This window comes from Rhinoraja longicauda, chromosome 34 (assembly GCF_053455715.1).
Source record: "Rhinoraja longicauda isolate Sanriku21f chromosome 34, sRhiLon1.1, whole genome shotgun sequence".
In the NCBI taxonomy this organism is placed as follows: Eukaryota; Metazoa; Chordata; class Chondrichthyes; order Rajiformes; family Arhynchobatidae; genus Rhinoraja; species Rhinoraja longicauda.
Genome location: NC_135986.1, coordinates 36,090 through 106,493, shown reverse-complemented (window position 1 = coordinate 106,493; position 70,404 = coordinate 36,090). Strand labels below are relative to the sequence as shown.

General features: G+C 50.7%; 4 protein-coding genes across 5 annotated transcripts; all 4 read left to right on the top strand.

The window, feature by feature from the left end:
• The first annotated feature begins 7,758 nt into the window (after nt 1-7,758).
• Nucleotides 7,759-11,919, top strand: LOC144609271 (galactose-3-O-sulfotransferase 2-like). The gene is made up of 3 exons (XM_078427699.1): nt 7,759-7,856; nt 8,379-8,637; nt 11,149-11,919. The coding sequence occupies exons 1-3, from the start codon at nt 7,759-7,761 to the stop codon at nt 11,917-11,919; spliced, it is 1,128 nt and encodes a 375-aa protein (XP_078283825.1).
• A 6,986-nt stretch (nt 11,920-18,905) lies between these two features.
• LOC144609508 (uncharacterized) lies at nt 18,906-25,238 on the top strand. 2 transcript variants are annotated; one of them, XM_078427996.1, is made up of 5 exons: nt 18,906-18,960; nt 21,832-21,882; nt 22,905-23,034; nt 23,929-24,065; nt 24,854-25,238. In XM_078427996.1, exons 2-5 carry the CDS (start codon nt 21,868-21,870, stop codon nt 24,980-24,982), a joined length of 411 nt encoding a protein of 136 aa, XP_078284122.1. In that variant the 5' UTR covers nt 18,906-18,960; nt 21,832-21,867; the 3' UTR covers nt 24,983-25,238. The 2 variants fall into 2 exon arrangements, with proteins under 2 accessions (XP_078284122.1, XP_078284121.1); XM_078427995.1 differs by having other exon boundaries at nt 18,918-18,989.
• Nucleotides 25,239-30,141: 4,903 nt separating this feature from the next.
• LOC144609373 (ceramide-1-phosphate transfer protein-like) lies at nt 30,142-42,926 on the top strand. Its single transcript, XM_078427829.1, has 4 exons — nt 30,142-30,348; nt 35,343-35,413; nt 38,981-39,129; nt 41,221-42,926. The coding sequence occupies exons 1-4, from the start codon at nt 30,219-30,221 to the stop codon at nt 41,744-41,746; spliced, it is 876 nt and encodes a 291-aa protein (XP_078283955.1). The 5' UTR covers nt 30,142-30,218; the 3' UTR covers nt 41,747-42,926.
• Nucleotides 42,927-47,990: 5,064 nt separating this feature from the next.
• LOC144609404 (proteasome subunit beta type-6-like) lies at nt 47,991-69,746 on the top strand. Its single transcript, XM_078427874.1, has 6 exons — nt 47,991-48,139; nt 51,014-51,081; nt 53,315-53,446; nt 57,005-57,134; nt 66,514-66,658; nt 69,457-69,746. The coding sequence occupies exons 1-6, from the start codon at nt 48,011-48,013 to the stop codon at nt 69,582-69,584; spliced, it is 732 nt and encodes a 243-aa protein (XP_078284000.1). The 5' UTR covers nt 47,991-48,010; the 3' UTR covers nt 69,585-69,746.
• The last annotated feature ends 658 nt before the right edge of the window (nt 69,747-70,404 follow it).

The window sequence follows — 70,404 nt, the reverse complement described above, 5'->3', positions numbered from 1 at the left end:
ATCAGGCACGGTGTTGTACCTGCCGTTGGACACATCCATTGGGTATTCTCCCCAATCTGTTCAATGCAAACGTCAAGGGAGGGAGGATGTTGTGATCGTCCCAGCCACAACCACCTCCTCTGGCAGCTCATTCCAAACACCCGCTACTGTTTGGGGGGGCTAGTTATTGCCCCTTGCCCACCAGATGTGACCACGTCCCACCCCCACAATCTCTAGCTGTCCCTGTCAACAAAGCCTCTTTTGTCCACACCTCTTTGCCCGCCAGGCATTTGGATGGAAGCCATCAGGTGCTGCCACAGGTAACGTGGCACCTCCCTCCTCCCCACTGCTCCAGTTGACAACGTCACAGCAGCTGCAACACCCAGTCAGTGTCCAATCAAGCCCCGGCCTCCAGCTCTCAGCTTCAAGCTCATCTCAACGGATCAAGGGAACGGATTAGCTGCTTCAACACACGCTTCTCTGAGGTCCAAAGCCGTGCAGGTATGGAGGTAAACTGGCTGGGTAAATGTAAACATTGTACCTCGTGTATGCAGGATAGTGTCAGTGTGTGGTGTGCGGGGATCGCCGGTCGGCACGGATCCGGTGGGCCGAAGGGCCTGTTTCCCCACTGCACTGTATGAAACTTTCCAATCCGGATTCCGCTCCAACCACTGTACTGAAACAAACGACATTCTCCTCTCCTCCGACGCTGGCAACCTCAACATCCTCATCCTACTTGACCTCAGCGCCGCCTTTGACACCATAAATCACTCCATTCTCCTCACCCGACTTGAAACCTCCCTTAACATCACCGGCACAGCCCTATCCTGGTTCAAATCTTACCTCTCTGACAGACACCAGTTCATCTCCATTAACAACTGTAAATCCCCCACCGCTCCCCTCCCCCAAGGTGTCCCCCAAGGCTCAGTCCTTGGCCCCCTCCTCTTCATCCTCTACCTGTTCCCCCTTGGTCAATTAATCCGCCGTCATGGTCTCAACTTCCACTGCTTCGCCGATGATATCCAGCTCCTCATCTCCACCAAGTCAATCTCCTCCACCACACACTCTACACTGACAAACTGCATCACTGAAATAAAATCTTGGCTTCAATCAAACTTCCTCAAACTCAATTGCAACAAATCTGAAATCATCATCATTGGTCCAAAAACGCTCACCAAATCCACCCAAAACTTCATCCTCAACATTGATGGTCTCCCAGTATCCACCTCACCTCACATCCGGAATCTCGGAATCATCCTTGATCAAACCCTCTCCTTCGACAAACACATCAAACACATCACAAAGACAGCCTTCTTCCACCTCAAAAACATTGCCCGTCTCCGTCCATCCCTCTCCTCCACAGCTGCAGAAACCCTCATCCACGCCTTCATCACCTCCCGTCTGGACTACTGCAACAGCCTCCTCTATGGCGCACCCTCAAAAATCATCAATAAACTTCAATACATTCAAAACTCCGCTGCCCGTCTACTCACACACACCCCGATCCGTGACCATATCACCCCCGTCCTTTACAAACTCCACTGGCTCCCCATCCCCCAGAGAATCCAGTACAAAATCCTCCTCATAACCTACAAAGCCCTCCATAACCTGGCCCCATCCTACCTGACCGACCTCCTCCACAGGCACACTCCCACCTGCACCCTCCGCTCTGCTGCTGCCAATCTCCTATCCCCACACATCTGGACTAAACTCAGATCCTGGGGGGACAGGGCTTTCTCCATCGCTGCTCCCACCCTATGGAACTCACTACCCCAAACCGTTAGAGACTCCCCCACACTCACCACATTCAAAACATCGCTGAAGTCTCACCTGTTCAGTACTGCCTTCAACCACTGAAGGTCACCTCACCTTCTGTCTCCTTTCTCTGTTCGTTTATTTATTTACTTATTTATCTATTTATTCATTTCCCTATGTTCTCTAAATCTCTGTAAAGCGTCTTTGAGTATATGAAAAGCGCTATATAAATAAAATGCATTATTATTATTATTATTATAATCTCTAAACTAAACCAAACTCTCTCCGACTGGCAGGATCTATCTCAGGGTTGCAGGCAAGCGGTGAAGATAAGATATGTCTGTCCTATAGTTACCGAGTTACCCAGCATGGAAACAGGCCCTTCAACCCAGCCTGCCCACATCAACCAACATGTCCCATCTACACTAGTCCCACCTGCCCGCGTTTGGTCCATATCCCTCCAAACCTGTCATATCCATGTACCTGTCTAACTGTTTCATAAACGATGGGATAGTCCCAGCCTCAACTACCTCCTCTGGCAGCTCGTTCCATACACCCACCACCCTCTCTGTGAAAACGTTACACCTCAGGTTCCAATTAACTCTTTCCACTTCACCATAAACCTATGTCCTCTGGTTCTTGATTCCTCTACACTGAGAAAGAGACTCTGTGCATCTACTCGATCTATTCCTCTCGTGATTTTTTACACCTCCATAAGATCCCTCATTCTCCCACGCCCCAACCTCTCCCTGTAGCTCACACCCTCGAGTCCTGGCAATACCCTCGTGAATCTTCTCTTAGCCCTCTCCAGCTGAATCCTCTACTTTCTGTGTTGGAATTGTCGTAACAGACCACAGAGGAAGAAAGTTTCTAAGGGGAGTAGGAGGCAACCGTGGCTGGCAAGGGAAGTTAGGGATGGAATAAAACTAAAAGAAAAGATGTATGACACAGCAAGGAGTAGCGGGATGCCAGAGGATTGGGAAACTTTCAAAGGACAACAGAAGTTAACAAAACGGGCAATAGGGGCTGAAAAGATGAAGTACGAGGGGAAGCTGGCCAAGAATATAACGAAGAACAGTAAACGCTTCTTTAGGTATGTTGAGAGAAATAGAGTAGCAAAGACAAATATGTGTGGGTCCCTTGAAGGCAGACATGGGTGAAATTATTATGGGTAACAAGGAAATGGCAGAAGAGTTGAACAGGTACTTCCGATCTGTCTTCACTAAGGAAGACACAAACAATCTCCCAGACGTACTAGAGGACAGAGGATCTTGGGAGACAGAGGAACTGAAAGAAATTTGCATTGGGCGAGAAATAGTATTGGGTAGACTGATGGGACTGAAGGCTGATAAATCCCCAGGGCCTGATGGTCTGCATCCCAGGGTACTCAGGGAGGTGGCTCGAGAAATAGTGGACGCATTGGTGATCATTTCCCAATCATTCCTTCTCTCCCGAGATGCTGCCTGACCTGCTGAGTTACTCCAGCATTTTGTGAATAAATACCTTCGATTTGTACCAGCATCTGCAGTTATTTTCTTATATTTCCCAATGTTCAATAGATTCAGGATCAGTTCCTGTGGATTGGAGGGTAGCTAATGTTATCCCACTTTTCAAGAAAGGAGCGAAAGAGAAAGCGGGGAATTACGGACCAGTTAGCCTGACATTGGTGATGGGGAAGATGCTGGAGTCAATTATTAGTGTGTGTGGGATCGTGTTAATGTTCGGGGTTCGCTGGTCGGCACGGACTCGGTGGGCTGAAGGGCCTATTTCTGCGCTGTTTCTCTAAAGTAAACTAAACTCTTCTTTCTCATCAGGTTTCTCCATCTGTACACTTTGGTGATCATTTTCCAATGTTCAATAGATTCAGGATCAGTTCATGTGGATTGGAGGGTAGCTATTGCTATTGAGGGCGTGCAGCGTAGGTTTACGAGGTTAATTCCCGGAATGGCGGGACTGTCATATGTTGAAAGACTGGAGCGACTAGGCTTGTATACACTGGAATTTAGAAGGATGAGAGATCTTATCGAAACGTATAAGATTATTAAGGGGTTGGACACGTTAGAGGCAGGAAACATGTTCCCAATGTTGGGGGAGTCCAGAACAAGGAGCCACAGTTTAAGAATAAGGGGTAGGCCATTTAGAACTGAGATGAGGAAAAACTTTTTCAGTCAGAGAGTTGTGAATCTGTGGAATTCTCTGCCTCAGAAGGCAGTGGAGGCCAATTCTCTGAATGCATTCAAGAGAGAGCTGGATAGAGCTCTTAAGGATAGCGGAGTCAGGGGGTACGGGGAGAAGGCAGGAACGGGGTACTGATTGAGAATGATCAGCCATGATCACATTGAATTGCGGTGCTGGCTCGAAGGGCTGAATGGCCTCCTCCTGCACCTATTGTCTATTGTCTAATGTTATCTGACTTTTCAAGAAAGGAGCGAGAGAGAGAAAGCGGGTAATTACAGACCAGTTAGCCTGACATCGGTGGTGGGGAAGATGCTGGAGTCTATTATTAAAGAGGTAATGGCGCATTTTGATAGCAGTAAAAGGATTTGTCCAAGTCGGCATGGATTTATGAAAGGGAAATCATGCTTGACTAATCTTCTGGAATTTTTTGAGGACGTGACAAGTAAAATGGATGAAGGGGAGCCAGTGGATGTAGTGTATCTAGACTTTCAGAAAGCCTTTGATAAGGTCCCACACGGGAGATTGGTGAGCAAAATTAGAGCAGACGGTATTGGGGGTAGAGTGTTGACATGGATAGAGAATTGGTTGGCAGACAGGAAGCAAAGAGTAGGAGTAAACGGGTCCTTTTCAGAATGGCAGACAGTGGCGAGTGGAGTGCCACAAGGCTCGGTGTTGGGGCCGCAACTATTTACAATATATATTAATGATTTGGATGATGGAATTAGAAGTAACACTAGCACGTTTGCAGATGACACAAAGCTAGGTGGCAGTGTGAGCTGCAAAGAGGATGTTAGGAGGTTGCAGGGTGACTTGGACAGGTTGAGTGAGCGGGCGGATGCTTGGCAGATGCAGTATCATATAGGTAAATGTGAGGTTATCCACTTTGGCGGCAAACAGAAGGAGGCAATTATCTCAATGGTGTCAGATAAGGGAACGGGGAAATGCAACGAGACCTGCGTGCCCTTGTACACCAGTCACTGAAAGTAAGCGTGCAGGTACAGAAGGCAGTGAAGAAAGCTAATGGCATGTTGGCCTTCATAACGAGAGGATTTGAGTACAGGAGCAAAGAGGTAATTCTGCAGTTGTATAGGGCCCTGGTGAGGCCACACCTGATGTTCCGTGTGTTGTTTAGATCTCCTAATTTGAGGAAGGACGTCCTTGCTATTGAGGCAGTGCACCATAGCTTCGCAAGGTTAATCCCTGGGATGGCGGGACTGTCATATCAGGAAAGATTGGAAAGACTGACCTTGTATTCACTGGAGTTTAGAAGGATGAGAGAGGATCTTATGGAGAGGTATAAAATTATAAAAGGACTGGACAAGCTAGATGCAGGAAAAATGTTCCCAATGTTGGGGGAGTCCAGAACCAGGAGCAACAGTCTAAGAGTAAAGGGGAGGCCATTTAAAACTAAGGTGAGAAGAAACTTTTTCACCCAGAGAGTTGTGAATTTGTGGAATTCTCTGCCACAGAAGATAGTTGAGGCCAATTCACTAGATGAATTTAAAAGAGAGTTAGATAGAGCACTCAGGGCTAGTGGAATCAATAGACAATAGGCAATAGACAATAGGTGCAGGAGTAGGCCATTCGGCCCTTCGAGCCAGCACCGCCATTCAATGTGATCATGGCTGATCATTCTCAATCAGTACCCCGTTCCTGCCTTCTCCCCATGCCCCCTGACTCCGCTATCCTTAAGAGCTCTATCTAGCTCTCTCTTGAATGTATTCAGAGAATTGGCCTCCACTGCCCTCTGAGGCAGAGAATTCCATAGATTCACAACTCTCTGACTGAAAAAGTTTTTCCTCTTCTCTGTTCCAAATGGCCTACCCCTTATTCTTAAACTGTGGCCCCTTTTCTGGACTCCCCCAACATTGGGAACATGTTTCCTGCCTCTAATGTGTCCAACCCCCTAATAATCTTATACGTTTCGATAAGATCCCCTCTCATCCTTCTAATTTCCAGTGTATACAAGCCTAGTCGCTCCAGTCTTTCAACATATCACAGTCCCGCCATTCTGGGAATTAACCTAGTAAACCTACGCTGCACGCCCTCAATAGCAAGAATATCCTTCCTCAAATTTGGAGACCAAAACTGCACACAGTACTCCAGGTGCGGTCTCACTAGGGCCCTGTACAACTGCAGAAGGACCTCTTTGCTCCTATACTCAACTCCTCTTGTTATGAAGGCCAACATTCCATTGGCTTTCTTCACTGCCTGCTGTACCTGCATGCTTCCTTTTAGTGACTGATGCACTAGGACACCTAGATCACGTTGTACGTCCCCTTTTCCTAACTTGACACCATTCAGATAATAATCTGCCTTCCTATTCTTACCACCAAAGTGGATAACCTCACACTTATCCACGTTAAACTGCATCTGCCAAGCATCCGCCCACTCACACAACCTGTCCAAGTCACCCTGCAACCTCATAGCATCTTCCTCACAGTTCACACTGCCACCCAGCTTTGTATCATCTGCAAATTTGCTAATGGTACTTTTAATCCCTTCATCCAAGTCATTGATGTATGTTGTAAATAGCTGCGGTCCCAACACCGAGCCTTGCGGTACCCCACTGGTCACTGCCTGCCATTCTGAAAGGGACCCATTTATCCCCACTCTTTGCTTACTGTCTGTCAACCAACTTTCTATCCATGTCAGTACCCTACCCCCAATACCATGTGCTCTAATTTTGCCCACCAATCTCCTATGTGGGACCATGTCGAAGGCTTTCTGAAAGTTGAGGTACACCACATCCACTGGCTCTCCCCTGTCAATCTTCCTAGTTACATCCTCAAAACATTCCAGTAGATTAGTCAAGCACGATTTCCCCTTCGTAAATCCATGCTGACTCGGAACGATCCTGTTACTGCTATCCAAATGCTCCGCAATTTTGTCTTTTATAATTGACTCCAGCATCTTCCCCGCCACTGATGTCAGACTAACTGGTCTATAATTTCCCGTTTTCTCTCTCCCTCCTTTCTTGAAAAGTGGGATAACATTAGCTACCCTCCAATCCACAGGAACTGACCTGGAATCTATAAAACATTGGAAAATAATTACTAATGCGTCCACAATTTCTAGAGCCACCTCCTTAAGCACCCTGGGATGCTGACCATCAGGCCCTGTGGATTTATCAGCCTTGAGTCCCATTAGTCTACCCAAAACTTTTTCCTGCCTAATGTGGATTTCCTCCAGTTCCTCTGTCACCCTAGGATCTCTGGCCACTAGAACATCTGGGAGATTGTTTGTATCCTCCTCAGTGAAGACAGATCCAAAGTACCGGTTCAACTCGTCTGCCATTTCCTTTTTTCCCCATAATAAATTCCCCTGCTTCTGTCTTCAAGGGACCCACATTTGCCTTGACTATTTTTTTCCTCTTCACGTACCTAAAAAAGCTTTTACTATCCTCCTTTATATTATTGGCTAGTTTACCCTCATACCTCATCTGTTCTCCCCGTATTGCCTTTTTAGTTAACTTCTGTTGCTCTTTAAAAGAGTCCCAATCCTCTGTCTTCCCACTCTTCTTTGCTATGTTATACTTCTTCCCTTTTATTTTTATGCTGTTCCTGACTTCCCTTGTCAGCCACAGGTGTCTCTTATTCCCCTTAGAATCTTTCCTCCTCTTCGGGATAAATTGATCCTGCAACTTCTGCATTATTCCCAGGAATACCTGCCATTGCTGTTCCACCGTCTTCCCTGCTAGGGCCTCCTTCCGGTCAATTTTGGCCAGCTCCTGCCTCATGCCTCCGTAATCCCCTTTGCTATACTGTAATACTGACACCTCCGATTTTCCCTTCTTCCTCTCAATTTGTAGAGTAAAACTTATCATATTGTGGTCACTGCCTCCTAATGGCTCGCAGGCGAACTGGGAAGATGTTCCTGATGCTGGTGGTTGTCAGCTGTCTGACCTTCGTTGCTTCGTTGGTCTACCTCACTGTGGTTAATGGGTAGGTCAAACGCTGGACTACAACCTCCCTCCATCACCCTCTCTCATCTGCCTTGTTAGTCGTAGAGCCATGCAGCGCACGCACTGGCCCTTCGGCCCGCCTACTCCATGCCAGCCAACATGTCCAATCCAAACTGACTTGAGTTTATTGTCGTAGACCTGAAACGTCACCTATCCATGTTCTCCACAGATGCTGCCTGACTCGCTGAGTTACTCCAGCACTCTGTGAAACGTCACCTATCCATGTTCTCCACAGATGCTGCCTGACTCGCTGAGTTACTCCAGCACTGTGTGAAACGTCACCTATCCATGTTCTCCACAGATGCTGCCTGACCCGCTGAGTTACTCCAGCACTCTGTGAAACGTCACCTATCCATGTTCTCCACAGATGCTGCCCGACTCACTGTTACTCTAGCTTTTTGTGTCTCACAGGTATAATATGAGATGCTGTTCCTCTGTTCTACCGATCTGACTTGTGTAAACTGTGCTGTTGGCTGTGACCTGACCTCTGGTTTGTGAACATGTACAGGTTCTCTCTGGAAGTTCCCTGCACACCCAGGAAACACGTGGTTTTTCTGAAGACCCACAAGACGGCAAGCAGCACTGTGCTGAACATCCTGTACCGTTATGGAGAGGCCAGGAATCTCTCCTTCGCTCTGCCCACCTTTGATCACCTGGGCTACCCGAAACGCTTCATGGCCACCTTCGTCAAAGACTTTGCAAAGAACCCGGGCAAGGATTACAATATCATCTGTAACCACATGCGCTTCAATCTGCCTGAGGTAGCTCCCTCTCATAAGGTCATAGGAGCAGAATCAGGCCATTCGGCCCATCGAGTCTACTCCACCATTCAATCATGGCTGATCTATCTCTCCCTCCGAACCCCATTTTCCTGCCTTCTCTGCATTGATCCCTGGGATGGTGGGACTGTCATACAAGGAAAGATTGAAAAGACTAGGCTTGTATTCTCTGGAGTTTAGAAGGATGAGAGGGGATCTTATAGAGACAGATAAAATTATAGAAGGGCTGGACAAGCTAGATGCAGGAAAATTGTTCCCAATGTTGAGGGAGTCCAGAACCAGGGGCCACAGTCTTAGAATAAAGGGAAGGCCATTTAAAACTGAGGTGAGAAGGAACTTTTTCACCCAGAGAGTTATGAATTTGTGGAATTCTCTGCCACAGAGGGCAGTGGAGGCCAAATCACTGGATGAATTTGAGAGAGTTAGATAGAGCTCTAGGGGTTAGTGGAATCAAGGGATATGGGGAGACGTTGGGCACAGGTTACTGATTGTGGACGATCAGCCATGACCACAATGCATGGCGGTGCTGGCTCGAAGGGCCAAAGAGCCACCTATTTTCTATGTTTCAATGTTTCTCCCTAAAACCTCTGACACCCGTACTAATCAAGAAACTATCTATCTGTGCTTTAAAAACATCCATTGACTTGGCCTCCACAGCCTTCTGGCAATGAGCTTTTGCATTCCTTTCATTCATTGTTCGATATCTCTCTACATCATCATCTTTATCTCTCTATCCCCTGACTCGTCTGAAGAAGGGTCTCGACCTGAAACTTGAACCAAAGCCTCCTTTTCTGTCTGTGAGTATCTCCTTTCGACCAATGGCTCATTCCTCCTCTCCACAGATGCTGCCTGCCCCACTGAGTTACTCCAGCACTCTGTGAAACGTCACCTATCCACCCCCTCCACAGATGCTGCCTGCCCCACTGAGTTACTCCAGCACTCTGTGAAACGTCACCTATCCACCCCCTCCACAGATGCTGCCTGCCCCACTGAGTTACTCCAGCTTTTAGTCTCTATCTTCAGTTTAAATCAGCACTTGCAGTTCCTGGAGGAAAAAAACTGCAGATGCTCCGAAGGGAGACACAAAATGCTGGAGTAACTCAGTAGGTCAGGCAGGATATCAGGAGAAAGGTCTAAAGAAGGGTCTCGACCCAAAAGTCACCCATTCCTTCTCTCCCGAGATGCTGCCTGCCCCAATGAGATGCTCCAACTTTTAGTGTCTATCTTCCTACAGTGATATTGTAGTAGAACAACATGATGATACACATTTGACAAGGTTCTGCATGGTACGCTGCTCTGGAAGGTTAGATCCCACGGGATCCAAGGAGAGATAGCATGGAAGGAAGCAGAGGGTGATGGTGGAAGGTTGTTTCTCGGACTGGAGACTTGTGACTAGTGGTGTGCCTCAGGGTTCAGTGCTGGGCCTGTTACTGTTTGTTGTCTACAGGATGAGAACAAACAGGATAAGATTAGCAAATTTGCCGATGATACAAAAGTTAGTGGTTTTGCAGATAGTGAAGATGGATGTGAACGATTGCAGCAGGATCTGGATCGATTGGCCAGGTGGGCGGAGGAATGGTTGATGGAATTTGATACAGAGAAGTGTGAGATGTTGCATTTTGGGATGTTGAACAAGGGCAGGACCTACACAGTAAATGGTAGGCCTCTGGGTAGTGTTGTGGAGCAGAGGGATCTAGGAGTACAGTGCAAGGTTCCTTGAAGTTGCAGGTAGATAAGGTGGTCAAAAAGGCACTTGGCACTTTGGCCTTCATCAGTCAGAGTATTGAGTATAGAAGTTGGGAGGTCATGTTGCAGTTGTATAAGATGTTGGTGAGGCCACATTTAGAGTATCGTGTTCAGTTCAGGGCACCATGTTATAGAAAAGATATTGTCAAGCTTGAAAGGGTGCAGAGAAGATTTACGAGGATGTTGCCAGGACCAGAGGGTGTGAGCTACAGGGAGAGGTTGAGCAGGCTGGGTCTCTATTCTTGGAGCGCAAGAGGATGAGGGGTGATCTTATTGAGGTGTATAAAATCATGAGAGGAATAGATCGGGTAGATGCAGTCTCTTGCCCAGAGTTGGGGAATCGAGGACCAGAGGACACAGGTTCAAGGTGAAGGGGAAAAGATTTAATAGGAATCTGAGGAGTGACCTTTTCACACAAAGGGTGGGGGTGCATGGAACAAGCTGCCAGAGGAGGTAGTTGAGGCTGGGACTATCCTATTGTTTCAGAAACAGTTAGACAGGTACATGGATAGGACAGGTTTGGAAGGATATGGACTCTATGACAGTGATATTGTTGTATATATAGACATGATGGTGTACTGATATCCTCGTGTGTCTACACTCGTGGAGAGTGGAAGTGAGAGTGGGGTGTGATGGTGTACTGATATCCTCGTGTGTCTACACTCGTGGAGAGTGGAAGTGAGAGTGGGGTGTGATGGTGTACAGATATCCTCGTGTGTCTACACTCTTTCTCTCCCCCATCCACAGGTGAGGAAGGTGATGAGCAACACCTCTTTCTACTTCACCATCCTGAGGAACCCGGACAGCTTGGCAGAGTCGGCGTTTGCCTACTTCCACAGCCTTTCCCCGGCCTATGGTGCCATGCCAAGCCTGCCTGAGTTTGTGAGGCAGCTGGACAAGGTGTACGTGCCATGGGAGAAGAACAACCACTACGCCCACAACCTGATGTGGTTTGACTTTGGTGGGGATCCTGATGCAGGGGCTGAAGGACCTCACGTTAACCACATCCTCAACCAGTTGGACTCTGTCTTCCATCTGGTCTTGCTGGCCGAGTACTTTGACCAGTCGCTGATCTTGTTGCGGGAGGCTCTGTGCTGGAACACGGAGGACATAGTGTCCTTCCAGCTCAACGCCCGTGACCACTCGTTCACAAGCCCATTACCCCCTGACCTCCTCTCTATCCTCCAGCGCTGGAACGCCCTAGACTGGCATCTCTACCGCCACTTCAACACGTCCTTCTGGCAGCGTGTGGAGCGGTACGGGGCGGACAGGATGGAGAGAGACGTTAACCATCTCCGACATCTTCGCCAGAAGCTCCACGATATCTGTGTCCAAACCAACACTCCAGTGGACAAGAACGTGAGCACCAGCTATATCAAACCCATCAGCTATGGCCTGGCCAAGATCACTAGATATCTCCTGAGAGGCAACTTGACCGGACCGACCAAGGACATGTGCATCAGGATGGTTCTTCCAGAGCACATGTATCTCAACCGTCTACTCAGGAAGCAGGGGTAGACAACCCTTGTATCCCCTTGCACCTTAGCAAGGTGACTCCGGCCAGCCAGTAGACAGGTGTGGTGTTTAGTCATGAGCTAGTGGTGCTTGAGGGAGCCTAGAACAGCACAGCACAGGACCAGGCCCTTCGGCCCACAATGTCCATGCTGGGCATGACTTCAAGTTAAACTGATCTCCTCTGCCTGTACATGATCCATATCATAGAAACATAGAAAATGGATGGAGGAGTAGGCCATTCAACCCTTCCAGCCATTCAATATGATCATGGCTGATCATCTAAAATCAGTACCCCATTCCTGCTTTCTCCCCAGATGCCTTGATTCCCTTTAGCTCTAAGAGCTAAATCCAAATCTCTAAATCATCCAGTGAATCGGCCTCCACTGCCTTCTGTGGCAGTGAATTCCACAGATTCACGACTCTCTGGGTGAATTTTTTTTTCCTCATCTGAGTCCTAAATGGCCGACCCCTTATTGTTAAACTGTGACCCCTGGTTCTGGACTCCCCCAACATGGGAACATTTTTCCTGCATCTACCCTTCCAATTCTCTAAGAATTATATATGTTTCTACAAGATCCCCTCTCATCCTAAATTCCAGCAAACACAACAAGCCCAGTCGACCCATTCTTTCATCGTACGTCAGTCCAGCCATCCCGGGAATTAACTTTGTGAACCTGCACTGCACTCCCTCAATAGCAATATCCCTCCATGTCCACGTGCCTATCCAAAAGCCTCTTAAACACCACTATCGTATCTGCCTGCACCACCACCCCTGGCGGCACGTTCCAGGCCCCCACCACCCTCTGCCCCACACATCCCCATTGAACGTTCCCCCTCTCACCTTGGAGTTATTCCCTCTAATGTTGGACATCTCCACACTTGGGAAAAGGTACTGACTGTCTACCCTATCTGTGCCTCTCATAATCTGGGACAGGTCTCTCTGCAGCCTAAAATGCTTCAGTGAAAACCATCCAATCTCCCTGTAGCTGGAACCCTCTAATCCAGGCAGCATCTGGTAAACCCCCTCTGCACCCTCTCCAAAGCTCCCACATCCTTCCTGTAATGGGGGTTGACCAGAACTGCACGCAATACTCCAAATGCAGCCTGACCAAAGTCCCGTAAAGCTGCATCGTGACTGGCTGACTCTTGTACTCAATGCCCCGACAGATGAAGGCAAGCGTACCACACACCTTCATCACCACTCTGTACATCAACACTATTAGAGGTCATGCCAGTAATTGTATTTTACATTTACATTTGACCTCTCAAAGTGTATCACCTCATGCATGCTCGGATTAAACTCCATCTGCCATTCTTCTGCCCGTGTCTGTAGCTGATCGATATCCCGCTGTATACTGTGACAGCCTTCTGCAGGGTCCATGATCCCAGCAATCCAGCCTGAGGTGGAACGGCTATCCGACCCTGACCCAGTTCTGGAATAAACCTTCAGCCCAACACAGTGACACTGCACACAGACAGCACCTGTGGTCAGGATGGAACCTGGGTCTCTGGCGCTGTGAGGCAGCAGCTCTACCCGCTGCGCCACCGTGCTCATAAGTACATCAGTCAAAGGAGCAGAATTAGGCCATTCGGCCCATCAAGTCTACTCCACCATTCAATCATAGCTGATCTATCTCTCCCTCCTAACCCCAAACTCTTGTCTTCTCCCTGTAACCCGTGACACCCGCACTAATCATGAATCTGTCAATCGAGGCTTCTCATCTCCTTTCTAAAGGAACGTCCTTTAATTCTGAAGCTATGACCTCTACTGCAAGACTCTCCCACTAATGGAAACATCCTCTCCACATCCACTCTATCCAGGCCGCTCACTATTTGGTAAGTTTCACTGAGGTCCCCCCTCATCCTTCCTAACTCCAGTGGCGCAGTGGTTCAGCGCCAGAGACCCGGGTACGATCCTGACTACGGGTACTGTCTGTATGGAGTTTGTACGTTCTCCCCGTGACCACCTGGGTTTTGTCCGGGCGCTCCAATTTCCTCCCACACTTCAAAGACGTGCAGGTGTGTAGGTTAATTGGCTTGGTATAAGTGTAAATTATCGCAGGTCAATGTGGACGCTGTGGGCCGAAGGGCCTGTTTCTGTGCTGTATCTTTAAACTCTAAATTAAACTCTACAGCCCCAGTGCCGTCAATCGGTCATCATTGGTTAACCCACTCATCCCCAGGATCATTCTCGTAAACCTCCTCTGGACCCTCTCCAGAGCCAGCACATCCTTCCTCAGATACGGGGCCCAAAACTGTTGACAAAAGATGTGAAGATGTAAAGTAACCAGGACATGAAGACAAGGGAACATGAAGTGACTGGCTGGCTGTGGGAGGTTCCAGTTCTTTCCAGTGATGTGTCTCTGGGGAAATGTCGCAGCAAGTGATGCGTCAGGGAGGGGCAGTTTTGTAAAATGAAGGCAGGGCAATGACAAAGGAGGGATTTTGTTCACTTAGCCTTTGGTTGAAAGACGTAGAAATGATTGAAGCTGAGAATTGTGAGAACTGGAACAAGAATGTTGTGTTGTATAAAGGGTGGTTTGTGACAGGGAACTATCTCAGCAACCCCACACCCCATACTGACCCACCCCCATCCAAGCACCAGTCTCAATTGTAATCATGTTTCGTCTTTCCACTGACTGGATATCACACAACAAAAATAATTTTCATTGTACCTCAATACACGTGACAATAATAAACTAGTCTAAAATCTCACATGGGTAGTGTCTGACTCCATTCTTGTGATTCAGTGATAATCTAACATGATGTTATTGGAAGCCAGTGACTTTTATGCATGTGCACACTCTGGGGTTAATAAACCCTTCATCAGTCTGAAGAAGGGTCTCGACCCGAAACGTCATCCATTCCTTCTCTCCCGAGATGCTGCCTGACCTGCTGAGTTACTCCAGCATTTTGTGAATAAATACCTAGGGTTAATAAAGATTACTTTAAACTAAAGATAGGCACAAAATGCTGGAGTAACTCAGCAGGTCAGGCATCATCTGTGGAGAGAATGAATGGGTGACGTTTCGGGGTCGAGATGCTTCTTCAGAGTGACGTCAGGGGAGATGGAGGTACCTAGAGAAGGAATTGTCAGGTGTGAAAACAGGACAAAGGGAATAGCGATCAAAGACCATGTAGAATGGATCATTGTTAGCTGGGAGAAGGTAACAACAAAGGAAACAGAGATAAAATGTAGTCAGAGACAGTCAGACTGGTGGGAGAACTGGGAAGTGGGAGGGGATGGAGAGGGAGGGAAAGCAATGGTTACTTGAAGTTAGAGAAGTCAATGTTCATACCGCTTGGGTGTAAGCTGCCCAAGTGAAATATGAGGTGCTGTTCCACCAATTTGTGCTGGGCCTCACCCTGACTTTAAACTAAACGTTAGTTCAGAGCATTTTGTTCGAAACAGCAGTCCGAACAAAGGTCTTGACCCAAAACGTCACCCATTCCTTCTCTCCAGAGATGCTGCCTGACCCGCTGAGTTACTCCAGCACTCTGTGAAACGTCACCGATCCATGTTCTCCACAGATGCTGCCTGACCCGCTGAGTTACTCCAGCACTCTGTGAAACGTCACCTATCCATGTTCTCCACAGATGCTGCCTGACCCGCTGAGTTACTCCAGCACTCTGTGAAACGTCACCTATCCATGTTCTCCACAGATGCTGCCTGACCCGCTGAGTTACTCCAGCACTCTGTGAAACGTCACGTATCCATGTTCTCCACAGATGCTGCCTGACCTGCTGAGTTACTCCAGCACTCTGTGAAACGTCACCTATCCATGTTCTCCACAGATGCTGCCTGACCTGCTGAGTTACTCCAGCACTCTGTGAAACGTCACCTATCCATGTTCTCCACAGATGCTGCCTGACCTGCTGAGTTACTGCAGCTTTTTGTGTTTATTTGTTACATTAGCTGATGCTGACACGAGGCATTCAGAAATGATCAGACATCACCATGGGCGCATCAACACACAGCTGTGTGGAGAGGAGGAAGTGAATTGTCCATCGGATGGCTTGTTCAGGGGAGTGACACAAGGATCCACTGCTGGGTAAACAAGCCCTTCCATACCATGGAGTGGGAGGGAGCAGTGGAGAGTTGTGGATTAAAAACCACACTGTCTTTTTGTTTTGTGCTTCCTCACTGAGCATAATGGCCACATTGTCTAAAATCCAGGTCAGGCATTATTTCCATCAGGTAGAACCAGTCTGTCCTAGCATCCCATCTCTGCACCGCAATACAAATACCTTCACCTGTGGAGGAAGGAACAGCAGCTGCTGGTTTAAACCCAAGGTAGACACAGAAAGCTGGAGTAAACTCAGCGGGACAGGCAACATCTCTGGACAGAAGGAATGGGGGACGTTTCGAGTCGAGTCTGAAGGATTTCAACCCGAAACGTCACCTATTCCTATTCTCCAGAGATGCTGCCTTTCCCGCTGAGTTCACGTTTATAGGAGCAGAATTAAACCATTCGGCCCATCAAGTCTACTCCGCCATTCTAATCATGGCTGATCTATCTCTCCCTCCTAACCCCATTTTCCTGCCTTCTCCCCATAACCCCTCAACACAGGTACTAATCAAGAATCTATCTATCTCTGCCTTAAAAATATCCATTAACTTGTGACCTTCACAGCCTTCTGTGACAATGAATTCCACAGATTCACCACTCTCTGATGAAAGAAATTCCTCCTCATCTCCTTTCTAAAGGAACGTCCTTTAATTCTGAGGCTGTGCCCTCTGGTCCTAGACTCTCCCACTAGTGGAAACATCCTCTCCACATCCACTCTATCCGGGAATAAAGCGTGTTGGAGCCACAGATGCTGCCTGACCCGCTGAGTTACTCCAGCACTCTGTGAAACGTCACCTATCCATGTTCTCCACAGATGCTGCCTGACCCGCTGAGTTACTCCAGCACTCTGTGAAACGTCACCTATCCATGTTCTCCACAGATGCTGCCCGACCCACTGAGTTACTCCAGCACTCTGTGAAACGTCACCTATCCATGTTCTCCACAGATGCTGCCCGACCCACTGAGTTACTCCAGCATGTTGTGTTTATCTTCGGTGTAAAGCAGCATCTGCAGTTCGTTCCATCATATCCTTCAGCAGTGGTGGGGTAGCACTGTCATCTTTTGGAAATGCGGGGTTGTCACAGAACATCAGTATTGTACAGGACTACAGGTAGGTAACGTTTCAGGCTGGAAGTGTCTAGAACCTTTAGTGTCACTAAAACGAAGGAACTGATTGTGGACTTCAGAAGGGCTAAACATCCAAGGACGTACACGCCACTGGAGATAAATGGGTCTATTGTGGATAGGGTGAGCAGTTTCAAATACTTGGGAGTCCGCATCGCAGAGGATCTGACGTGGGCAACGCACATTGCCGTACTGGTGGGTAAGGCTAAGCAGCGCCTTTACCACCTTAGACAACTGAGGAAATTCAGAGTGTCGCTGAGGATCCTTCATTGCTTCTACTCTGGGGCTGTAGAGAGCATCCTGTCCGGCAACATTACAGTCTGGTTTGGGAACAGCTCTGCCCAGGACAGGATGGCCCTGCAGAGAGTAGTGCGTTCGACATGGGAACTACACTCATCCCCCTGCAGGACCTATACATCAGGAGGTGCAGATCCAGAGCAAGCAAGATCATGAGGGACCCCTGCCACCCCAGTAACGGACTGTTCCAGATGCTACGATCAGGCAAACGCCTCCGCTGTCACGCTGTGAAAACGGAGAGGATGAGACGGAGTTTCTTCCCACAGGCCATCAGGATTGTCAACTTTTATAACTCCAGAGACTAAATTTTTGTCGACACTAATAGTAACTTATTAACTTTATTTATATGCTGTAACTGTAATTCTTTTTTGTGCACAATCCGCAGGCATTGCCACTTTCATTTCACTGCACATCGTGTATGTGTATGTGACAAATAAACTTGACTTGACCCGAAACATCACCTATCATTTTTCTCCAGAGATGTTGCCTGACCCACTGAGTTACTAAATCACAAAGTGCTGGATTAGCTCAGCGGGTTATCAGGCAGCATCTCTGGAGAAAAAGGATCGGTGACGTTTCGGGTTGGGACCCTTCTTCAGACTCAAAACTAAACCACAAAACTCAATTTCTGAACTTCTAAACTCTAAACTAAACTCCTAAACTCTAAACAATAGACAATAGACAATAGGTGCAGGAGTAGGCCATTCAGCCCTTCGAGCCAGCACCGCCATTCAATGCGATCATGGCTGATCACTCTCAATCAGTACCCCGTTCCTGCCTTCTCCCCATACCCCCTCACTCTGCTATCCTTAAGAGCTCTATCCAGCTCTCTCTTGAAAGCATCCAACGAACTGGCCTCCACTGCCTTCTGAGGCAGAGAATTCCACACCTTCACCACTCTCTGACTGAAAAAGTTCTTCCTCATCTCCGTTCTAAATGGCCTACCCCTTATTCTTAAACTGTGGCCCCTTATTCTGGACTCCCCCAACATTGGGAACATGTTTCCTGCCTCTAATGTGTCCAATCCCCTAATTATCTTATATGTTTCAATAAGATCCCCCTTCATCCTTCTATATTCCAGTGTATACTAGCCCAATCGCTCCAGCCTTTCAACATACGACAGTCCCGCCATTCCGGGAATTAACCTAGTGAACCTACGCTGCACGCCCTCCATAGCAAGAATATCCTTCCTCAAATTTGGAGAATTCAAACTTCTACACTCTGAACTAAACTTCTAAATTAAACTCCAAACTAAAAAATGTATACTAGTAAACAAAAAAACCAATAGAATTAAACTAAAGAAGTAAACTGTAAAGGAAACTGCCATGCAGTTGTAATTTTCTACCAAATGGACGTTGCCTTTTTAACTGTTGCGTGAAGGGCGGGCGGGTGACATGTTTCAGAGCAGTGTGGCCAATTGAACGGTGTTGTGAAAGGCGACTGCTGACAGTGAGGCCATGGTGTCCTGTTAATCATTCCCTAAAGACAAGGCTGATCCTTGCACCCGTGGAGACAGCATGGACTGACGTGACCCTGCTCGCCGCATCTCAAGGTGAGATCCAGACCCGCCTGCAATAGATGGTGGGTGAAATCAGGACCGCTCTCAAGGGCAAGTGCGGACTGGCAGCTGGGCTCTGAACTCACAACAGACACCCTTGGTCGCTGCCATATCTGTTAACGTTCGCTGTTAACATCTAACCTGATCTCCCGGTTGCTCAACACTTTGACTCACCCTCCCATTTCCACACTGACCTTTCCGTCCTCGGTCACCTCCACTGTCAGAGTGAGGCTAAATACAAATTGGAGGAACAGCATCTCATATTTCACTTGGTGCTAAGAATAGGAAGGCAGAGTATTATCCGAATGGTGTCAAGTTAGGAAAAGGGGACGTACAACGCGATCTGGGTGTCCTAGTGGCATCAGCCACTGAAAGGAAGCATGCAGGTACAGCAGGCAGTGAAGAAAGCCAATGGAATGTTGGCCTTCATAACAAGAGGAGTTGAGTATAGGAGCAAAGAGGTCCTTCTACAGTTGTACAGGGCCCTAGTGAGACCGCACCTGGAGTACTGTGTGCAGTTTTGGTCTCCAAATTTGAGGAAGGATATTCTTGCTATTGAGGGCGTTTACTAGGTTAATTCCCAGAATGGCGGGAATATATTGAAAGACTGGAGCGACTAGGCTTGTATACACTGGAATTTAGAAGAATGAGAGGAGATCTTATCGAAACGTATAAGATTATTAAGGGGTTGGACACATTAGAGGCAGGAAACATGTTCCCAATGTTGGGGGAGTCCAGAACAAGGGGCCACAGTTTAAGAATAAGGGGTCGGCCATTTAGAACTGAGATGAGGAAAAACTTTTTCAGTCAGACAGTTGTGAATCTGTGGAATTCTCTGCCTCAGAAGGCAGTGGAGGCCAATTCTCTGAATGCATTCAAGAGAGAGCTAGATAGAGCTCTTAAGGATAGCGGAGTCAGGGGGTATGGGGAGAAGGCAGGAACGGGGTACTGATTGAGAATGATCAGCCATGATCACATTGAATGGCGGTGCTGGCTCGAAGGGCCGAATGGCCTCCTCCTGCACCTATTGTCTATTGAGCAGCTTACAGCCCAGTGGTATGAACATTGACTTCTCTAACTTCAGGTAGCCCGGCATTCCCTCTCTCTCCAACCCTCCCCCACCCAAGTCACACTAGCTTCTCTTTATCACCCAACTAACAGCTAACAATGGCCTGTTTCCTTTATCATCGTTACTTTTTTTGCAAATCATTCATTCATTGTTCTTTATCTCTCCACATCGCCGTCTGTATCTCTCGTCTCCCTTATCCCGAACCTGTCTGAACAAGGGTCTCGACCCAAAACGTCACCCATTTGCTGCCTGTCCCTCTGAGTTACTCCAGCATTTGGTGTCTCTAACCAGACACCGATGGGACCCGTAGGCACAGGGGCAGAATGAGGCCATTCAGACCATCGAGTCTACTCTGCTATTCCACCGTGACTAATCTATCTTTCACTCTCCACCCCATTCTCTTCTCTCCATAACCTAATCAAAAATCTAGGAAAGATATCAAGAAATTAAGCTGTAAGGTTTACCAGGATGTTGCCAGGGCTCGAGGGGCTTGAGCTACGAGAGGTTGGACAGGCTAGGACTTTATTCTGTGGAGAGCAGGAGGATGAGGGATGATCTTATGGAGGGGTATAAGATCATGAGGGGAATAGCAAGGGTAGAGGCAGGGACTATCCCAACGTTTAAAAAAAATCCCATTTGCCCAACAGATCATGATACAGCGTGGAAACAGGCCCTTCGGCCCACCGAGTACATGCCAACCAGCGATCCTCACACACCAACACGAACCTACACACACGAGGGACAATTTACAATTTTACCAAATCCAATTAATCTGCAAACGTGCACATCTTTGGAGTGTGGGAGGAAACCGGAGTGCCCGGAGAAAACCCACACAGGTCATGGGGGGAACGTACAAACTCCGTACAGACAGCGCCCATGGTCAGGATGGAACCCGGGTCTCTGGCCCTGTGAGGCAGCAGCTCTACCCGCTGCGCCACCGCGCCGCCCTTTACATAGTACTCTTTGTAGCGTTTGAGTTCCTGCTAACTATCCTTCAATCTAAGTTCATAGGTCTGGAGCAGATTTAGGCCATTGAGTCCACTTCGCCATTCAACCATGGCTGATCTATCTCTCCTAACGCCATTCTCCTGCGTTCCCCCCATAACTCCTGACACTTGTACTAATCAAGAATCTATCTATCTCTACCTTGAAAATATCCACTGACTTGGCCTCCACGGCCGTCTGTGGGAATGAGTTCCACAGATTCACCACCCTCAGACTAAAGAAATTCCTCCTCATCTCCTTCCTAAAGGAACATCCTTTAATTCTGAGGCTGTGCCCTCTGGTCCTAGACTCTCCCACTAGTAGAAACATCCTCTCCACATCCACTCTATCCAAGCCTTTCACTGTGCAAAATTCGAGGTGTGGCACTGTATAAGTACACATCACCCAACAAACTCTTCGTAACCCCAGGGACAAACAGCACTTACAGTTTGATGAAGGGTCTCGACCCGAAACGTCACCTATCCATGTTCTCCACAGATGCTGCCTGACCCGCTGAGTTACTCCAGCACTCAGTGAAACGTCACCTATCCATGTTCTCCACAGATGCTGCCTGAGCCGCTGAGTTATTCCAGCACTCTGTGAAACGTCACCTATCCATGTTCTCCACAGATGCTGCCTGAGCCGTTGAGTTACTCCAGCACTCTGAGTCCTTTTGTGTATTAACCAGCACCTGAATTAACTGGCACTTGCTGCGCTGTGGTTCCTGGTGTGTTTAAGGGCAAGTTCTGACTGTCTGCTTTGTGGAAGACTGAATCTTCACTGCATAATCTTGTTCTCCAATTACCTTACAGACCTCGGCACTGAACCTAGTAGCTCACAGTCGAAACATGGAGGAAAGCAAGGTAGGTCGAGCTGCAGTTCATATGTGATAGGAGCAGAATGAGAATGACCTGTGGTCCTACACTCTCCCACCAAGGGTGGCACAGCTTGCAGTGCTGAAGAGCCAGGTTTGATCCCAACTACGGGTGCAGTCTGTACGGAGTTTGTAGCTTCTCCCCCTGACCGCCTGGGTTTTCTCCGAGATCTTCGGATTCCTCCCACACTCCAAAGACGTACAGGTATGTCTTGGTAAATGTAAAAATTGTCCCTAGTGTGTGTAGGATAGTGTTAGTGTGCGGGGATCGCTGGTCGGCGCGGACCCGGTGGGCTGAGGGGTCTGTTTCCAGGTTCCGGAGAACATGGATAGGTGACGTTTCACAGAGTGCTGGAGTAACTCAGCGGGTCAGGCAGCATCTGTGGAGAACATGGATAGGTGACGTTATCGGTCGAGACCCTTCTTCAGACGCAGAAAGAGAAAAATACCCCAAAAAAGTGCAGTCAAAAGAAGGGTCCCAACCCGATACATCACCTACCCATGTCCTCCAGAGATGCTGCCTGACTCGCTGAGTTACTCCAGCACTCTGTGAAACCTCACCTATCCATGTTCTCCACAGATGCTGCCTGACCCGCTGAGTTACTCCAGTCCGCGCTGACCAGCGACCCCGTACACTACCATTATCTGACACGTTACGGACAATTTACAACTCACAGAAGCTAATTAACCTACAAAACTGTAGTCACAGTTTTGTCGGTCGCAGTTTACGAATAAGGGGTCGGCCATTTAGGACTGAGATGAGGAAAAACGTTTGCACCCAGAGTTGTGAATCTGTGGAATTCTCTGCCACAGAAGACAGTGGAGGCCAATTCACTGGATGGTTTCAAGAGAGAGTTAGATTTAGCTCTTAGGGCTAACGGAATCAAGGGATATGGGGAGAATGCAGGAACGGGGTACTGATTTTGGATGATCAGCCATGATCATCTTGAATGGCGGTGCTGGCTGGAAGTGCCAAATGACCTACTCCTGCACCTATTTTCTATGTTTCAGGATTCCTCTCCGCCTTGCAACCACAGATTACCACCAAGTTCCCAGCCTTTGTCCGACCCTGCAGCCGACCCACTAGCACAATCTCCAGTGACAAACAGGACCACACCTTCCCTTCAGTCTCCACACAAAGGTCAGTATGTGCACAAAATGTGGAGGAAGGAACTGCAGGTTTAACCAAAGATAGGTACAGAGTGCTGGAGGAACTCAGCGGGTCAGGCAGCATCTGTAGAGGGCATGGATGGGTAACAGCTCGGCTCACTCTAGCTTTTAGTGTCTATCATCAGTAACTGCACTCCAGGAACTGCATGGCAAACTGGGATTAAGGGCAGCACGGTGGCGCAGCAGGTAGAGCTGCTGCCTCACAGCGCCAGAGACCCGGGTTCAATCCTGACTACGGGTGCTGTCTGCACGGATTTTGTACATTTATACCAAGACAATGAACCTACAAAACCTGCACGTCTTTGGAGTGTGGGAGGAAAGCGAAGATCTCAGAGAAAACCCACGCAGGTCATGGGGAGAACGTACAAACTCTGTACCGACAGCACCCATAGTTGGGATGGAACCGCGCTGTGAGGCAGCAGCTCTACCCGCTGCATCACCGTGCTGCCTGTAGGGCTGAGTAGAATTGACCAGAGTATGAGTACAGGTACAGGTACTCCAAAGACGTACAGGTATTGGCTGGGTAAATGTAAAAATTGTCCCTAGTGTGTGTAGGATAGTGTTAATGTACGGGGATCGCTGGGCGGCACGGACTTGGTGGGCCGAAAAGGCCTGTTTCCGGCTCTATGTGTATGGTATGGTATGGTATGGTATGGTATGGTATGGTATGGTATGGTATGGTATGGTATGAGGCAGACAGAGGTAACAGTAAGATAGACACAAAGTGCTGGAGTAACACAGCGGGACAGGCATCATCTCTGGAGGGAAGGAATGGGTGACGTTTCGGGTCGATACCCTTCTTCAGACGACAGGGGTAACAGTAATATATGTCTTGCTGTGACAAGTCTCTCCCTGACTTTTACAGAGCAGACGTATTTCAACATGACATCCCCTTCGCCAAGCAACGATGACCTTCTGCGTGAGCTGAGGGCAGGGAAGGTGTTGAGACGCACGCACCAGGCGACAGGCCTGACCACCATATTCTTTGGCAGTGGCACAAACGTGAGTGGGCACCAACACCAATTAGCTCATAATATCATAAGGGATAGGAGCAGAATTAGGCCATTTGGCCCATCAAGTCTACTCCACCATTCAATCATGGTTGATCCATCTCTCCCTCCGAACCCCATTCTCCTGCCTTCTCCCCGTAACCCCTGACACCCGCACTAATCAAGAATCTATCAATCTCTGCCTTAAAAATATCCAATGACTTGGCCTTCTGTGGCAATGATTTCCACAGATTCACCCACCCTCTAACTAAAGAATTGCCTCCTCATCTCCTTCCTAAAAGAATGTCCTTTAATTCTGAAGCTATGACCTCTAGTCCTAGACTCTCCCACTAGTGGAAACATGTTCTCTACATCCACTCTATCCAGGCCTTTCACTGTTCTGTACGTTTCAATGAGGTCCCCCCTCATCCTTCTATACTCTACTTTCCACTTATAATATTGTGACGTATTATGATCGCACAAAAGGACGCAAAGCGCTGGAGTAACTCAGCGGGTCAGGTAGCATCTGTGGAGAACATGGATAGGTGACGTTTCACAGCGTGCTGGAGTAACTCAACGGGTCAGGCAGCATCTGTGGAGAACATGGATAGGTGACGTTTCCCAGAGTGCTGGAGTAACTCAGTGGGTCAGGCAGCATCTGTGGAGAACATGGGCAGGTGACGTTTCACAGCGGGTCAGGTGAGAGAGGGAAAGTTTAATGGAGGTGGGCCGAATGGCCTAATTCTGCTCCTATGTCTTATGGGGCCGTTGCCACTTGCAGGTTTTGTTTATTTTCTCCAGAAGTCGTGGTTAAACTCGGGCAGTGTGAACATGCCGTTAAATGAGCAAGATGGGCCAGTCGACGTAAAGCCCTCAAACCGACAGCCAACATCGGGAGCCTCAGGCACTAACTGCAAATCTCCAACATAAACGGCAGCAGCTTCAATGATCTTCAAAGGCGGGCACGATCCGGACCGAGGCGACGGATGCAACGGGCCTTTGTGGCCAGCTACAGCTGGGACTGGCCAATGGACCAAAGCCTGGCCACTCCTGCATGTGGACCGTGGGCTGTTCCTACACATTCTGTACTTAACTGGGGATTGTATTTATGTATGGCCAATAACCTTACTGATGTATGCATAAAATAATAATTTCACTCCACACGTGATAATAGAGAACCATTGAAGTAAAGTCAAAACATTTCCTTAGCATCGTCTGCTTTGATCTGTTCCTTTCACACCTTTACCCTTCCATATCTCTAGACTCTAGGTTGTGTGAGTGGGCGGATGCATGGCAGATCTTTGAGGATGTAACTAGGAAAATTGACAGGGGAGAGCCGGTGGATGTGGTGTACCTTGACTTTCAGAAAGCCTTCGACAAGGTCCCACATAGGAGATTGGTGGGCAAAATTAGAGCACATGGTATTGGGGGTAGGGTACTGACATGGATAGAAAATTGGTTGACAGACAGAAAGCAAAGAGTGGGGATAAATGGGTCCCTTTCAGAATGGCAGGCAGTGACCAGTGGGGTACCGCAAGGCTCGGTGTTGGGACCGCAGCTATTTACAATATACATTAATGACTTGGATGAAGGGATTAAAAGTACCATTAGCAAATTTGCAGATGATACTAAGCTGGGTGGTAGTGTGAACTGTGAGGAAGATGCTATGAGGTTGCAGGGTGACTTGGACAGGTTGTGTGAGTGGGCGGATACATGGCAGATGCAGTTTAATATGGATAAGTGTGAGGTTATCCACTTTGGTGGTAAGAATAGGAAGGGCAGAGTATTATCTGAATGGTGTCAAGTTAGGAAAAGGGGACGTACAACGGGATCTGGGTGTCCTAGTGCACATCATGTGTCAAACACAAGGCCCGTGGGCCGAATCCGGCCCGCCATGTCAATTTATGTGGCCTGCGAGAGCTTAATTGTCATTGGCCGAATATCTTTTAAGTTACAGACATTTTTAACTTTCAAACTCTCATTTCTAAACACATTTTTCCACGTGGGGGGAGGGGCGAGGAGGGGGAAGGCGAGGAGGGGGAGGGGCGAGGAGTGGGAGGGGCGAGGAGGGGGAGGGGCGAGGAGGGGGAGGGGCGAGGAGGGGGAGGGGTGAGGAGGGGGAGGGGCGAGGAGGGGGAGGGGTGAGGAGGGGGAGGGCGAGGAGGGGGAGGGCGAGGAGGGGGAGGGGTGAGGAGGGGGAGGGCGAGGAGGGGAGGGCGAGGAGGGGGAGGGGTGAGGAGGGGGAGGGCGAGGAGGGGGAGGGGCGAGGAGGGGGAGGGGTGAGGAGGGGGAGGGGCGAGGAGGGGGAGGGCGAGGAGGGGGAGGGGCGAGGAGGGGCGAGGAGGGGGAGGGGCGAGGAGGGGGAGGGGCGAGGAGGGGGAGGGGTGAGGAGGGGGAGGGGCGAGGAGGGGGAGGGCGAGGAGGGGGAGGGGCGAGGAGGGGGCGGGGCGAGGAGGGGCGGGGCGAGGAGGGGCGGGGCGAGGAGGGGGCGGGGAGGGGGAGGGGCGAGGGGGAGGGGCGAGGAGGGGGAGGGGCGGGGAGGGGCGAGGAGGGGGAGGGCGAGGAGGGGGAGGGGCGAGGAGGGGGATGGGGCGAGGAGGGGGAGGGGCGAGGAGGGGGAGGGGCGAGGAGGGGGCGGGGCGAGGAGGGGGCGGGGCGAGGAGGGGGCGGGGAGGGTGAGGGGCGAGGGGGGAGGGGCGAGGAGGGGGAGGGGCGGGGAGGGGCGAGGAGGGGGAGGGGCGGGGAGGGGCGAGGAGGGGGAGGGGCGGGGAGGGGCGAGGAGGGGGTGGGGGGAGGAGGGGGTGGGGGGAGGAGGGGGTGGGGGAGCAGAGAATGGGGGGGTGGGGGGAGGAGAGAGTGGGGGAAAGGGGTGGTGGGGAAAGGTGGGGGGAGAGTGGGACTGGGGAGGGGGGAAGAGGGAGTGGGGTAGGGGATAGTGGGGGTCAGGGAAGAGTGGAGGGGGAGCAAAGGGGGAGAAAGTGGGTGGGGGGAAGGGGGACAGTGAGAGTGACAGGGGGAGGAGGGAGGGGGTGGGGAGGAGGGAGGGGGTGGGGAGGAGGGAGGGGGTGGGGAGGAGGGAGGGGGTGGGGAGGAGGGAGGGGGTGGGGAGGAGGGAGGGGGTGGGGGAGGAGGGAGGGGGTGGGGAGGAGGGAGGGGGTGGGGAGGAGGGAGGGGGTGGGGGAGGAGGGAGGGGGTGGGGGAGGAGGGAGGGGGTGGGGGAGGAGGGGGGGGTGGGGAGGAGGGAGGGGGTGTGGAGGAGGGAGGGGGTGGGGGAGGAGGGAGGGGGTGGGGGAGGAGGGAGGGGGTGGGGAGGAGGGAGGGGGTGGGGGAGGAGGGAGGGGGTGGGGAGGAGGGAGGGGGTGGGGAGGAGGGAGGGGGTGGGGAGGAGGGAGGGGGTGGGGAGGAGGGGGGGGTGGGGAGGAGGGAGGGGGTGGGGGAGGAGGGAGGGGGTGGGGAGGAGGGAGGGGGTGGGGAGGAGGGAGGGGGTGGGGGAGGAGGGAGGGGGTGGGGGAGGAGGGAGGGGGTGGGGAGGAGGGAGGGGGTGGGGGAGGAGGGAGGGGGTGGGGGAGGAGGGAGGGGGTGGGGAGGAGGGAGGGGGTGGGGGAGGAGGGAGGGGGTGGGGGAGGAGGGAGGGGGTGGGGGAGGAGGGAGGGGGAGGAGGGAGGGGGTGGGGGAGGAGGGAGGGGGTGGGGAGGAGGGAGGGGGTGGGGAGGAGGGAGGGGGTGGGGAGGAGGGGGTGTGGGGGAGAGGGGTGGTGGTGGGGGGGAAGGGGGACTGAGGGTCAGGGAAGAGGGGAGAGTGGGGGGAGGGAGTGGGGGAGGGAGGGAAAAGTGGGTGATGGGGAAGGGGTCAGTGAGAGTGAAAGGAGTGGGGGAGGGGAGTGGTGGTGGGGGGAAGGGGGGCAGTGGGGGTTGGGGAGAGGGGGACAGTGGGGGTGGGGGGGAGGGGGCAGTGGGGGTGGGGGAGAGGGGGACGGTGAGAATGCAGGTGGGGCGAGTGGCTGGAGGGGAGGGTGGGGTGGGAGGGGGGGGTGAGGGGAGGAGAGAGTGGGGGAGGCGGGGGTGGGTGAGGAGGGGTGGAGGAGATAGTGAGGCTGGGGGAGAGGAGAATGTGGGGGGTGGGGGGAGGAGAGAGTGGGGGAAAGGGGGGGTGGGGGGAGGGGAGAGTGGGTGAAAGGGGGGGTGATGGGAGGAGAGAGTGGGGGAAAGGGGGGTTGGGGAGAGTGGGGGAAAGGGGGGTTGGGGAGAGTGGGGGGGTGGGGGGTTGGGGAGAGTGGGGCTGGGGAGGAGAGAATGGGGGGGTGGGGGAGGAGAGAGTGGTGGGGAATGGGGGGGGTGGAGGAGAGTGCGAGTGGGGGTGGGAGGGAGAGTGCTACTGGGGAGGAGGGTGGGGTGGGGAGGAGGGAAGAGTGGGGGTGGGGAGGAGGGGTGGGGGGGGAAGGGGACAGCAGGGGAGGAGGGGGGTGTTGGTGGGGGGATGAGAGAGTGTGGGTGTGGGAGAAGGGCGACAGTGGGGGTCAGGGAAGATGGGAGATTGGGGGGTAGGGATAAGGGGGATTGAGTAGGGGGGTTGAGGCTGCTACACCAATACAGGAGAGGCTTTGGGTCCAAGGCTCCTCGGTCACACCCTCTCCCCCTCCCTGGACCGCCTTTAATTGCGCTCCCCCTCCCCTGGAGGAGCACGGCACCACAGTGAAGGAAAAAGAAGATGGCCGCTGGCAGGACGGTGTCAGAGGCTTCCCTCTCCCCTTTCCCCTCCTCACCCACCCCTCCCCTCTCCACCCTCCGAGGTGGTCTTGGAGGGGAGGATGCTCCTCATAACTGTGGAGCATCCTGGACAATACAGCTCACCCCCTCCCTCCGTGACACACTGGTCAACCTGAGGAGCACCTTCAGCAACAGACTGGTCCCACCAAGATGCAGCACAGAACGCCACAGGAGATCCTTCTTCCCTGTGGCTACCAAACTGTACACATCCTCCCCCTTCTGTCGTGGGGTCGACTGAGACTGATTCCCCTCCACAATCTTTGCCCATTCCCAATCCTTTCCACTCCTCACTTTAATCTCATCTTTCATGTAGTTTGTGTTTTTATGACTGTTGGCAAATCAATTTCCCTCCTGGGATAAAGAAAGTTCTATCATATCGCATGGTGTTACCCCATGATTACACAACCCCTGCTCCTCTACACACCCTCCTGGCACATGTACACCAGCCAGTGAGCCAGCCCCGACAGTCAACCTCCAACAATCCTGTTTGACTGTTTAGAAATGACAAAGATTTGGTATCTGGTTCACTGCAGAGGTTTACCGCTGTGCCACCCTTCAGGCAGGTGGGACCAGCGTAGATGGGGCATCTTGGTCGGCATGGCCAAGACGGGCCGAAGGGCTGGTTTCCGTGCTGTTTGACTCTATGATTCTATGAGTATTGGGATATGTTGGTACAACGTGAGAAGTCTGGGGGAAGGAACTGGTTTACACCGAAGGTAGACAATAGGTGCAGGAGGAGGCCATTCGGCCCTTCGAGCCTGTACGCACTGCCATTCAATGTGATCATGGCTGATCATTCTCAATCAGTACCCCGTTCCTGCCTTCTCCCCATACCCCCTGACTCCGCTATCCTTAAGAGCTCTATCTAGCTCTCTCTTGACACAAAAGGTAGACACAAAATGCTGGAGTAACTCAGTCAAGTAACTCTGGAGAGAAGGAACAGGTGACGTTTTCGGGTCAAGACCCTTCTGCAAACTGTTCACTTTCAATATACATAGAAACTTCCAGCCAGCACCGCCATTTAATGTGATCACGGCTGATCATCCAAAATCAGTACCCCGTTCCTGCTTTCTCCCCATATCCCTTGATTCCGTGAGCCCTAAGATCAACATCTAAACCTCTTGCAAACATCCAGTGAATTGGCCTCCAATGCCTGCTGTGGCAGAGAATTCCACAGATTCACAGCTCTCTGGGTGAAATACGTACTGCAAAACGTTTCCCTTTTAAGACTGAAGTGTGCTGGACTTTGGAACAAAAAGCAGAGAGCAGACTTTGGAAACTCTTTAGCTTTTAGTTTACATTTGAATCTTTCCCAAATCCAAACAAAGCCTGTGGTTTCAGATATCAGTGAGGACTCGCGGAAGGCATGGGGCAGCAGATCGGTGTCGCTGCAGATCTCAATGGTTAGCAGAAAGCTGCAGCCGATGACGAAGCAGGCGTTGGTGGGCTACAGGGGGAAGACACAGAGGTTGCTGCTGGCTACAGTGGTCCTCATCAGCCTCCTCGTCTACCTGCTGAGCTCTAACTTCTGTAAGTAGTGCCTTGTGTACAGGGAGGCCAGCCTTTAGGAATTTTGATATCGTTTTGATACAGAGTGTTGGAGTAACTCAGCTGGACTGGCAGCATCTCTGGAGAGAAGGAATGGGTGACATTGTGCAGAGTGCTATGGTAACTCAGTGGGACTGGCAGCATCTCTGGAGAGAAGGAATGGGTGACGTTGTGCAGAGTGCTATAGTAACTCAGTGGAACAGGCAGCATCTCTGGAGAGAAGGAATGGGTGACGTTGTGCAGAGTGCTTTAGTAACTCAGTGGGACTGGCAGCATCTCTGGAGAGAAGGAATGGGTGACGTTTCAGGTCGAGGCCCCTGATGGCTTGGTTGAGATGCAGGAACATAGAAACATGGAAATATAGAAAATAGGAGCAGGAGTAGGCCATTTGGCCCTGTGAGCCAGCATCGCCATACAATATGATCATGGCTGATCATCCATAATCAGTAACCTATTCCTGTTTTTTCCCCATATCCCTTGATTCCATTAACCCTAAAAGCAAAATCTAAATCTCTCGTGAAAACATCCAGTGAATTAGCCTCCACTGCCTTCTATGGCAGAGAATTCCACAGATTCACAACTCTCTGGGCAAAAAAGTTTTTCCTCATCTCAGTCCTAAATGGCCGACCCCTTATTCTTAAACTGTGACCCCTGGTTCTGGACTCCCCCAACATGGGGAACATTTTTCCTGCATCTAGCCCGTCCAATCCCTTAAGAATTCTATATGTTTCTATAAGCTCCCCTCTAATGCTTCTAAATTCCAGCGAATACAAGCTCAGTCTGCCCATTCTTTCAACATATGTCAGTGAGATGGAACATGGGTGGACAGGCGAGGAGAGGATTGGGACGTCAGTCCAAGGAAGGCGATGGCTGGAGGCCGTGCAGAAGCCTGGGACTTGCCTGGATCGGGCACCGCTCATACAAAACTACAGCGCTGACTGTGAAAATGGCGGCAATACCTGGCGCCCCTTGCATTCGGGCCTAGTAGACTATTTCTGTACACTTTGCCAATCAGGACGTGCTTAGGTACGGCAATACTCTTCACTCAGTCCGCCTGGACCTACAAGATCTCCCGGCTGCTAAACACTTTAATTCCCCTTTCCATTCCCACACAGCCTTTCTGTCCTAGGCCTCCTCGACTCTCAGAGTAAAGCCACACACAAATTGGAGGAACAGCATCTCATATTTTGCTTGGGCAGCTTACAGCCCAGTGACATGGGCGGCACGGTGGCGCAGCGGTAGAGTTGCTGCCTCACAGTGAATGCAGCGCCGGAGACTCGGGTTCGATCCTGACTACGGGCGCCGTCTGTACGGAGTTTGCACGTTCTCCCTGTGACCTGCGTGGGTTTTCTCCGAGATCTTCGGTTTCCTCCCACACTCCAAAGACGTACAGGTTTGTAGGTTAATTGGCTGGGCAAATGGAAAAATTGTCCCTAGTGTGTGTAGGATAGTGTTAGTGTGCGGGGATCGCTGGGCGGCGCTGACCCGGTGGGCCGAAGGGCCTGTTTCTGCGCTCTATCTCTAAACCTAAAAGAAATCTAAATCTTAACTTCTCTAACTTCAAGTGATTCCCTCTCTCTCCATCCCTCCCCCACCTAAGCTTCAAAGTCATCTTATTGAGTCTCATTGTCTGTATTCATTCTCACCAAATTCTTGCACACCCACTCAGTGGGCTTTCTGTACATTCTTTACTATGCAGCGGTTAGTTTTGCTGAGCTGTATGCAAAAAAAAAACAAAGTGCTGGAGTAACTCAGCGGGTCAGGCAGCATCTGTGGAGATCATGGATAGGTGACGTTTCACAGAGTGCTGGAGTAACTCAGCGGGTCAGGCAGCATCTGTGGAGAACATGGATAGGTGACGTTTCACACAGTGCTGGAATAACTCAGCGGGTCAGGCAGCATCTGTGGAGAACATGGATAGGTGACGTTTCACAGAGTGCTGGAGTAACTCAGCGGGTCAGGCAGCATCTGTGGAGAACATGGATAGGTGACGTTTCACAGAGTGCTGGAGTAACTCAGCGGGTCAGGCAGCATCTGTGGAGAACATGGATAGGTGACGTTTCGGGTTGGGACCCTTCTGACCGTTCTCCCCATTATTGCAGATTGGGGAGAGTTGTGAGAATGTGCGGGTCTGGTGTGTTGAGGACAGGAATGTAAGTGTGCCTGTGCTTGTGAACGAGGGGCCAACTTCCATAACAGGAACGGGAATTTGTTTAGTTCAGAGATCCATCACGGAAACAGGCCCTTCGGCCCACCGAGTCCACGCTGACCATTCACACTAGTTCTATGTTATCCAACTTTCTCATCCACTCCCAACACATTTGGGGCAGTTATACAGAGGGTCAATTAACCTATAAACCCGCACGTCTTTGGGATGTGGGAGGAAACCGGAGCATCCGGAGGAACCCCACACGGTCACAGGGGGAACGTGCACAGGGGGATCTACACCTGCCTTCAACAGCCACAGGCTCACGGTACAGGAGCATGAGGTGAGGCGTGTGGTCAGGGCTGTCAACACAAGGAAGGCTGCAGGCCCGGATGGAGAGACGGGAAGGGTGTTGAAAGAATGTGCAGACCAGCTCTCAGTGGTCTTCACGAAGATCTTCAACCTGTCCCTGTCCAAAGCCATCGTCCCATCCTGCCTGAAATCCGCAACAATAATCCCACTGCCAAAGAAACCAGTCATCCGTGATCTCAACGGATGCACTAACCCCGGTCATTATGAAGTGCTTTGAGAAGCTGGTCCAGCAGCACATCAAAGCCAGCCTCTCAGCCACTATCGACCCACACCAATTCGCTTACAGATCAAACAGGTCTACAGAGGATGCCATTACTACTGCCCTACACACCGCACTGACCCATCTTGAGCGGCAGGGCAGTTAAGTGAGGATGCTCTTCATAGATTAGAGTTCAGCATTTAACACGGTCATCACGGACAGACTGGTTTCTAAACTAACTGATTTAGGACTCTCCCAATCTATCTGTAACTGGATTAAGGACTTCCTGACCAATCGGCCCCAGATGGTCAGATTAGACCCTCACACATCCTCCACTCTCACAATCAGCACCGGCTGCCCACAAGGATGCGTGTTGAGCCCCCTTCTCTACGCCCTTTACACCCATGACTGCACCCCCACTCATCCTACCAACACCATCATCAAGTTTGCGGACGACACGACTGTGGTTGGATTCGTCTCAGGAGATGACGAGACAGCCTACAGAGATGAAGTCCAAAAACTGATAGGATGGTGTGCGGAAAACAATCTGGCTCTGAATCCTTCCAAGACAAAAGAACTCATAATAGACTTGCGAAGACACAATACGGGCTACACACCACTGCATATCAGCGGGGTTTGTGTGGAAAGGGTCCCTGCCTTCAAGTTCCTGGGCACGCATATTGCTGTGGATCTCTCCTGGACCACAAACACCATAGCGGCAGTCAAAATGGCACAGCAGCGGCTCTACTTTCTGAGGATCCTCAGGAAGAACAACCTGCAAGAGCAGCTGCTAGTGACTTTCTACCGTTGCACCATCGAGAGTGTGCTGACGTACTGTATTACTATGTGGTACACCAGCAGCTCAGAGGCAAACAAGAAAGCCCTTCAGAGGGTCATCAACTCTGCAAAGAAAATCATTGGTTGCCCACTGCCCTCTCTAGAGGAACTTTACTCCCTCCGCTGCCTCAGCAGAGCAGCCAACATCCTGAGGGATCCTTCCCACCCTGGTCATGAGCTGCTCCAACTGCTGCCCTCTGGTAGACAGTTCAGGTCCATTACATCACGGACTAATAGACTCAAGAACAGCTTCTACCCCAGTGTCATACGTGAGCTGAACACTGCCAGACACTCACATCAAACTGAATGGAAGGAACTGATCGGAACACTGTCAGTTACTTGTCAGAAAACATAAGCCTCAATTTAATACAAGTTTACATTCTACTGCACTTATATTGCTTAACATTTGCTAAACGTATTACATGTTACTCCCGACCGCACCTTATATCTAATTACATTCTTTCTTTTATTTATTTTTAAACGGCACTACCGATGCACTTGCAATATGTTAGCTCTCATTGCTGTGCAATAAGTTGCTGTCTTGATTGCACTGTACACTGCCTCGACCGTATTGTCATTGTTTTGTCTATATTGTATTAGAGGTCAGTTTGTTTAATTCAGTAGATTAGGTTTAGCTTGTTATGGATAAAGGTTTATCCTTTGAACTGTCTGCTGTGTGTCATTGCATCATCTGGACTGCTTTAATTTCCCTGTACTTTGTGTCGTGACAATAAAGGTTTTTTACATTTTACATTTACAAACTCCACCCAGACAGGATCAAACCAGCTCTCTGGCGCTGTGAGGCAGCAGCTCTACCCGCTGTGCCACCGTTCCGCCCTTTTGCATCCTGTCCAATTTAATAACATCCTTACTATAGAAACAAGGAACTGCAGAAGCTGGTTTACAATTAAAAAAAAGGCACACTGTGCTGGAGTACTTACTGTTTTGTAGAAAGAACAAGACATAGTTTTCCACAGAAATGTAAAGCATGAGGTTATAGTATGAGACTTATCTCTTAGTATAAGAAAATAACTGCAGATGCTGCTACAAATCGATTTATTCACAAAATGCTGGAGTAACTCAACAGGTCAGGCAGCATCTCGGGAGAGAAGGAATGGGTGACGTTTCGGGTCGAGACCCTTCTTCAGTCTGAAGAGGGGTCTCGACCCGAAACGTCACCCATTCCTTCTCTCCCGAGATGCTGCCTGACCTGCTGAGTTACTCCAGCATTTTGTGAATAAATAGACTTATCTCTTATCTGGGCAAGGTGCATTTTTGCATCAACAAGTTTTATTATAACCAGAAAAAACACCAGATCCAGTCAGCGGTGTGGTTCCGTGTGACTTGAAACAGATTTGTTTTCATTTATATCCTGGTGTGCTTCAAGGCCCAATTTCTCTCAGCTTTTTTTAATTTCCACAGCCCAGTTTCCACCTTTAAACCCTTGGATATCAGCACACAAAGACAGCCAGAGAGATGATCACCAACACAGGGTAAGATCACCATCACTGCCAACCTCAACAAGGTGAACATCACATCCCCGTTACCTTAACACTCCACCCCAAATTCCCATCTGCTGGTGTGTTTGGGATTGTAAGACAACACTACTCATTTTAGTTTAGTTTAGTTTAGAGATACAGCGTGGAAGCAGGCCCTTCGACCAGCGATCCCCGCACACTAACACTATCCTACTCAAACTGGGGACAATTTACATTTATACCAAGCCAATTAACCTACAAACCCGCACGTCTTTGGAGTGTGGGAGGAAACCGAAGCACCCGGAGAAAACCCCACCCAGGTCACGGGGAGAACGTACAAACTCCGTACAGACAATACAATACAATACAATATATTGTGGCAGTGCCCGGGGGCTAGGCCACTCCCTTGGTCATTCCCCTCGGCACTGTGTGGACAGGGGGGATTAGGTCACTCCCTTGGTCATTCCCCTCGGCACTGTGTGGACAGGGGGGATCAGGTCACTCCCTTGGTCATTCCCCTGGGGACAGAGTGGTCTGGTGCTACAGGGTTTGCTGGAAGGGGTTATTGTTTTGACTCGTGGGGATGACTGTGTATGTCCAGTTACTGCATTAAAGTTATTGTTACTTCTTACTTGGCGTCTGGCCTGATTCCTGTCGCGTCCAGACCCACTACAATATCTTTATTGTCATTGTACAGGGGTACAACGAGGTTGGGACCCGTGGTCAGGATGGAACCGGGGTCTCTTGCGCTGCAAGCGCTGAAAGGCAGCAACTCTATCGCTGCACCACCGTCACCCATTCCTTCCCTCCAGAGATGCTGCCTGTCCCACTGAGTTACTCCAGCATTTCGTGTCTACCTTCGGTTTAAAGCAGCATCCGCCGTTCCTTCCTACCCAAACCACCCTAACCCCGGGCACTTTCCCCTGCAACCGCACGAGATGCAACACCTGTCCCTTTACCTCCCCCCTCAACTCCATCAAAGGACCCAAACATTCTTTCCAGGTGAGACAGAGGTTCACCTGCACCTCCTCCAACCTCATCTATTGCATCCGCTGCTCTAGATGTCAACTTATCTATATCGGCGAAACCAAGCGCAGGCTCGGCGATCGCTTCGCTGAACACCTGCGCTCGGTCCGCATTAACGCAACTGATCTCCCGGTGGCCCAGCACTTTAACTCCCCCTCCCATTCCCAGTCTGACCTCTCTGTCATGGGCCTCCTCCAGTGCCATAGTGAGGCCCGCCGGAAATTGGAGGAGCAGCACCTCATATTTCGCCTGGGCAGTTTGCAGCCCGGTGGTATGAACGTCGACTTCTCCAACTTCAGATAGCTCCTCTGTCCCTCCCTTCCCCTCCTCCTTCCCAGAGCTCCCTCTATCTTCCTGTCTCCACCTATATCCTTCCTTTGTCCCACCCCCGACATCAGTCTGAAGAAGGGTCTCGACCCGAAACGTCACCCATTCCTTCTCTCCCGAGATGCTGCCTGACCTGCTGAGTTACTCCAGCATTTTGTGAATAATCCGCCGTTCCTTCCTTCACTACTCGGTCAAAGATTGTTTTGCAAGGCCATTCCGTCACTCGAGTTGGTTCCAAAATCAAAATAAATGAAGGGCCTTTATAGCTGAACAAGTCCATGCAAAGACAGGTGGCACAGTTACGCAGTGGTAGAACTGCTGCCTCATAGCTCCAGAGACCCAGCTTCGATCCTCACCTCGACTGTCGTCTGTACGGAGTTTGCATGTTCTCCCCGTGACCTGCGTGGGTTTTCTCCGGGCGCTCCGGTTTCCTCCCCCACTTCAAAGGCGTGCGGGTTTGTAGGTTAATTGGCTTCTGTAAATGGCCCTAGCATAGGATGAGAAAGTGGGATAACATAGAACTGGTGAGAACTAGTGATCCATGGTTGGCGTGTGCTCAGTGGCCCTCAGACCCTGTTTCCACACTGTGTCTCTGAACTAAAGCTAAACCTTCTTCCTCTCACCTAGCGTTTGAGGCTCATTGAGGAGGCGCTGTGAACTGTTTGCGTGCTACTGTATGTTTCATTTTTTTCCCATTGGAACCTAATCAGATGTACAGCACTTTGGTCAACGTGGGTTGTTTTTAAATGTGCTATACAAATAAAATTGACTTGACTTGACTTGACCTTGTAGCTATGCCCTCTAGTGTTGGATATTTCCACACTGGGGAAAGGTTCTGACTTTATGACTGTCTACCTATCCATGTTTAGTTTAGTTGTGTTTAGAGATACAGCGTGGAAACAGACCCTTCGGCCCAACGAGTCCGTGCCGACCAATGATCCCTGCACACTAGTTCTATCCTACACACACTAGGGACAATTTACCAAAGCCAATTAACCTACAAACCTTCACATCTTTAGAGTGTGGGAGAAAACTGGAGCACCCGGAGAAACAATAGACAATAGACAATAGGTGCAGGAGGAGGCCATTCGGCCCTTCGAGCCAGCACCGCCATTCAATGTGATCATGGCTGATCATTCTCAATCAGTACCCCGTTCCTGCCTTCTCCCCATACCCCCTGACTCCGCTATCCTTAAGAGCTCTATCTAGCTCTCTTTTGAATGCATTCAGAGAATTGGCCTCCACTGCCTTCTGAGGCAGAGAATTCCACAGATTCACAACTCTGACTGAAAAAGTTTTTCCTCATCTCAGTTATAAATGGCCTACCCCTTATTCTTAAACTGTGGCCCCTTGTTCTGGACTCCCCCAACATTGGGAACATGTTTCCTGCCTCTAACGTGTCCAACCCCTTAATAATCTTATACGTTTCGATAAGATAGAAACATAGAAAATAGGTGCAGGAGTAGTCCATTCAGCCCTTCGAGCCAGCACCACCATTCAATATGATCATGGCTGATCATCCAAAATCTGTACCCCCTTCCTGCTTTCTCCCCATATCCCTTGATTCCATTAGCCTAAGTGCTAAATCTAACTCTCCCTTGAAAACACCCAGTGAATTGGCCTCCACTGCCCTCTGTGGCAGAGAATTCCACAGATTCACAACTCTGTTTGAAAAAGTCTTTCCTCATCTCAGTCCTAAATGGCCGACCCCTCATTCTTAAACTGTGCCCCCCCCCCCCTGGTTCTGGACTTCCCCCAACATCGGGAGCATTTTTCCTGCATCTAGCGTGTCCAATCCCTTAAGAATTTTATAATGAAAACCCAGGGAGAATGTGTAAACTCCGTACAGGCAGCACCTGTAGTCAGGATCGAACCGGGGTCTCTGGCACTGTGAGGCAGCAACAGTACCCACTGCGCCGCGCCGCGCCACTGCGCCACGCCACTGCACCGCGCCACTGCGCCGCGCCACTGCGCCGCGCCACTGCGCCGCGCCACTGCGCCGCGCCACTGCGCCGCGCCACTGCGCCACGCCACTGCGCCACGCCACTGCGCCGCGCCACTGTTAAAATATAAAACTATGTCTTGTTAATTTCACTTACTTCTATCAAGTCTACTCTCAATCCACGCCGTTCCAGAAGAATATGAGTTATGGGAACTGATGCTAGTTTAATAGTTTGTCCATTGCCCTTTCATGACTGCGTCTAGCTGATTTCTGCTTCACCTTCACAGACAGAGAATCCCGTGGGTCACAGTTCCACACAGCAGTGCGCCAACAATTTCCAGATTAATCGACTCCAAGCTGCCTTCCACGCCTGCATGACAAAGGATGAAGATATCGCACTGAGAAGTTACCTTGAAGGATGGGCGGAACTCCAAAAGTAAGTGTGATTGATTAGTAGGACTAGATGGTACAATCCCTAAGGTTTGCACTACAATTGACTGGTGTTGTTCTTGGGGGTGACCACGAGGTAATGTTGCTACCATTCAGGCACATCTTCAGTTGTGTACCTCAACGTCACTGGGTGTTTGGGCCTTTTATCACAAGACACCCTCAGTCGAGGCAGGCCCAGCGCAGGGTGATCAGACCTGAGTGTGAGCCTCTAGATGGTCACGTGGCAGCCCAGACAGTATCTTTTCTTTTCAGCCACAGCCAGTGACTGCTCCGTTCGGCGGCATTTGCAAGTTCTTTGATTGCCCTCCTTTGGGCCTGCCCTCTGACTCCAACTTCCCTCAGGAGCCTTGCAGTGGAACTGGCTACAAAGCCCCTGCACCCCACCTCCACTGGACGCACTCTTACACTCCAACCTCGCTCCTCTGCCTCTTCTGCAAGGTTGGAATATCTCGGCCTTTTCCTTTCAAATGCCTCGTCCACAGCCTCCTCCCAGGGCACCGTCAGCTCAATGATGTAAACACGCCGACAGGAGCTGGACCAGAGGACGAGGTCTGGTCGCAGGTTGGTAGCTGCGATTTCAGCTGGGAAGGAAAGCCTCTGGCCTAGGTCAACCCGTAAGAGAGAACTGCAGGCGCTGGTTTAAACCGAAGATAAGACACAAAAAGCTGCCTGACCCGCTGAGTTACTCCAGCATTTTGTGATACCTTCGATTTGTACCAGCATCTGCAGTTATTTTCCAACACTAAAAGCTGGAGTAACTCAGCGGGTCAGGCAGCATCTCTGGAGAGAAGGAATGGGTGACGTTTCGGGTCGACACCCTTCTTCAGACTACGGGTGCTGTCTGTACAGAGTTTGTATGTTGACCTGCGTGGGTTTTCTCCGGGCGCTCCGGTTTCCTCTCACACTCCAAAGACGTGCGGATTTGTAGGTTAATTGGCTTCTGTAAATTGTCCCCCAGACTGAAGAAGGGTCTCGACCCAAAACGTCACCCATTCCTTCTCTCCAGAGATGCTGCCTGTCCCGCTGAGTTGCTCCAGCACTCTGTGAAACGTCACCCATTCCTTATCTCCAGAGATGCTGCCTGTCCCGCTGAGTTGCTCCAGCTTTTTGTGTTCAAAAGTAAGTTTTAGTTTTAGTTTTAGCTTTGACCCACAGTGTGGAAACAGGCCCTTCGGCCCACTGACTCCGTGCCAACCAGCTATCCCCATACATTAGTTCTATTTTACACACTGGGGACAATTTGCCGAAGTCAATTTACCTACAAATCTGCACATCTTTGGAGTGTGGGAGGAAATCAGAGCACCCGGTGAAAACTTACGCAGGTCACGGGGAAATGTGCAAACTCCGTACAGACAGCACCTGTAGTCAAGATGGTCAGGCAGCGTCTGTGGAGAACATGGATAGGTGATGTTTCGGGTTAGGATCTTTCTTCAGACCTGACCCGAAATGTCACCTATCCACATTCTCCGCAGATGCTGCCTGACCTGCTGAGTTACTCCAGCACTCTGTGAAACGTCACCTATCCACGTTCTCCACAGATGCTGCCTGACCTGCTGAGTTACTCCAGCACTCTGTGAAACGTCACCTATCCATGTTCTCCACAGATGCTGCCTGACCTGCTGAGTTACTCCAGCACGGTGTTTTTTAATTGACATCTTTACTGTAGCTGGGCGACCAGGCCTGGATAGAGTGGATGTGGACAGGATGTTTCCACTGGTGGGATTGTCTCGGACTAGAGGTCACAGCCTCAGAATAAAAGGACGTTCCTTTAGGAAGGAGATGAGGAGATATTTCCTTAGTCAGGTGGTGGTGAATCTGTGATATTCATTGCCACAGGAGGCCAAGTCAATAGATATTTTTAAGACAGAGATAGATTTTTGGTTAGTACATTTGTCAGAGGTTATGGGGAGAAGGCAGGAGAATGGGGTGAGGAGGGAGAGATCGATCAGGCATGATTGAATAGCGGAGTAGACTTGATGGGCCGAATGGCCTAATTCTGCTCTTATCACTTCTGAACGTACGTACCTGGAGCTGCAGTCAGAGGTTTTGTCAGCTGACTGTGGGCTTGCCGTTGCAGATTCATGAACGCCCTTGGTGCTGTGTTTGGATTTATATCGGATGAGGTGAGCAGTAAGATGAAGATCATTTTCCAACTTCAACATGGGGTGTCCGGGAAAGCCTACTCCACAGTGAAATCCATGATTGAGTTTGAATTGAGGAAGGACCTGGAGAACTACAGCGAGCTTGGCGGCGAGAGGCCGGAGTCTGGCTGCCGTACGTTACTGAGGCTCCACCGTGCTCTGCAGTGGCTGCAGCTCTTCCTCGACCAACTGCGATTGTCCACCGACACCGGCTCCATGTACCAGATGTGTGCCGATGCTTACCGGCGATCCCTGGGCAAGCACCACGGCTGGCTGGTACGACAGGCCGCTGCCTTAGCCTTCCTGGCCCTGCCGACACGGGCAGAGTTCCTCCACATACTCTGTGTGCAGGACGGAGCGGACACCAAGGCCCAGCTACACCGCTCTGTCCTCACCATCGAGAGAGTCTATAACATTACGCAACACCTGTACGCACAGCACAACATGCTGGAGCTACCCTAGTCATAGCGCCAACAAACAACAGTGTCGTAGAGTCGCACAGTGTGGTAACAGGCCCTTCAGCCCAACCAGTCCATGCTAGCCAACGTGTCCCAGCTAGATGTATTCAAGACAGAGTTAGATTTAGTTCTTCGGGCTAACATAATCAAGGGATATGGGGAGAAAGCAGGAACGGGATACTGATTCTGGATGATCAGCCACGACCATAATCAATGGCCTCCTTCTGCACCTATTTTCTATTTTTCTACGTCCACACTAAGATCATAAGTGATAGGATCAGAATTAGGCCATTCCACCCATCGTGTCTACTCTGCCGTTCAATCATGGCTGATGTATCTCTCCCTCCTAACCCCATTCTCCTGCCTTCTCCCCATAACCTCTGATCAACAATCCATCTATCTCTTTCGGAAAAATATCCACTGACTTTCATTCAATGTGATCATGGCTGATCAATCTCAATCAGTACCCCGTTCCTGCCTTCTTCCCGTACCCCTCGACTCCACTATCCTTAAGAGCTCTATCTAGCTCTCTCGAATGCATTCAGAGAATCCACTGCCTTCTGAGGCAGAGAATTCCACAGATTCACAACTCTCTGACTGAAAAAGTTTTTCCTCATCTCAGTTCTAAATGGCCGACCCCTTATTCTTAAACTGTGGCCCCTGGTTCCGGACTCCCCCAACATTGGGAACATGTTTCCTGCCTCTAACGTGTCCAACCCCTTATTAATCTTATACGTTTCGATAAGATCTCCTCTCATCCTTCTAAATTCCAGTGTATACAAGCCTAGCCGCTCCAGTCTTCCCGACACACTGTGGACAATTTACAGAAGACATTTAACCTACAAAGCTGCACAACTTTGGAGGGAAACCTGAGCACCTGCAGAAATCCCGCGTGGTCACAGGGAGAACGTACAAACTCCACACAGACAGCACCGATAGACAGGGTGTGATCTGGGTCTCTGGCGCTGTGAGGCAGCAGCTCTGCCTGCTGTGCCACTGTGCCAACTCTGCAAATTGCAATAAACATTTTTAAGCTCAAAACAGTCGATCAATAGGGGAGGCAGAGTCGCAGAAAAATATCCCACAACACAATGATGTAATCGGAGTGAACACATACACTTACTACTGTCTGATTTCACTTTTGATTTATTAGGCTGTATCAACAATTAGTGATAATAAAATGATAAAAGATTTGCATTTTGTATGGCGCCTCTCACAAGGTTAAGGCTGATGGGTTGGTAAGGAGTAGGGGACCAGATTTTAGTTTAATTTAGTTTCAGAGATCCAGCGTGAAAACAGGCCCTTCGGCCCACTGAGTTCGCTCAGACCAGTGATACTAGCACCAGGAATGAGTGGGTTAACCTATGATTAGCGTTTGACGGCACTGGGCCTGTACTCACTGGAGTTTAGAAGAATGAGGGGGGACCTCAAACTTTCCAAATAGTGAAAGGCTTGGATAGAGTGGATGTGGAGAGGATGTTTCCACTAGTGGGAGAGTTGAGGACTAGAGGTCACAGCCTCAGAATTAAACAAAGTTCTTTTAGAAAGGAGATGAGGAAACATTTATTTAATTAGAGGGCGGTGAATCTGTGGAATTCTTTGGCACAGAAGGCTACGTCAGTGAATATTTATAAGACAGAGATAGATAGATTTTTGATTAGTACGCGTGTCAGAGGTTATGGGGAGAAGGCAGGAGAAAGGGGTTAGGGGGGAGGGATAGATCAGCCATGATTGAATGGTGGAGTAGACTTGATGGGCCAAATGGCCTAATTCTACTCCTATCCCATGACCTTATGACTTTGACCTTCGGCACCCCAAGACCACGCTGACCAACAATGATCTATCCTACACATATGGGACAATTTGCAGAAACCAATTAAATAAATAATGGCACTTTTAGGTGGAAGGAGTAAAAGATTACTTTATTCTCCTAGCCCATCTGACTGAAAAATCTTAAGTCAAAGTTTGGGAAACCAAGAGCCAGCCTCTGGAACCAGAAGTTAAATGGACAAAATCTTTAGCTGTCCACCGTTTCCTTTAACCCAGCCAGCAACAATGATCCCCGCCATTAGCTCCTCCCGGTACTTGGAACACATGTCTTTGAATAAATTGGCAGCCGTCTGCACCATTGGAGGTTTATCAAGTTCAATGCTGTGAAGAAAGGAAGTATTTAGTTTTTAGTTTTAGCGACACAGCGCAGGAACAGGCCCTTCGGCCCACCGAGTCCGTGCCGACCACCTACACACTCGGGACAATTTGCAGTGGGCCAATTAACCTACAAACCTGCACGTCTTTGGAGTGTGGGAGGAAACCGGGGCACTCAGAGAAAACCCACGCGGTCACAGGGAGAACGTACAATCTCCGCACAGACAGAACCTGTAGTTGGGATCGAACCCTGACGCTGTGAGGCAGCAGCTCTACCCGCTGCCCCTCCGTGCCGACCCACAGGTTGCAGGGAGGGCAACGGCAGGCCACAGCTCTACCAGTTGCACCACTGGACGGCCTCCAAAATTAAGTAAAGTACTACTTGTTTAACAATATTACTTTATCCATAAAAACTTAAAATTTTAAAATTCACACACTGATTCGCTGTAATTTTCAGCACAAATATGAGTGTCAAAGCAAGGGAATAGCATTAGGCAGGCAAACCACAGTGCATGAAACATTAGTCAGGATGGATGTAATCTATCAGGACTCATGAGTGTGGGAAGGAACTACAGATGATGGTTTAAATCAAAGATAGACGCAATAAGTTTTTAGTTACTCAGCGGGCCGGGACAGCATCTCTGGAGAAAAGGAATAGGTAAGAACCTTCTTCAGACTGAATCAAGAGTATTTTATTGGCATAGGTCCTAAAATGGAACTATTTATGTATATATAGTGTGTACACACATATCTACACACAGTATATGTATGCTGCCTGACCTGCTGAGTTTCTCTAGCACTTTTATCTTTTATATCTTTTTTTGTAAAGTGCAGGTTCGAAATTTCTAAGTTTTCTCATTTCTAATTGCTAGTTTCATGCACCTCAGTTATCCTGCTTCATGCCATTCCTTAACATTGCAGCGTACAGGTGTGTGAACTTATATATTTTAAGTTAGTTTAAGACCAGTCATTGTGGAGCCAACTGAGGCAACGAGCCAGTGCTCATTCATCATCTCATTACATAGAACTTGTTGTCAAGCTGGAAAGGGTTCAAAGAAGATTCACGAGGATGTTGCCAAGGCTAGAGGGCGTGCGCTCTAGGGAGAGGTTGGGGCAGGCTGGGTCTCTATTCCATGGAGCGCAGGAGGATGAGGGGAGATCTAATAGAGGTGTCTAAAATCATGAGAGGAATAGACTAGGCACAGAGTCTCTTGCCCAGAGCAGAGGTGTAGCGAGGTTCTAAAGTTAGGGGGAAGCGAGCACATTAAAAAAGGCACCATGACACATACCAAACAATTTAAAACTCATTATACATTTATATTTTGTGTGTAAAATCAAAACACAAGGAAGATACAGTTTTAAAGGAAGTACATAATTGTTATTTTGTATTTAAAATCAAAACACAATAAAAAGGTTTTACAGTAAGCTCATAAATTTCAAAACATAATAAAAACATGTGAAGAAGGCGTTTGGTATGCTTGCCTTTATAAATCAGAGCATCGAATATAGAAGTTGGGATGTAATGTTAAAATTGTACAGGGCATTGGTGAGGCCGAATCTGGAGTATGGTGTGCAGTTCTGGTCGCCAAATTATAGGAAGGATGTCGACAAAATGGAGAGGGTACAGAGGAGATTTACTAGAATGTTGCCTGGGTTTCAGCACTTAAGCTACAGAGAGAGGTTGAACAGGTTGGGTCTTTATTCTTTGGAGCGTAGAAGGTTGAGGGGGGACTTGATAGAGGTTTTTAAAATTTTAAGAGGGACGGACAGAGTTGACGTGGGTAGGCTTTTCCCTTTGAGAGTGGGGAAGATTCCAACAAGGGGACATAGCTTCAGAATTAAGGGACAAAAGTTTAGGGGTATCATGAGGGGTTACTTCTTTACTCAGAGGGTGGTGGCTGTATGGAATGGGCTTCCGGAGGAAGTGGTGGAGGCAGGCTCGATTTTATTATTTAAGAGTAAATTGGATAGGTATATGGATAAGAGGGGATTAGAGGGTTATGGTCTGAGAGCAGGTAGATGAGACTAGGTCAGAGAGAGTGGTCGGCGTGGACTGGTAGGGCCGAACGGGCCTGTTTCCGTGCTGTAGTTGTTATATGGTTATAAGGTATTTATTTCACAAAATGCTGGAGTAACTCAGCAGGTCAGGCAGCATCTCGGGAGAGAAGGAATGGGTGACGTTTCGGGTCGAGACCCTTCTTCAGTCTGAAGAAGGGTCTCGACCTTCAGTCTGGAGAAAGGTCTCGACCCGAAACGTCACCCATTCCTTCTCTCCTGAGATGCTGCCTGACCTGCTGAGTTACTCCAGCATTTTGTGAATAAATACCTTCGATTTGTACCAGCATCCGCAGTTATTTTCTTATAAAAACATGTGTGTTATTTAATTATTTTAATTTTAAACGTAAAATGAAAACAAAACGGAGCAATGTGAAAAATGTATGAAGAAACTACAACAGTCTCTTCCGTCTAGGCAAAGTTATCTATTACTTTATTATAATCCACCTCAGTAACCAACTCTCTTTCAATGGAGAGCAAAGCTAACCCAGACAATCTATCCTCGACCATTGTAGAACGAAGGTAGGACTTGCTTGACCTGCTGAGTTACTCCAGAATTTTGTGATACGTAGGACTTTATATGTTTCAGCCGACTAAAGGATCGTCCCACAACTGCACTAGTTATTGGTAATGTGCCGGCGGCCACTAACACATCACAGGAGAATTGAGCAGACAGTTCAAAACACTGGGAGGTTGGTCAAATAAAGTAATGACCCCAGAAAGGTCTTCCAAGGCCATGCGATTAAAAAAAACAATGACAAATTATGAGATTCGACTTTTATCGCACAAGTGAACCAAAGAGTTAAAAAGTTGTTGAAAAGGCACCACTTTACACCGGTGAGAGCAGGTGGGACTAGTGTAGATGGGGCATGTTGGTCGGTGTGGGCAGGTGGGACTAGTGTAGATGGGGCATGTTGGTCGGTGTGGGCAGGTGGGACTAGTGTAGATGGGGCATGTTGGTGGGTGTGGGCAGGTGGGACTAGTGTAGATGGGGCATGTTGGTGGGTGTGGGCAGGTGGGACTAGTGTAGATGGGGCATGTTGGTCGGTGTGGGACTAGTGTAGATGGGGCATGTTGGTCGGTGTTGGCCGGTGTGGGACTAGTGTAGATGGGGCATGTTGGTCGGTGTGGGCAGGTGGGACTAGTGTAGATGGGGCATGTTGGTCGGTGTGGGCAGGTGGGACTAGTGTAGATGGGGCATGTTGGTCGGTGTGGGCAGGTGGGACTAGTGTAGATGGGGCATGTTGGTCGGTGTGGGCAGGTGGGACTAGTGTAGGTGGGGCATGTTGGTCGGTGTGGGCAGGTGGGACTAGTGTAGGTGGGGCATGTTGGTCGGTGTGGGCAGGTGGGACTAGTGTAGATGGGGCATGTTGGTGGGTGTGGGCAGGTGGGACTAGTGTAGATGGGGCATGTTGGTCGGTGTGGGCAGGTGGGACTAGTGTAGATGGGGCATGTTGGTGGGTGTGGGCAGGTGGGACTAGTGTAGATGGGGCATGTTGGTCGGTGTGGGCAGGTGGGACTAGTGTAGATGGGGCATGTTGGTCGGTGTGGGCAGGTGGGACTAGTGTAGATGGGGCATGTTGGTCGGTGTGGGACTAGTGTAGATGGGGCATGTTGGTCGGTGTTGGCCGGTGTGGGACTAGTGTAGATGGGGCATGTTGGTCGGTGTGGGCAGGTGGGACTAGTGTAGATGGGGCATGTTGGTCGGTGTGGGCAGGTGGGACTAGTGTAGATGGGGCATGTTGGTCGGTGTGGGCAGGTGGGACTAGTGTAGATGGGGCATGTTGGTCGGTGTGGGACTAGTGTAGATGGGGCATGTTGGGCAGGTGGGACTAGTGTAGATGGGGCATGTTGGTCGGTGTGGGCAGGTGGGACTAGTGTAGATGGGGCATGTTGGGCGGTGTGGGCAGGTTTCCACACTCTGTGACTCTGTGACACCGAACGGGGCAATAACTGGCGCCTTGGGCCTACCGAGTTAAACCGCCTCCATGGCAACCGCTCCTCCCACCGCCTGGTCCTCCCAAGGCCGGTCCTCCAGTGTCCCGGCATTCCCTGCGCCGAGTGGAAGATGGCGGCGGTGATGCCCATGATGGGGCGGATTGGCGGACCCCGCACCGGCCCGGGCCCCGGCCCCGCGGCCGCTCGCTGCTGCTCCAACCTGCACCCCGACTGGATGAGCGAGGAAGTCAGCACCGGGGTGAGTGCGTGCCGGGCCGGGCCGTGCCGGGTCGTGCCGGGCCGGGCCTCTTCACCCGCGCAGCTGCTCCTGCTTCACCCTCCGTCCCCAACACACTTAATAATAATAATAATAATAATGCATTATATTTCTATAGCGCTTTTCTAAAAACTCAAAGACGCTTTACAGGGTTTACTAAAACATAGGGGGAAAAGCGCTATACAAATATTATACAAATATTGTCCCTGCTCACCCACCCCCTCCCCCTGACTCACCCCCCCTCCCCCTGACTCACCCCCCCTCCCCCTGACCCACCCCTCACTCACCCTCCCCCTGACTCACCCCCTCACCTCCCCCTGACCCACTCCCCCTGACCCACCCCCTCACTCACCCACCCCCTGACCCACCCCCTCCCCCACCCCCTCCCCCACCCCCTGACTCATACCCCCTCACTCACCCTCCCCCTGACTCACCCTCCCCCTGACTCACCCCCTCCCCCTGACTCACCCCCTCCCCCTGACTCACCCCCTCCCCCTCCCCCTGACTCACCCCCTCCCCCACCCCCTGACTCACCCACCCCCTGACTCACCCACCCCCTCACTCACCCACCCCTTCACTCACCCCACCCCCTCACTCACCCCCCCCCTCACCTCCCCTGACTCATTCCCCCTGACCCACCCCCTCACTCACCCTCCCCCTGACTCACCCCCTCACCTCCCCCTGACTCATTCCCCCTGACCCACCCCCTCACTCACCCTCCCCCTGACTCCCCCTCCCCCTGACTCACCCACCCCCTCCCCCTCACTCACCCACCCCCTCCCCCTCACTCACCCACTCCCTCCCCCTCACTCACCCACCCCCTCCCCCTCACTCACCCACCCCCTCTGACCCACCCCCTCCCCCCTCACTCTCCCCCTCCTCCCTCACCCACCCCTCCCCCACCCCTCCCCCTCACCCACCCCACCCCTCCCCCTCACCCACCCCACCCCCTCACCCACCCCACCCCTCCCCCTCACCCACCCCACCCCTCCCCCTCACCCACCCCACCCCTCCCCCTCACCCACCCCACCCCTCCCCCTCACCCTCACCCACCCCCACCCCTCCCCCTCACCCACCCCCACCCCTCCCCCTCACCCACCCCCACCCCTCCCCCTCACCCACCCCCACCCCTCCCCCTCACCCACCCCCACCCCTCCCCCTCACCCACCCCCACCCCTCCCCCTCACCCACCCCCACCCCTCCCCTCCCCCTCACCCACCCCCACCCCTCCCCCTCACCCACCCCCACCCCTCCCCCTCACCCACCCCCACCCCTCCCCCTCACCCACCCCCACCCCTCCCCCTCACCCACCCCCACCCCTCCCCCTCACCCACCCCCACCCCTCCCCCTCACCCACCCCCACCCCTCCCCCTCACCCACCCCCACCCCTCCCCCACCCCTCCCCCTCACCCACCCCCACCCCCACCCCTCCCCCTCACCCACCCCCACCCCTCCCCCTCACCCACCCCCACCCCTCCCCCTCACCCACCCCCACCCCCTCACCCACCCCCACCCCCTCACCCACCCCCACCCCTCCCCCTCACCCACCCCCACCCCTCACCCACCCCCACCCCTCCCCCTCACCCACCCCCACCCCTCCCCCTCACCCACCCCCACCCCTCCCCCTCACCCACCCCCACCCCTCCCCCTCACCCACCCCCACCCCTCCCCCTCACCCACCCCTCCCCTCCCCCACCCCTCCCCTCCCCCTCACCCACCCCCACCCCTCCCCCTCACCCTCCCCCTCACCCTCCCCCTCACCCACCCCCTCACCCACCCCCACCCCCACCCCTCCCCCTCCCCCTCACCCACCCCCACCCCTCCCCCTCACCCACCCCCACCCCTCCCCCTCACCCACCCCCACCCCTCCCCCTCACCCACACCCTCCCCCCCCCCTCACCCACACCCTCCCCCTCACCCACCCCCACCCCTCCCCCTCACCCACCCCCACCCCTCACCCACCCCCACCCCTCCCCCACCCCCACCCCTCCCCCACCCCACCCCCACCCCTCCCCCACCCCACCCCCACCCCCACCCCTCCCCCTCACCCACCCCCACCCCTCCCCCTCACCCACCCCCACCCCCACCCCTCCTCCCTCACCCACCCCCTCCTCCCTCACCCACCCCCTCCTCCCTCACCCACCCCCTCCTCCCTCACCCACCCCCTCCTCCCTCACCCACCCCCTCCCCCTGACTCACCCCCTCCCCCGACTCACCCACCCACCCAAATACCTTCCCTCATCCACTCACCTTCACTGTCCCCACCGCACTTGTCGCTGCTCCGACCTGTCCCATCCCACCCAAATACTCACCCTCACTTACCCACCCTCACCTTCATCCCTGTTTGGAATCCTTTGTCACCGCAAATAAAATCTGCTGCTGACAGTAAATCTTTTAAATTGGTGCTTGCAAACACTAAATTTTAAATCTGCAACAGCATGCATGAGGGACTGCACGTTCCCTCATTCCCTCTCTCCTAGATGCCTGACCTGCTGAGTTACTCCAGCATTTTGTGATACCTTCGATTTGTACCAGCATCTGCAGTTATTTTCCAACACAAAATGCTGGATAAACTCAGCGGGACAGGCAGCATCTCTGGAGAGACGGAACAGGTGACTCCTGAAGAAGGGTGTCGACCCGGAACGTCACCCACTCCTCTTCTCCACACATGCTGCCTGTCCCACTGAGTTACTCCAGCATTTTGTGTCCACCTGCAACTTCCATTTATTTCGTTCTGATTCTCCACAAATGAACATTACTGTGATCAATGACTGTGTTTGCTTTTAATGTTTAGTTTGTCTCAGTGAACTTCGTGTGTGTTTTCATTTGTAAAATCCCATTTTCTTTTTGACACAGACTACTATTATGGCGGTGGAGTTTGATGGTGGGGTAGTGATTGGTGCAGATTCAAGGACCACAACAGGGTAAGGCTGTTAATTTCAACGATGCAATAAATGAATGAGCTAATCAGTATAAATTTATGCAACCCAGTGAAACAAAATTAGAAACAGATTTAAAACAGTAAAACAGTATAAAGTTCAAGTAGGTCTGTGCCGGTTCACTGTGCTATGTGACCATCCGGCTCAGCAGGACCGGTTCATAGCAGCTATGGCCCTGGGGATGAAGCTGTTCCTGAATCTGGAGGTGCGGGCGTAGAAGGCCTTGTATCGTCTGCCCAATGGTAGAATTTCGAACAGACTATTATTGCAGGGGTGTGAGGAGTCTTTGTGAATGCTGGTGGCTTTTCTGAGGCATCGTGTGTTGTAGATGTCCTCCAAGGCTGGTAGCTGTGTTCCGATGGTCCTCTGAGCTCTATGGACTACCAGCTGAAGAGCTTTCCTCTCTGCCTCCGTGCAGCTGAGATACCACACAGGGATGCCATGTGTTAGGATGCTCTCTATGGTGCAGCGGTAGAATGTCGTCAGCAGCTGTTGGGGTAGACCAGACTTCTTCAGTATTCTTAGGTAGAACAGTCGTTGCTGCACCTTCTTGACCAGCGCAGCGGTGTTAGTGGCTAGTGGGAGAGTCTGGGACCAGAGGTCACAGCCTCAGAATTAAAGGACATTCATTTAAGAAGTAGATGAGAATGAGTTTCTTTAGTCAGAGGGTGGTGAATCTCTGGGATTCTTTGCCACAGACGGCTGCGGAGGCCAAGTCAGTGGATATTTGTAAGGCAGAGATAGATAGATTCTTGATTAGTACGGGTGTCAGGGAACATGGGGAGAAGACAGGAGAATGGGAGTAGGAGGGAGAGATAGATCAGCTGTGATTGAATGGTGGAGTAGACTCGATGGGCCGAATGGCCTAATTCTGCTCCAATGACTTATGACATTATGTGCTGTTGTTTATAGCATGTTGCTTTGGTAGATTTATCCTAGATTGATCCTGTAGATTAATCTCATCTGCCTGTACATGATCCATATCCCTCCTACGTTATATTTCATAAGCCTGAAGCAGGGTCTCGTCCCGTCACCCATTCCTTCTCTCCAGAGATGTTGCCTGTCCCACTGTGTTACTCCAGCATCTTGTGTCTATCCATATCCCTCCATTCCCTGCACTTTCATGTGTCTATCCAAAAGCCTTGTAAACTATGGTATCTGCCTCCACCCCCAACCCTGGCAGCGTGTTCCAGGCTCCCACCACCCTCTGTGTAAAAAAAAAACTTGTCTCGCACATCTCTCTGAAACTTTCCCCCTCTCGTCTGGCGGCTTTGCCCTCTCGTGTTGGACATTCCACCCTGGGGGAAAAGGCTCTGCCTCGTTCCTGCGCTCTACTCTACTGTTCTATGGTAAAAATGAGGCAATGGGGGCCTAGAAATTGTCAGTTGTTGTAGAGTGTGAGGTGTCAGAAGGGAGTGAGTATCGGCGATGGCATGGCGGTGCAGCGGTAGAGTTGTACTGGATTTGTACCTTCTCCCCCGATCGTCTGGGTTTTCTCCGAGATCTTCGGTTTCCTCCCACACTCCAAATACGTGCAGATATGTAGGTAAATTAACTTGGTGTAATTGTAAATTGTCCCCAGTATGTGTAGGATAGTGTTAATCTGCAGAGATCGCTGGTCGGCGCAGACTCGGTGGGTCGAAGGGCCTGTTTCCGCGCTATATCTCTAAACTAAACTAAAGTATCAAAAATTGAAACGCTATTGCCTGGACCCTGGTCTGTACAAAGTGCCAGTTGCATGGCCTTGCATTTCACAGTGAGGGCACTGCAACAGTGCTTTGTGGTGCTTGCTGCACTGGTGACAAATGCTGCAACTTATGACCTCCAAACTTATTGTGAGGATTTGTAGGAAAGATCTGCTGATGCTGGTTTAAAATCGAAGATAGTCACAAAATGCTGGAGTAACTCAGCGGGACTGGCAACATCTCTGGAGAGAAGGAATGGGTGACGAGACCCTTCTTCAGACTGATGTCAGGGGTGTGAGTGGTACAGAGATAAAATGTAGTTTGAGACAGTGTACCGTCCACTCCCCTGACTCTCGGTCTGAAGAAGGGTCTCGACCCGAAACGTCACCCATTCCTTCTCTCCAGAGATGCTGCCTGACCCGCAGAGTTACTCCAGCATTTGGCGTCTGTCTAATTGTGAGGATATCGGGTTTCCAACAGTGTGTGAGTGTGTGCGCGCTGCTTTTAATGTGGCATCTTGTTTATGTTTGCAGATCGTACATTGCGAACAGGGTGACGGACAAACTGACTCCTATTCACGACCTGATCTTCTGCTGTCGATCAGGCTCGGCCGCTGATACCCAGGCCATTGCTGACGCGGTGACCTACCAGCTCGGCTTCCACAGGTGTGTCCATCGAGCAACATCACGCACGTCAGCAAAGCACGTCAGCGTGTGTCATATGATGCAAGAATGGGTCGACTGGGCTTGTATTCACTGGAATTTAGAAGGATGAGAAGGGATTTTATAGAAAGTTACAAAATTCTCAAGGGATTGAACAGGCTAGATGCAGGAAACATTTCCCCAATGTTCCAATGTTGGGGGAGTCCAGAACCAGGGGTCACAGTTTAAGAATAAGGGGTATGTCATTTAGGACTGAGATGAGGAAAAAAAAATTCACCCAGAGAGTTGTGAATCTGTGGAATTTTCTGCCACAGAAGGCAGTGGAGATCAATTCACTGGATGCTTTCAAGAGAGAGTTATATTTAGTTCTTGGATCTCAAGGGATATGGGGAGAAAGCAGGAACGGGGTACTGATTCTGTATGATCAGCCATGATTATATTGAACAGGTGGTGCTGGCTCGAAGGGCTGAATGGCCTATTCCTGCACCTATTTTCCTAGTTCACAAGTTATAGGATCAGAATTAGGCCATTCGGCCCATTGAGTCTACTCCGCCATTCAATCATGGCCGATCTCTGCCTCCTAATCCCATTCTCCTGCCTTTTCCCCTTAACTCTTGACACCCGTTCTAATCAAGAATCTGTCTATCTCTGCCGTAAAAATATCCACTGACTTGGCCTCCACAGCCGTCTGTAGCAATGAGTTCCACAGATTCACCACCCTCTGTCTAAAGAAGTTTCTCCTCACCTCCTTTCTTAAATAGCGCCCTTTAATTCTGAGGCTGTGCCCTCTGGTCCTAGACTCTCCCACCAGTGGAAACATCCTCTCCACATCCACTCCATCTATTCATAATGATTTTAAAAATCAGCTGTACAGCATTTGATCAATAATTGGGCTGAGCTCCTGTATAAACTTGATCAGTATTACTCAAGAGTCTTTTATCTTCATATGTCCCGGATAGAACAATGTAATTCTTACTTGCAGCAGCACAACAGAATATCTAAACCTATGTAAACAAGATAAGGAAATATGGGCAAGACGAAATGTGTAAGAAGGAACTGCAGATGCTGGTTTAAACCGAAGATAGGCACAAAATGCTGGAGTAACTCAGCGGGACAGGCAGCATCTCTGGAGAGAAGGAATGGGTGATGTTTCGGGTCGAGACCCTTCTTCAGACAATTCAAATACTCCAGCATTTTGTGCCGATGTGCTCTGGGCAATGTCCCTTCCATTCATTAATCATTGGTTACTGGGATAATTGTACACTTCATCCTGTGTCTGCACTGTGGGCAGCTTGGTTGTAATCACAAAGAGTCTTGTTCCTGAGCGGATAGCACGTAACAAACAAAAGAGCTTTCCCGCAACACCTGAGAATAATAAACTCAACTGAGGAAATTCAGAGTGTCGCAGAGGATCCTTCATTGCTTCTACTCTGGGGCTGTGGAGAGCATCCTGTCCGGCAACATTACAGTCTGGTTTGGGAACAGCTCTGCCCAGGACAGGATGGCCCTGCAGAGAGTAGTGCGTTCGGCAGAACGCACCATGGGAACTACACTCGTCCCCCTGCAGGACCTATACATCAGGAGGTGCAGATCCAGAGCAAGCAAGATCATGAGGGACCCCTGCCACCCCAGTAACGGACTGTTCCAGATGCTACGGTCAGGCAAACGCCTCCGCTGTCACGCTGTGAAAACGGAGAGGATGAGACGGAGCTTCTTCCCACAGGCCATCAGGACTGTCAACTTTGATAACCCCAGAGACTAAATTTTTGTCGACACTTTTTGGTGCTATGTTTAGTAACTTATTAACTTTATTTATTGTAACTGTAATTATTTTTGTGCACAACCCGCAGGCATTGCCACTTTCATTTCACTGCACATCGAGTATGTGTATGTGACAAATAAATTTGACTTGACTTGACTTGAACTGTATTTAAAGGGTGAGGCCAGAATGTATAGAGTCATACAGAGTGGATCAGGCTCTCTGGCCCAACTTGACCAACAAGTTCCTAGGGACCACCATCTCCCAGGACCTCTCCTGGACTGCAAATACCAAGGCGGTAGTGAAAAAGTCGCAGCAGAGACTGCACTTCCTAAGATTACTCCGGAAAAACAGACTGAAGGAGAATCTGCTGGTGACCTTCTACCGCTCCACCATCGAGAGAATACTGGCATACTGCACCATCGTGTGGTATGCTGGCTGCTCGGCTGCAGACCAGAAGGTCATCAGGACAGCAGAGAAAATCATCGGCTGTCCGCTACCTTCTCTGAAGAACATCACCAGCTCGCGCTGTCTGAACAGGGCCAGAGTTATAATCAAGGACAGCACTCGTCCAGGACACGAACTGTTTGTTCTCCTGCCCTCTGGGAGGTGCTATAGGAGCCTAAGGGCCAGGACAAAACAGTTTCCTTCCCTGGGCAATAAGAACAGTGAATGGAAGCACATGCCTTGACTACTCTCATTTTAAAAAAGAAACTTTTTTTTTGAATTTTAAGTGTATAACCCATTCATTATTTATTAGGTTTTTAAATTGTTTTTTTTACTGATACTGGCATTTGTTGTGTTGGTTCGTATGTCTGTGCAATTGTCTTTGAAGGATATGCACTGTCGCACTGTTATCAGCTGTAGCACTTCTAATTTGGTTGTACCTTGCATACAATGACAATAAAGGCATATTATAACATGCCCCATAAAGAGATCTTTCTCTGTTTCCAAAACAATCCTCTCCTTCCTTTCCCTCTTGCTCCCAGTTTGGTTGTGTTGTGACAATAGGTGCAAGAGGAGGCCATTCGGCCCTTCGAGCCTGTACGCACCGCCATTTAATGTGATCATGGCTGATCATTCTCAATCAGTACCCCGTTCCTGCCTTCTCCCCGTACCCCCTGACTCCTCTATCCTTAAGAGCTCTATCCAGCTCTCTCTTGAATGCATTCAGAGAATTGGCCTCCACTGCCTTCTGAGGCAGAGAATTCCACAGATTCACAACTCTCCGACTGAAAAAGTTTTTCCTCATCTCAGTTCTAAATGGCCGACCGCTTATTCTTAAACTGTGGCCCCTTGTTCTGGACTCCCCAACATTGGGAACATGTTTCCTGCCTCTAACGTGTCCAACCCCTTAATAATCTTATACGTTTCGATAAGATCTCCTCTCATTCTTCTAAATTCCAGACAATGATCCCAGCCTGATGCTGTGGCACCTTTTGTTTTATGTTCTATTTGGACGGCACGGTGGCGCAGCGGGTAGAGTTGCTGTCTGACAGCGCCAGAGTTTGATCCTGACTACGGGTGCTGTCTGTGTGGAGTTTGCACGTTCTTCCTGTGACCACATGGGATTTCTCCGGGTGATCCAGTTTCCACCCATACTCCACAGACGTGCGGGTTTGTAGGTTATTAAGCCTCTAAATTGTCCCGAGTGTGTAGGACTCGGTGGGCCGAAGGGCCTGTTCCTGCGCTGTGTAGGAGAGAACTAGTGTACGGTGGTCAGCATGGACTCGGTGGGCCGAAGGGCCTGTTTCTGCATTGTGTCACTAAAACTAAAAACAAAATCCTTCCTTTCTTCACAGCATTGAACTTGATGAACTGCCACTGGTGCAGACGGCTGCCAATTTATTCAAAGACATGTGTTACAAGTACCGGGAGGAGCTAGTGGCGGGGATCATTGTTGCTGGCTGGGATAAAAGAAACGGTGGACAGGTAAAATTTTTGTCCATTTAACTTCTGGGTCCAGACGCTGGCTCTTGGTTTCCCAAACTTTGACTTAAGATTCCTCAGTCACATGAGATAGGAGAATAAAGTCATCTTTAATTCCTTCTGCCTAAAAGTGCCGTTATTTAGCATCTGAGGTCCAAGATGTCACTGCTGTTCTGTTTATAGACACAGAGTGCTGGAGTAACTCAGCAGGACAGGCAACATCTCCGGAGAGAAGGTATGGGTGGCATTTCGGGTCGAGACTCTTCTTCAGCCGACCCGAAACGTCACCCATTCCTTCTCTCCAGAGTTGCTGCCTGTCCCGCTGAGTTACTCCAGCATTTTGTGTCTACCCTCAGTGTAAACCTGCGCCTGCAGTTCCTTGCTACTCCTTTTCTGTTGCTCTCCAGTCTTCACGTCTTTCTCCAAGGTAAAACAGAGGAGAAATACTCCGTGAAGACCTTGCCCATCTCCTGCAGCTCCTCCTATAGATGATCGCTTTGCTTTCTGGGCGTCACTATCTCTCTCTAGTTACCCACTTTCTATTAATGTACTTACAAAATGCCTTTGGATTCTCCTTAATCATAGCCAGGGCTATCCCTTACCTCATTTTCCACCATTCTGCTTTCTTTAAGTATGTTTGTGTTCCCTAAACTCCTCCAGGGATGCACCAGATCCCAGCTCCCTGTACCTGGCCCATGCTTCCATGTTCCTGACAGGAGCCTCCATTTCTCTCGTCACCCAGGCTTCCTTACACCCATCTTGCCCTTGACTTTAAGGAGGAATGAATCTGTAAATCTGCAAGCTCCTTTGTTGTTTTCAGTTTTAGTTTGGTGATACAGCGTGGAAACAGGCCCTTCGGCCCACCGAGTCCATGCCGCCCAGCGATCCCCGCACACTAACACTATCCCACACACATTAGGGACAATTTGCAATTATACCAAGCCAATTAACCTTTACAACCCCGTAATTGTGGTTCCCCACTGAAGGAAAACTCACTGAGATTACATACTGAGTGTGAGTCATAACCGTGGTGATGTTCTGAGATGCAGCTTTGCACAACAGGGCATGATACTTTCCCACGCTTTGCAACGTAAATCTGCCCCCAGCTCCCGCACTGATCCTACGGCTCATTGTCACTGAAACGTTGAGAAATTCGTAACCTAAAAGTATCAGGAAGGTGCCAACTTGTGCCTTGCACTTGTCCATTTGATGGGGCCACAGCTCTGTGGTGTCAGAATCACAGGTCAGGGTTTCTCTCCTGAGTATCGTATCACCTGGTGAATGAGCCAGTTGTGCTGGCGTTAACACTTCACTCCCCACCACCTCCCGTGATACCCTCCCCTTCCCCCAGAATGTGGGAACCCCACACTCACTGAAGGGCTGAACCTTGCAGGGCTGGGCTCCCAGCACACTTCCACACAGAAGTGTCAGCATGGGAGAGCTCCAGAAATGAATCGCCCACACTCTCTCCCACTCACACCCCCATTCACACCGCCTTGCATTGAAGTGGGCAAGGTGTCACAGATCAAAGGGGTTGGGGTTGACGGGACATTTCACAAACTCCCAGGCTCTGAGGAGCTGAGATTAATTCCTCTGTCTGTTTCTCTCTCTCTCTCTCTCTCTCTCTCTCTCTCTCTCTCTCTTCCCATACACCATCTGTCTTCCGTATGATCTGCATGTATCTATATCTCTGTGTGTCAGATACATGTGTTAGGCCGGCACAGTGGGGCAGCGGTAGGGTTGCCAACTGTCCCGTATTAGCCGGGACATGCCGTAATTTGGGCTAAATGAGTTTGTCCCGTACGGGACCGCCCTTGTCCCGTATTAGTAAGGTTACCAACTTCCTCACTCCCAAATACGGTACAAGGTTTCGTCACCACCCCGCGCCCCACGTGACCTCACCCAGCCAGCGGCCACATGCTCCCGCTCCACCAATGGCGGCCACCCGGGCGCGGGGCGGTGACGTTAGATGGTCCCGTATTTGGGAGTGAGGAAGTTGGCAACGCTACACAGCGGGTGGAGCTGCTGCTTCACGGCATCAGAGACCTCGGTTGGATCCTACCCTAGGTTGGTGTGTGTGGAGTTTGTACGTTCTCCCTGTGACCGTGTGGGTTTGAAAGTCCTGTCTCCAATGCTGTATCAGTAAAGTAAAGACCTGTCTTATTCTGTAGAACTTTAGCAGGATTGACAGGAAACCTCTTAATGAAAATATTAATTCGCAATTCTGCAAAGATTTGTTCACTAACACGGCTGAAAGGTGAGCAAACTAATTAAACCGAGGCAGGAACAAAAAACTTACTTTATAGAATATTAATCCCACACCATTAATCTGAAGAAAGGTCTCGTCCCGAAATGACACCTATTCCTTCTGTCCAGAGATGCTGCCTGACCCGCTGAGTTACTCCAGCACTCTGTGGAACGTCACGTATCCATGTTCTCCACAGATGCTGCCTGACCCACTGAGTTACTCCAGCACTCTGTGGAACGTCACGTATCCATGTTCTCCACAGATGCTGCCTGACCTGCTGAGTTACTCCAGCACTCTGTGAAACGTCACCTATCCATGTTCTCCACAGATGCTGCCTGACCCACTGAGTTACTCCAGCTTTTCGTGTTTATCTTCTTTTGCAGAATCTGGACGGATTATTCTGATTCGGGTTATTTAGACCAAATAGCTAAACTGTTCTTGTTACTGCGCGGACTTTGAACTTTGAAATAATGGCTGCAAATTGGTGGAGCCCGCGTGTGCAATTTGTGCAAAATGTTGCTTATGTAACAAGCAAAGCATTATTAAACTATCGATACTGTCCCAGGCTTTGCAACGTAATTCTGCCCCCAGCTCCCACACTGATCCTACGGCTCATTGTCACAGAAACTTTGAGAAATTCGTAACCTAAAAGTATCAGGAAGGTGCCAACTTGTGCCTTGCACTTGTCCATTTGATGGGGCCACAGCTCTGTGGTGTCAGAATCACAGGTCAGGGTTTCTCTCCTGAGTATCGTATCACCTGGTGAATGAGCCAGTTGTGCTGGCGTTAACACTTCACTCCCCACCACCTCCCGTGATACCCTCCCCTTCCCCCAGAATGTGGGAACCCCACACTCACTGAAGGGCTGAACCTTGCAGGGCTGGGCTCCCAGCACACTTCCACACAGAAGTGTCAGCATGGGAGAGCTCCAGAAATGAATCGCCCACACTCTCTCCCACTCACACCCCCATTCACACCGCCTTGCATTGAAGTGGGCAAGGTGTCACAGATCAAAGGGGTTGGGGTTGACGGGACATTTCACAAACTCCCAGGCTCTGAGGAGCTGAGATTAATTCCTCTGTCTGTTTCTCTCTCTCTCTCTCTCTCTCTCTCTCTCTCTCTTCCCATACACCATCTGTCTTCCGTATGATCTGCATGTATCTATATCTCTGTGTGTCAGATACATGTGTTAGGCCGGCACAGTGGGGCAGCGGTAGGGTTGCCAACTGTCCCGTATTAGCCGGGACATGCCGTAATTTGGGCTAAATGAGTTTGTCCCGTACGGGACCGCCCTTGTCCCGTATTAGTAAGGTTACCAACTTCCTCACTCCCAAATACGGTACAAGGTTTCGTCACCACCCCGCGCCCCACGTGACCTCACCCAGCCAGCGGCCACATGCTCCCGCTCCACCAATGGCGGCCACCCGGGCGCGGGGCGGTGACGTTAGATGGTCCCGTATTTGGGAGTGAGGAAGTTGGCAACGCTACACAGCGGGTGGAGCTGCTGCTTCACGGCATCAGAGACCTGGGTTGGATCCTACCCTAGGTTGGTGTGTGTGGAGTTTGTACGTTCTCCCTGTGACCGTGTGGGTTTGAAAGTCCTGTCTCCAATGCTGTATCAGTAAAGTAAAGACCTGTCTTATTCTGTAGAACTTTAGCAGGATTGACAGGCAACCTCTTAATGAAAATATTAATTCGCAATTCTGCAAAGATTTGTTCACTAACACGGCTGAAAGGTGAGCAAACTAATTAAACCGATGCAGGAACAAAAAACTTACTTTATAGAATATTAATCCCACACCATTAATCTGAAGAAAGGTCTCGTCCCGAAATGACACCTATTCCTTCTGTCCAGAGATGCTGCCTGACCCGCTGAGTTACTCCAGCACTCTGTGAAACGTCACCTATCCATGTTCTCCACAGATGCTGCCTGACCCACTGAGTTACTCCAGCACTCTGTGGAACGTCACGTATCCAATAGTCAAGGCAAATGTGGGTCCCTTGAAGACAGAAGCAGGGGAATTTATTATGGGGAACAAAGAAATGGCAGACGAGTTAAACCGTTACTTTGGATCTGTCTTCACTGAGGAAGATACACACAATCTCCCAAATGTTCTAGGGGCCGGAGAATCTAGGGTGATGGAGGAACTGAAGGAAATCCACATTAGGCAGGAAATGGTTTTGGGTAGACTGATGGGACTGAAGGCTGATAAATCCCCAGGGCCTGATGGTCTGCATCCCAGAGTACTTAAGGAGGTGGCTCTAGAAATAGTGGAAGCATTGGAGATCATTTTTCAATGTTCTATAGATTCAGGATCAGTTCCTGTGGATTGGAGGATAGCAAATGTTATCCCACTTTTTAAGAAAGGAGGGAGAGAGAAAACGGGTAATTATAGACCAGTTAGTCTGACATCAGTGGTGGGGAAGATGCTGGAGTCAATTATAAAAGACGAAATTGCTGAGCATTTGGATAGCAGTAACGGGATCATTCCGAGTCAGCATGGATTTACGAAGGGGAAATCATGCTTGACAAATCTACTGGAATTTTTTGAGGATGTAACTAGGAAAATTGACAAGGGAGAGTCAGTGGATGTGGTGTACCTCGACTTTCAGAAAGCCTTCGACAAGGTCCCACATAGGAGATTAGTGGGCAAAATTAGGGCACATGGTATTGGAGGTAGGGTACTGACATGGATAGAAAATTGGTTGACAGACAGAAAGCAAAGAGTGGGGATAAATGGGTCCCTTTCGGAATGGCAGGCAGTGACCAGTGGGGTACCGCAAGGTTCGGTGCTGGGACCCCAGCTAGTTACGATATACATTAATGACTTAGACGAAGGGATTAAAAGTACCATTAGCAAATTTGCAGATGATACTAAGTTGGGGGGTAGTGTGAATTGTGAGGAAGATGCAATAAGGCTGCAGGGTGACTTGGACAGGTTGTGTGAGTGGGCGGATACATGGCAGATGCAGTTTAATGTAGATAAGTGTGAGGTTATTCACTTTGGAAGTAAGAATAGAAAGGCAGATTATTATCTGAATGGTGTCAAGTTAGGAGGAGGGGGAGTTCAACGAGATCTGGGTGTCCTAGTGCATCAGTCAATGAAAGGAAGCATGCAGGTTCAGCAGGCAGTGAAGAAAGCCAATGGAATGTTGGCCTTCGTAACAAGAGGAGTTGAGTATAGGAGCAAAGAGGTCCTTCTACAGTTGTACCGGGCCCTGGTGAGACCGCACCTGGAGTACTGTGTGCAGTTTTGGTCTCCAAATTTGAGGAAGGATATTCTTGCTATGGAGGGCGTGCAGCGTAGGTTCACTAGGTTAATTCCCGGAATGGCGGGACTGTCGTATGTTGAAAGGCTGGAGCGATTGGGCTTGTATACACTGGAATTTAGAAGGATGAGGGGGGATCTTATTGAAACATATAAGATAATTAGGGGATTGGACACATTAGAGGCAGATAACATGTTCCCAATGTTGGGGGAGTCCAGAACAAGGGGCCACAGTTTGAGAATAAGGGGTAGGCCATTTAGAACGGAGATGAGGAAGAACTTTTTCAGTCAGAGAGTGGTGAAGGTGTGGAATTCTCTGCCTCAGAGGGCAGTGGAGGCCAGTTCGTTGGATGCTTTCAAGAGAGAGCTGGATAGAGCTCTTAAGGATAGCGGAGTGAGGGGGTATGGGGAGAAGGCAGGAACGGGGTACTGATTGAGAGTGATCAGCCATGATCGCATTGAATGGCGGTGCTGGCTCGAAGGGCTGAATGGCCTACTCCTGCACCTATTGTCTATTGTCTATTGTATCCATGTTCTCCACAGATGCTGCCTGACCCGCTGAGTTACTCCAGCACTCTGTGGAACGTCACCTATCCATGTTCTCCACAGATGCTGCCTGACCCACTGAGTTACTCCAGCACTCTGTGGAACGTCACCTATCCATGTTCTCCACAGATGCTGCCTGACCCACTGAGTTACTCCAGCACTCTGTGGAACGTCACCTATCCATGTTCTCCACAGATGCTGCCTGACCCACTGAGTTACTCCAGCTTTTCGTGTTTATCTTCTTTTGCAGAATCTGGACGGATTATTCTGATTCGGGTTATTTAGACCAAATAGCTAAACTGTTCTTGTTTCTGCGCGGACTTTGAACTTTGAAATAATGGCTGCAAATTGGTGGAGCCCGCGTGTGCAATTTGTGCAAAATGTTGCTTATGTAACAAGCAAAGCATTATTAAACTATCGATACTGTCCCAGGCTTTGCAACGTAATTCTGCCCCCAGCTCCCACACTGATCCTACGGCTCATTGTCACAGAAACTTTGAGAAATTCGTAACCTAAAAGTATCAGGAAGGTGCCAACTTGTGCCTTGCACTTGTCCATTTGATGGGGCCACAGCTCTGTGGTGTCAGAATCACAGGTCAGGGTTTCTCTCCTGAGTATCGTATCACCTGGTGAATGAGCCAGTTGTGCTGGCGTTAACACTTCACTCCCCACCCCCTCCCGTGATACCCTCCCCTTCCCCCAGAATGTGGGAACCCCACACTCACTGAAGGGCTGAACCTTGCAGGGCTGGGCTCCCAGCACACTTCCACACAGAGGTGTCAGCATGGGAGAGCTCCAGAAATGAATCGCCCACACTCTCTCCCACTCACACCCCCATTCACACCGCCTTGCATTGAAGTGGGCAAGGTGTCACAGATCAAAGGGGTTGGAGTTGACGGGACATTTCACAAACTCCCAGGCTCTGAGGAGCTGAGATCAATTCCTCTGTCTGTTTCTCTCTCTCTCTCTCTCTCTCTCTTCCCATACACCATCTGTCCTCCGTATGATCTGCATGTATCTATATCTCTGTGTGTCAGATACATGTGTTAGGCCGGCACAGTGGGGCAGCGGTAGGGTTGCCAACAGTCCCGTATTAGCCGGGACATCCCGTAATTTGGGCTAAATTAGTTTGTCCCGTACGGGACCGCCCTTGTCCCGTATTAGTAAGGTTACCAACTTCCTCACTCCCAAATACGGTACAAGGTTTCGTCACCACCCCGCACCCCACGTGACCTCACCCAGCCAGCGGCCAGGTGCTCCAGCTCCACCAATGGCGGCCGCCCGGGCGCGGGGCGGTGACGTCACCTTGTCCCATATTTGGGAGTGAGGAAGTTGGCAACGCTACACAGCAGGTGGAGCTGCTGCTTCACGGCATCAGAGACCTGGGTTGGATCCTACCCTAGGTTGGTGTGTGTGGAGTTTGTACGTTCTCCCTGTGACCGTGTGGGATTGAAGGTCCTGTCTCCAACGCTGTGTCAGTAAAGTAAAGACATGTCTTATTCTGTAGAACTTTAGCAGGATTGACAGGAAACCTCTTAATGAAAATATTAATTCGCAATTCTGCAAAGGTTTGTTCACTAACACGGCTGAAAGGTGAGCAAACTAATTAAACCGAGGCAGGAACAAAAAGCTTACTTTATAGAATATTAATCCCAAGGTTCTCCACAGATGCTGCCTGACCCGCTGAGTTACTCCAGCACTCTGTGAAACGTCACCTATCCATGTTCTCCACAGATGCTGCCTGACCCGCTGAGTTACTCCAGCACTCTGTGGAACGTCACCTATCCATGTTCTCCACAGATGCTGCCTGACCCGCTGAGTTACTCCAGCTTTTCGTGTTTATCTTCTTTTGCAGAATCTGGACGGATTATTCTGATTCGGGTTATTTAGACCAAATAGCTAAACTGTTCTTGTTACTGCGCGGACTTTGAACTTTGAAATAATGGCTCCAAATTGGTGGAGCCCGCATGTGTAATATGTGCAAAATGTTGCTTATGTAACAAGCAAAGCATTACTAAACTATCGATACTGTCCCAGGCTTTGCAACGTAGATCTGCCCCCAGCTCCCACACTGATCCTACGGCTCATTGTCACAGAAACTTTGAGAAATTCGTAACCTAAAAGTATCAGGAAGGTGCCAACTTGTGCCTTGCACTTGTCCATTTGATGGGGCCACAGCTCTGTGGTGTCAGAATCACAGGTCAGGGTTTCTCTCCTGAGTATCGTATCACCTGGTGAATGAGCCAGTTGTGCTGGTGTTAACACTTCACTCCCCACCCCCTCCCGTGATACCCTCCCCTTCCCCCAGAATGTGGGAACCCCACACTCACTAAAGGGCTGAACCTTGCAGGGCTGGGCTCCCAGCACACTTCCACACAGAGGTGTCAGCATGGGAGAGCTCCAGAAATGAATCGCCCACACTCTCTCCCACTCACACCCCCATTCACACCGCCTTGCATTGAAGTGGGCAAGGTGTCATAGATCAAAGGGGTTGGGGTTGACGGGACATTTCACAAACTCCCAGGCTCTGAGGAGCTGAGATCAATTCCTCTGTCTGTTTCTCTCTCTCTCTCTCTCTTCCCATACACCATCTGTCTTCCGTATGATCTGCATGTATCCATTTCTGTGTGTCAGATACACGTGTTAGGCCGGCATAGTGGGGCAGCGGTAGGGTTGCCAACTGTCCCGTATTAGCCAGGACATCCCGTAAGACACTTCACCCCCCCTCCCATGAAACCCTCCCCTTCCCCCAGAATGTGGGAGATTGGTGCTAATTTATTCAGTATTGTCATTTATCTGTGCCAATGTTCAACACAAACACATTCCAGTAGGTGTTAACGTGGAGCTTAGAACAGTACTGCTCAGGAACAGGTCCTTCAGCTCACAATGTCTGTGGCTGATGCCAAGTTTGTCTGTAGGTGATCCATATCCCACTATTCCCTGCACTTCCATGTGTCATTGGGTCACAGAGTGATACAGTGTGGAAACAGGCCCTTCAGCCCAACTTGCCAACATGCCCCAGCGATTCTAGTCCCATCTGTCAGCGCTTGGTCCATATCCCTCCAAACCTGTCTTATCCATGTACCTGTCTAACTGTTTCGATAGTCCCAGCCTCAACTACCTCCTCTGGCAGCTCGTTCCATACACCCCCCACCCCTCGGGTTCCTATTAAATCTTTTCCCATTGAACCTATGTCCTCTGGTCCTCGATTCCCGTACTCTGGGCAAGTTGGTTTACTCTGAAGATCGACAGATAAGCAGCATCTGCAGATCCCTCCTGCTGGGTGAGAGAGGGTTGTTCACATTGTGCGTGGTTCCAGGTGTACACGGTTCCAATGGGTGGCATGATGGTGAGGCAGCCGTTCTCAATCGGCGGTTCAGGAAGCACCTATATCTATGGTTACGTGGACTCCAGCTACAAGCCAGGAATGACAAAGGAGGAATGCGTGGAATTTACAACGAGAGGTAAGTGTGGACAGAAGGTGAAACACTTGCCCCAACATCAAATCAGTGTGAGTGGTTCCAACACCAGATGGTGAGGGTTTCAGAGTCACACTGTACTAAATCATGAGAGGAATAGATCGGGTAGATTCACAGCCTCTTGGTCAGAGTAGGGGAATCAAGGACCAGACACAGGTTCGCGGTGAAGGGGAAAAGATTTAATAGGAATCTGAGGGGTAACTTTTCCACACAGAGGGTGGTGGGTGTATGGAACGAGCTGCCAGAGGAGGTAGTTGAGGCTGGGACTGTCCCATTGTTTAAGAAACAATTAGGCATGTACATGGATAGGACAGGTTTGGAGGGATATGGACCAAACGCGGGCAGGTGGGACTAGTGTAGATGGGGCGTGTTGGCTGGTGTGGGCAGGTGGGACTAGTGTAGATGGGGCATGTTGGCTGGTGTGGGCAGGTGGGACTAGTGTAGATGGGGCATGTTGGTCGGTGTGGGCGGGTGGGACTAGTGTAGGTGGGGCATGTTGGTGGGTGTGGGCAGGTGGGACTAGTGTAGATGGGGCATGTTGGTCGGTGTGGGCAGGTGGGACTAGTGTAGATGGGGCATGTTGGTCGGTGTGGGCAGGTGGGACTAGTGTAGGTGGGGCATGTTGGTCGGTATGGGCAGGTGGGACTAGTGTAGATGGGGCATGATGGTGGGTGTGGGACTAGTGTAGATGGGGCATGTTGGTGGGTGTGGGACTAGTGTAGATGGGGCATGTTGGTGGGTGTGGGCAGGTGGGACTAGTGTAGATGGGGCATGTTGGTGGGTGTGGGACTAGTGTAGATGGGGCATGTTGGTGGGTGTGGGACTAGTGTAGATGGGGCATGTTGGTGGGTGTGGGACTAGTGTAGATGGGGCATGTTGGTGGGTGTGGGACTAGTGTAGGTGGGGCATGTTGGTGGGTGTGGGACTAGTGTAGATGGGGCATGTTGGTGGGTGTGGGCAGGTGGGACTAGTGTAGATGGGGCATGTTGGTCGGTGTGGGCAGGTGGGACTAGTGTAGATGGGGCATGTTGGTGGGTGTGGGACTAGTGTAGGTGGGGCATGTTGGTGGGTGTGGGACTACTGTAGATGGGGCATGTTGGTGGGTGTGGGACTAGTGTAGGTGGGGCATGTTGGTGGGTGTGGGACTAGTGTAGATGGGGCATGTTGGTGGGTGTGGGCAGGTGGGACTAGTGTAGATGGGGCATGTTGGTGGGTGTGGGACTAGTGTAGATGGGGCATGTTGGTGGGTGTGGGACTAGTGTAGGTGGGGCATGTTGGTGGGTGTGGGACTAGTGTAGATGGGGCATGTTGGTGGGTGTGGGACTAGTGTAGGTGGGGCATGTTGGTGGGTGTGGGACTAGTGTAGATGGGACATGTTGGTGGGTGTGGGAAGGAGGTGACTTTGAGGGGGGGGGGGGGGGGGATTTAACCAGCAGTAATACACGGCACGTCGAGCCGCAGAGACCCCGGACCCCACACGCAGGGCACCAGAGACGGTTACAAATGCCGCCTCCGTGCCTCTCGCTCTCTCCCCGCCCACAACCGGGAGCCCCCGCCACATGGCACCGGCTCCCCGGGGGAGGGGGAGGGGCGGGGGGGGGGGGTACAACAGGACCCCTCGGCCCACCATCACCAAACCCACCGCCTACACGTCCATTATTGCAGTTTATGTTCATGGGGGAGAGGAACAGAATCAGGCCACTCGGCCCATCAAGCCCACTCTGCCATTCAATCATCTCTCCCTCCTAACCCCATTCTCTAGTATGCACCTGCATTCCTAGACCCCACTGCTCCACAACAGTCCCCAGCACGTTGTCCCTTGGGGAAGAGTGGGTTAGTTTAGTGTGTGGGGGTGTGTGTGTGGGGGTGTGTGTGTGTGTGGGGGTGTGTGTGTGTGTGTGTGTGTGGGGGTGTGTGTGTGTGGGGGTGTGTGTGTGTGTGTGTGTGTGTGGGGTTGTGTGTGTGAGAGAGGGTTGTTGTCTGGGAGTTGTGTGTGTGGGGGGGATGTGTGCGTGTATGTGCGTTGTTGTCGGGGAGTAGTATGTGAGGGTTGTGTGTGGGTGTGTGCGTGTGTGTGCGATGCTGTGGGGAGTAGTGTGTGAGGGTTGTGTGAGGGTTGTGTGTGCATTGTTGTGGGGAGTAGTGTGTGAGGGTTGTGTGTGTGCGTTGTGGGGAGTAGTGTGTGAGGGTTGTGTGTGCGTGTGCGATGCTGTGGGGAGTAGTGTGAGGGTTGTGTGTGTGCGTGCGTTGCTGTGGGGAGTAGTGTGTGAGGGGTGTGTGAGGGTTGTGTGTGTGTGTGCGATGCTGTGGGGAGTAGTGTGAGGGTTGTGTGTGTGTGTGCGCGCGTGTGCGCTGTGGGGAGTAGTGTGTGAGTGTTGTGTGTGCGCGTGTGCGATGCTGTGGGGAGTAGTGTGAGGGTTGTGTGCGCGTGTGCGTTGCTGTGGGGAGTAGTGTGTGAGGGTTGTGTGTGTGCGCGTGTGCGATGCTGTGGGGAGTAGTGTGTGAGGGTTGTATGCGCGTGTGCGTTGCTGTGGGGAGTAGTGTGAGGGTTGTGTGTGCGTTGCTGTGGGGAGTAGTGTGTGAGGGTTGTGTATGTGCGCGTGTGCGATGCTGTGGGGAGTAGTGTGTGAGGGTTGTGTGCGCGTGTGTGTTGCTGTGGGGAGTAGTGTGAGGGTTGTGCGTGTGCGTTGCTGTGGGGAGTAGTGTGAGGGTTGTGTGTGTGTGCGTGTGTGCGTGTGTGCGATGTTGTGGGGAGTAGTGTGTGAGTGTTGTTTGTGTTCTAGCGCTGGCCCTGGCCATGGACCGTGATGGATCTAGTGGAGGAGTTGTCCGCTTGGCGGCGATCACCCAGGCGGGAGTGGAGCGCAAGGTGGTGTCCGGGAGTCAGCTTCCGTGCTTCCCGTTGGCGTGATGATCTGCTGTCGCCGCGCCCCGCTCCGTGACGCGCCCCGCTCCGTGACGCGCCCAGCGGGGAGAGGTGCCGCTCTTCCCCGGCAGTGTGCAGACATCCAATATTCAATCCCAGCTGAAGACAACTTCTTCAAACGAACACCACAAATAAAGGTGCAGTCATGCTGAGCGTGTGTGTTGTGTTCAATAACTCACCACAGTCACACAGCAGAGTTCCATTCACTCACTATTGTGTTGCACTACTAAATAAGGCACACACACTCGCGTATCCCCGAACACACTCACACATCCCCGCACACACTGACACATCCCTGCACACACTCGCACATCCCCGTACACACTCGCACATCCCCGCACACACACATCCCCACACACACTCACACACATCCCCACACACACACTCTCACATCCCTGCACACACTCACACATCCCCGAACACACTCACACATCCCCGCACACACACACATCCCCACACACACACTCACACATCCCCGAACACACTCACACATCCCCGCACACACTCACACACATCCCCACACACACACTCTCACATCCCTGCACACACTCACACACATCCCCACACACACTCACACACATCCCCGCACACACACACACATCCCCGCACACACTCACACATCCCCACACATGCTCACACATCCCCGCACACACTTTTCCCTGCACATGGACATCCCCTTACACGCTCACATATCCCCGTACACACACACACATAACCCGGCACTTATCCCCGCACACACACATCCCCGCACACACTCACATAACCCCGTACACACTCACACATCCCTGCACACACTCACACATCC

Coding starts and splice junctions, on each gene's coding strand:
- LOC144609271 (XM_078427699.1), top strand. CDS start 7,759: ATGGCTCGCAGGCGAACTGGGAAGATGTTCCTGATGCTGGTGGTTGTC. Junction 7,857..8,378: donor TACCTCACTGTGGTTAATGG/GTAGGTCAAACG, acceptor GTTTGTGAACAT/GTACAGGTTCTCTCTGGAAG. Junction 8,638..11,148: donor TGCGCTTCAATCTGCCTGAG/GTAGCTCCCTCT, acceptor CCCCATCCACAG/GTGAGGAAGGTGATGAGCAA.
- LOC144609404 (XM_078427874.1), top strand. CDS start 48,011: ATGGCGGCGGTGATGCCCATGATGGGGCGGATTGGCGGACCCCGCACC. Junction 48,140..51,013: donor GCGAGGAAGTCAGCACCGGG/GTGAGTGCGTGC, acceptor TTTTTGACACAG/ACTACTATTATGGCGGTGGA. Junction 53,447..57,004: donor TACCAGCTCGGCTTCCACAG/GTGTGTCCATCG, acceptor CTTTCTTCACAG/CATTGAACTTGATGAACTGC.
- LOC144609373 (XM_078427829.1), top strand. CDS start 30,219: ATGGTTAGCAGAAAGCTGCAGCCGATGACGAAGCAGGCGTTGGTGGGC. Junction 35,414..38,980: donor GAGATGATCACCAACACAGG/GTAAGATCACCA, acceptor TCACCTTCACAG/ACAGAGAATCCCGTGGGTCA. Junction 39,130..41,220: donor GGATGGGCGGAACTCCAAAA/GTAAGTGTGATT, acceptor TTGCCGTTGCAG/ATTCATGAACGCCCTTGGTG.
- LOC144609508 (XM_078427995.1), top strand. Junction 21,883..22,904: donor GAAACATGGAGGAAAGCAAG/GTAGGTCGAGCT, acceptor TCTATGTTTCAG/GATTCCTCTCCGCCTTGCAA. Junction 23,035..23,928: donor CCTTCAGTCTCCACACAAAG/GTCAGTATGTGC, acceptor TGACTTTTACAG/AGCAGACGTATTTCAACATG.